The sequence below is a fragment of the Neofelis nebulosa genome, chromosome 3 (assembly GCF_028018385.1).
Source record: "Neofelis nebulosa isolate mNeoNeb1 chromosome 3, mNeoNeb1.pri, whole genome shotgun sequence".
Classification (NCBI taxonomy): domain Eukaryota; kingdom Metazoa; phylum Chordata; class Mammalia; order Carnivora; family Felidae; genus Neofelis; species Neofelis nebulosa.
Genome location: NC_080784.1, coordinates 145,989,504 through 146,061,375, shown reverse-complemented (window position 1 = coordinate 146,061,375; position 71,872 = coordinate 145,989,504). Strand labels below are relative to the sequence as shown.

Here is a 71,872-nt window from a genome sequence, read left to right as displayed (position 1 = left end):
CTTACATACAACACCCAGTGCTCATCCTAACAAGTGTCCTCCTCGATGCCCATCACCCAATTCTCCTCTCCCCTGCCCCCCCCCATCAACTCTTAGTTTGTTCTCCATATTTAAGAGTCTCTTATGGTTTGCCTCCCTCCCTCTCTGTTTGAAACTATTTTTCCCCCTCTCCTTCCCCCATGGTCTTCTGTTAAGTTTCTCAAGTTCCACATATGAGTGAAAACCTATGATATCTGTCTGTCTCTGACTGACTTATTTCACTTAGCATAATACCCTCCAGTTCCATCCACATTGTTGCAAATGGCAAGATTTCATTCTTTCTCATTGTCAAGTAGTATCTCATTATGTATATAAACCACATCTTCTTTATCCATTCATCAGTTGATGGACACTTAGGCTCTTTCCATAATTTGGCTATTGTTGAAAGCACTGCTATAAACATTGGGGTACATGTGTCCCTATGAATCAGCACTCCTGTATGCTTTGGATAAATTCCTAGTATTGCAATTGCCAGGTCATAGGGTAGATCTATTTTTTAATTTTTTGAGGAACCTCCACACTGTCTTCCAGAGTGGCTGTACCAGTTTGCGTTCCCACCAAAAGTGCAAGAGGATTCCCCTTTCTCCACATCTTCACCAACATCTGTTGTTTCCTGAGTTGTTAATTTTAACAAATCTGACTGTGTGAGATGGTATCTCATTGTGGTTTTGATTTGTATTTCCTTGATGATGAGCAATGTTGAGCCTCTTTTCATGTGTCTGTTGGCCATCTGGATGTCTTCTTTGGAAAACCATCTATTCATGTCTTCTTCCCATTTCTTCACTGGATTATTTGTTTTTCAGGTGTTGAGTTTGGTAAATTCTTTACACATTTTGGATACTAATCCTTTATCTGATATGTCAACAAATAGGTTTTTTTTCTTTTTAATGCTTAAAGAAGAGATGGGAGGAAATAAATTAAAATGTTTACAGGGTTGTGTTTTGGTGGTACTATTAAGGGCCACTGTTTTTTCTCTCTCCTTCTTTCTACTTTTCCACATTTTCTAATTTTCTATCATGAAAATATGTCACTCTAATGATAAGAAACAAAACTAACTCTATTAAGAAAGTCTAACCATAATTAGCAATCTCTGTTACGCTCTCACCATAACATAGACTAGGCATTTTTACTGAATTTTATACAATTCTAAAGCAATACTTTACAAAACAAAAACATCATGCCACAATTATTATTTACATTACCAAGTTGATTAGGGTAGCTTTCTCTTTATAGTAATGTTCCTGCCTAAACAAAAGATGAATGAATAAAGTAATGGAGCGAAGACAACGATCATCAGTGACTACCAGTCATTATGTATCCCCTGATGGAAGAGCACAATGTAAGCTACGAGTAGTCTTGACAAGAATTTTCCTTAAAATGGATTAATCTTATAAATTATCTGCTTACAGGAAATACATAACAAATGATGCTACAGGGGTGTAAGAATCAAAATCCAGAATGTGCAAAACTCTATATGACAGATAACACATTTCTCTTTAACAACTAAATTACAGAGGAATAAAATGAATAGGGAGGTAGGAGGAAAGATCCTATAGACTAAAAGTAACATAAGAGACATATCAACCAGTTGCAATAAATAGATCTGCACTGTCCAGTTTGATAGTCACTAGTCATTTGTGGCTCGAACTGAGGTGTGTAACTACCTGATTTCAAACTATATTAGAAAGCTATAGCAATCAGAGCAGTATGGTACTGGCACAAAAACAGACACATAAATCAATGGAATAGAAAGCCCAGAAATAAACCCACACATATATGGTTAGTTAATCTATGACAAAGGAGGCAAGTATATGCATCAGGGAAAAGATAGTCTCTTCAATAAGTGATGTTGGGAAAACTAGAAAACTACATGCAAAAGAATGAAACTGGACCACTATTTTACATCATATACAAAAATAAACTCAAAGTGGATTAAAGGCTTGAATGCAAGCCCTGAAACTATAAAATGTCTAGAGGCAGTAAGCTCTTTGACATCAGTCAGCAATATTTTTTTGCACAAGTCTCCTCCTTTACATCAAACTAAAAAGGCCTTGCACAGCCCAGAAAGCCATCAACAAAACAAAAGGAGATATTTGAATGCCATATAACCAATAAGAGATTAACATCCAAAATATTAACTTACATAATATTAAGAAACCCAATTTTAAAATGGGCAGAGCACTTGAATAGACATTTTTCTAAGGAAGACATACAGATTGGCAATAGCCTCTTGAAAAGATGCTCAACATCACTCATCGTCAGGAAGTGCAAATCAAAACCACAATGTGATATCACCTCACACTGGTCAGATTGGCTGTTATCAAAAAGACAAAAACATAACAAGTGTTGGTGAGAATGTGGAGGAAAAGGAACCCTTGTGCACTGCTAATGAGACTGTAAATTGGTGCAGCCACTGTGGAAAACAGTCCAGGGGTTTCTCAAAAAATTAAAACTAGAACTACCCTACAATCCAGCAATTCCACTTCTGGGTGTTTATCCAAAGAAAACAAAAGCACCAATTTGCACTCCTATATTTGTTGCAGGATTATTCACAATAGCCAAGATATTGAAGAAACTAAGTGTCCATCAGTAGATGAATGGATAAAGAAAATGTATATATATATGAAACATTACTCAGCCACAAAAAAAAAAAAAAAAAGAATGAAACCTTGTCGTTTGGGACAACATGGATGGACCTAGGGAGTATTACACTAAGTGAAATAAGTCAGAAAGAGAAAGGCAAATACCATATGATTTCATTTATATGTGGAATCTAAAAAGCAAAACAAACAAACAAAACAAAACAGAACAGAAACAGACTCAGATACAGGGAACAAAATGTTGGTTACCAGAGAAGGGAGGGGTTGAGGGAAGGGGTGAAATAGGTGAAAGGGATTATGAAGTACAAACTTCCAGTTATAAAATAAGTAAGCCATGGTGATATAATTTATAGCATATGGAATATAGTCAATAATATTGTAAGTTATTACAATGTGCACAGTGACACATGGTAACTAGATTTATCATGGGGATCAGCATATATCATAATATATAAAAATATCAAATTGCTATCATGTACACCTGAAAGGAATAACATGTTGTAAGTCAATTATACATCAATAAAAGAAAAATTGAGGTGTGTAAAATATATACCAGATTTCAAATAGTTAATATGAAAAGAATGTAAATATTTAAATATTTTATCCTGATAAATGTTGAAATGATAATGGTAATATTTTTGATATATTAGATTAAATAAAACATTAAATCTACTTTTACTTTTACTTTTTAAATTAGCATTAAAAATTCATACATAGGTTGCATTATATTTCTATGATAGTCTGGCATTATTGGTATTATTCAGATTCTGATTTAAGCACAAAAGTTATTATATAAATATATAATTGTTCATTGCTCATTGCTTTAGGTGCGATTGTGGCTCTGGTTTTTTTTTTTTAATGGTCCTTATTTGTTAGAACTATATCTGAAGTATGTAGGGACAATATGACATTATGACTAGAAATTGCCTCAAAGTAATGTGAAGGGGGAAAACGAGTAAGGGTATAGATATATAAGGTTGGCCATGAATTGGTCATGTTGAAACTGGGCAATGAATATGGGGTTCAGTGCCTTAGTGTCTCCACTTCTGCATATGTTTGACATTTTCCATGATACAAAAAGAAGGGGGTAAGCTCGGGGTGAGGCTACAACTGTGGTCTTACTTTTAAGAAGAGCAAGATAGTGAGTAGGATGCCATGTCACAGAACCCCAGCTAGTCATGCTTCCTTAGAGACTCCCTTAGTGGCTAACCCATCCTTGATCTTGAATCCTTCTTCGGTGCCCCGACTCCTTTCTGCTATTTAGCTTTTACTCTGGAAATATATCCTTGAGACTTAACTCTCTTACCACAGATCCTTTTCTTGGCGGACCTTAATTTTGTATTCCAGTTGCCATTGCTGGGTACAAATCACCCCAAAACTTGGTGGGTTGAAACAACAACAATCACTTTCTTATTATCTCTCAGGGATCAACGAAGTTGAGCTGGGAAGTTCTCAGTCTATCCATCTACTTAGGAGATGATTGAAGCTACAGCCATTTGAAGATTTCCTCACTCTTAGGTCTGGCAATCAAGGTTGACTGCTGGTTGGGATGTCAGCTGAGGCTGTCAGCCAGAACACCTACACGTGGGCTCTCCAAGTCATCTGGGTTTCCTCATAGCATGGTGGCAAGGTTCCGAGAGCCGGCATCCCAATAGTATCCCAGGCAGCAAGTCTATAAACTTTATGACCAAGTGTAGTCGGTCATAAAGTAGTTTGTGACTACTGTGAAGTCACAGCTATAGTCACCAGCCACCCACACTGAAGGGGAGAAGAGTAGGTCCCACCTCTTGCTGGAAGCAGTGTCAATGTCACATTAGAAGATGAGCATGCGAGATGGAGATCTTGTCATAGCCATCTTAGAAAACTCAGTCAGCCCTACTTCAGATCCCCCTATGTACATTTTGTTCCTCTGGTGCTGACCAGCTTCCAATTATCAGCAAGCCAAAGAGCATTTTTCTGCTTAGGACTATCACTCACCTGGTCCCACTCGGTTTGCAAATTCCCCATGGCGCCACCAAAACCAGCATCATTCCAGTATGGGTGCTGCCTGCTCCCAAACTTCTGCCTCTACCCCTGAGCCCTCACCGTTCCTCCCTCCACTCAAGCCCATTTCAAAATGTATAAGGACAAAACTGCATATAACACTGCTCACATACCCTAGAAAATACTCCACCTTTACAAACCCCATCCAAGAAATGCAAACAGGCAGATATGAAATATGGTGGTAATAGACATGCTTAATTAAATTTCAAAACTATTCAATGACATGTTACGTCATTATTATATAATGGACAATAAAAGTCCTCAATGTCAGTAATCCTAAAAAAGCTCTTACTTCTAAGTACCAGGTAGGGGAAAAAAAAAAAAAAGCATCCTGCACAGAAGATTCCTATCACCAGAAACATTGTGGCACCCTCTGCTGTCAGGAAACAGAGTTTAAAATTACCCTAGGTTCATTTTCCTTGAAGGATTCTCCAGCATCCTTATACCATAGGCTGTCAACCATCTTATCCAGATGTAAAAGCTTAAATCAGAGACTGGGGGAAAGTTAGGGGACTTAATTCAGGCAAGACAGTAAAGAGTGAAAATCTAATCAGTGTGCAAAACTGAATGGTAATAAGCAGGAAAGGAAAAATGGAGCTTGGAAGAGAATCTCAAGAGGTAGCAGATATCAGAGACACCACAGGATAGCTATCTTTGTCTGATTTTACATAACTTTATCTCGGCAAATTACCCATGAAACACAGAAAGGTTAAATAAGTTGCCCAAGGTCACACAGCGAGTGAATGGTAGAGCTAAGATACAAACCCCAGCAATCTGTCTCCAGAGCCTGTGACCTTGATCACTCTTTTCTACTGCTTAATAAACAAGTATGGCTATTAATGGGGAGGGACTTTCTTTAAATGTATCAAGAATTATCATTATCATTATTTCTCTTACCTAAAAGAAAACTGATTGCGAGGAAAATTATTTGCCCCTTGGGGCGCCTGGGTGGCTCAGTCGGTTAAGCGTCCGACTTCGGCTCAGGTCACGATCTCGCGGTCCATGAGTTCCAGCCCCGCGTCAGGCTCTGGGCTGATGGCTCAGAGCCTGGAGCCTGTTTCCGATTCTGTGTCTCCCTCTCTCTCTGCTCCTCCCCCGTTCATGCTCTGTCTCTCTCTGTCTCAAAAATAAATAAACGTTAAAAAAAAAAAAATTAAAAAAAAAATTATTTGCCCCTTAATAAGAGAAATTAGGAAGTAATCCAAGTCTCCCATTCACAATTAAGCCATTCTAAAGTTTGGAAGATTCTTTTCCCTTCTAAATTTAGGAACAAATTTGTTCTTTTGAGAAAGCAAAATGTATTACAATGACCCCCAAGCTAATGTCCCTCATCACAATCTCACGAAATCTGTCAGCTGGTTTTAGGAAAATGAGGTCCTCCTACAACAAGCTCAAGGCTTATACATCTGGACTGATTCATCCACCAAACAACCAGGCAGCTGAGCAGATCGTCACGCAGATACAAAGACTGGTTCACTTGCCAGGTGAAACCTTTGTGGAGGCAGGAGAGAAAAGGCCTTTCCCCATAAAAGACAGAACAATCAATTCCTATCCTCCATCATGAAAAAATAAGTCAAGCAGATCTGGGTCAGGATGAAAAGTATGTCCAAGGGGTTGGAGAGCTCTGGGCTGCGGGCTGAATAAAACAGGACTGCGTTAGAAGAACCTCATGGTTCAGTCAGCCCCCAGATGGTAATGGTAGAGCCTAGACCCTATTCCAGTGTTGGAGACTTGGGGACACTGGTACAATTCACTGGGAGCACAGGCTGTAGATCACCTAAATGCTGCCAACAGGAAGATTATGAGCCTAATGCCTACTGAGGGCTCAGTGTGCACCGGGCACTATCCTCAGTGCTTTATCTTATGTAAACTTCACAACACAAACCTTATGAAACTGCTACTACTATCCTTATTTTACAGAGTAAAAGGTGGTTAAGAGCTGACCCAAGTTCGCACGCCAATATGTGTTAGATTGGAAGAATTTGAACTTCTGTCTCTCTGCTTCCAAAGCCCATGCTATTTCTATTATATCAAGCAGACCATGCAACAAACAATTCATGACATCGAGTAACTCTGAGAATTGTTTATGGCCCTCCCCTGAAATTTTGGACTAGACGAGAAGCCCAAATGTCGGGATCTACAAATACGCCTAGATTGTGATACCCCGCTATGACACTGGGCAGTACATCTTGGAGGAGACACCTCTTCTATTTACTCCTCCATGTTTTATTTACCTTCTTCTCCCCTAGTCCTCATGTCTCCCTTCCCCCAACCCGGGTCCTCTCTCTTGATCTTTATGTCTTGGATGGGTATTTGTCAAAAGAGACAATCCTATTTATTCCAGCATATATTTAGCCCAACACATATTTAGTGAGTCACAGAGGAGATAATGGTGCAGAAAATCAAGAGAAAGTCTTCCTTTGCAGGCCTCTGTAGAAAGCCTGGGCAAGGAAATTTCAGTTCGCTGGGCTTCAGTTTGTACAAGCAAAACCAGAGTGGGTTGGACTATACAGTCTTCTAGCTCTAAAGTCTGTAATTCCGTTACTTTAAACAAATTTGTTATTCTTCACAAATGAAATGGCCCCGACGAAATACATTAACTTGCAAAGAAAAAGCTCAAAAGAAAGGGATAGATTCATTCTAACAAATTCTGTGCTTTGCCCGGACAACATGATTTGATTTTTAAAAAAACAAAAGAAAGTGCACAGACTTACACCAGCCAGTGCTGCTTCCGTCTCAAAATGACAGAGTGGAAGGTGGGTCTTGCCTGGTGCCACGGTTCACCATCCCTGAAGGTCAGGCCAATTTTAGAGTCTGTACCAAAGATTATTTACCTCATCCTCTGCAAATTACATTCAGCCCACAGGGGCTCACCTGATTCAGATTACCTCCCATCCAAATACCAGGAAATAGGGCTGCCTCAGGGTCTTTGAAGGAGGATTTCTCTATATTCTTGCCTCAGCTAATCAATCCTGCCCTCTTTAGAAGTACTGGGAAGAAAAACTTCCATCCCTCCTTCCATGGGTTCTCCATTCAACCCACGCCACCGGAGGAGAGTTACAGGATGGTGGTGAGATTTGAGAAAAAGCCACTGCACAGGTGTGGTCTAAGCCCTTTCTAGGGCTCTAGCCTCGCCCCAGGCAGCTGCGGTATTTATAATTCACTGCTCCTCTGCCAAGAACAGAGCCTCCCCTGTAAAAGGGAGGCCTGTAGCCTGTGACCTTATGGGTAAACTCAACTGAGAGCAAGGAAGAACAAACTCAATCTGGCCTTAGGTCCAAGCCACAATCCCCTTTCCAGCTTTAGCAGCAACATTTGACTCCCATATTTACTTCCCAATTGATTTAAAACTTGATTCAGAACTCTGGAGAAATATAACCCTTTAAAACTTTAAGAAAGCGCAGATCATATTAAGTTCAAAGTCACATGCTGTAGTAGTTGCTCTGAAGGAAATTAGAATTTAACAAGGGACATTAACATATGCATAATCTAAGCAAGGCAGACTGGAACAAATGCCAACTAGAGATTTCAAGCAAATGCTGTCATGATGCCAAGTGGGAGGTGGGGAGAAGGGGGTGGTGACAACAGTCCAGGGCATTCAGGGCTGGGTTTCAGAAAATCTTTTGGTGCTGTGACCAGGCCCTGAAAGAAGACCCAGAACCGTCCTTTCCTTTCAGGGTTCTCCAAGCTCCATCAGGCAGGCTTAGTACCTCAGGGTCCCCAAACACATGAGGATTGAGGAGCCAATGCCAAGCCTCACCCAAATCCACTCTACTGGCAATGGCTGGATTTACAGGTGCTTCTAGACAGGCTAAGAAGTCTCTTTACCACACTTAGCTCACTCTGAATTCGGACTCCAGAAAAACAGAATATGTAAGACAAGGAAAAGAACAAAGAGTGAAAATGGGACAGAACAGTTCGTTGGAAGCAAGTTGGTGATTAAGAAAAGTTTTGACTCCAGGGCACCTGGGTGACTGTCCGTGAGGCGTCTGACTCTTGATTTCAGCTCAGGCCATGATCTCACGGTCATGAGATGGAGCCCCATTTTGGACCCCGGACTCCAGGCTCCTGTGCTCCAGGGCATGGAGCCTGCTTAAGATTCTCTCTCTCCCTCTCTCTCTACCCCTCCCACCTGCCTCCCCCTCCCACCCACCCCCACACACAGGCACTTGCTCTCGATCAAAAAAAAAAAAAAAAAAAAAGTTTTGACTCTAATTTGAATATATGTTGTTTGTGTCTACGGGCAGGGGGAAGTGCAATCAGTCTGAAGCTTTGATCTTGATCAGAGGTTTACAAGAGTAGATGCTTGGCATTCCTAGGCAACATTATCTGGGCAAAAGCAATCCTTAATGAACTGAGAAATGGCAGGTGCTCCACCAGGGACCCACTGTATCACATATCACAGACTGGGCCTCTGTTAATTGACATCCATAGGAATCTAAGCTTAAATTCTTATTCTAAAAGAGAAAGCATACAAGTCACAGGCTTACATATCTCCCAAAGACCATATTTTTGTGGTCCCTGTGTGACAGAACTAAGCCAAAAAGTTGTCCTGAAGAGGCTGTTTCTAAGGACATCTTCCTTATTGAGCCACTTAACACTAAGGTTAGAATTCAGCCAAACTCAGCCAAATTCAGCCAAATTCCTTCAGCACTTTCTGTTGGCCACACACCCACCTCTCCCAGCCAGGAATGATTTGAGGTCACTTACTGTCATACTCACTTTTTTATAACCCAGCTCTACATACTGTGTCTGGCACAAAACCAGTGCAAAGTAAGTATTTGTTAAATGCGATAAATGAATAGATAAACCGAACGACCAGATTCCAGCATGACTTGTCTTCTAGTTTGAGAAAGGTATGATTCCATCATATTTCAATCAATATGTTCTAGTGTTAAACACTTGGGGGGGTGTCTTCAACCAATTTTTGTATAGTATGTGTGCACACGCTTCTATCAGATTCTTACATATGATAGAAATTCAACAAATTCTTTTTTCTTTTTCATTTATTTTGAGAAATGGAGAGCGAGCAGGGGACGGGCAGAGAGAGAATCCCAAGCAGGCTTCGCACTGACGCAGGGCTTGAACTCACCAACCATGAAATCATGATCTGAGCCAAAATCAAGTCACCCAGGAGCCTCTGAATTCAACAAATTCTTATGAGTAAGATAGGAGATGAAAAGCTCCATCACTGTCCTCAAAATGTCTTAGGCTTTCTCTCACCCTGATCCTGATCAATTAGTTACCTCCTGTGTTTTGTCTTTCATGAGTCAACTCCTAGAAAGCTTTCAGTAGTTTTAGTCGTACCCCCAACTCAGACACAGCTTTGTCTACAAGAAGCTTTATATACTGTTTGATGTGCAATGTTGAAATGAGGGGAAAAGCAAAAATTGAACTATAATAAATGAAGTGCTAAATCTTTTAAAACTGGTACAAAGTGTTTATAGTTTAGAAGAGGGAGAGGGGCACGTGGTGGCTCAGTCAGTTAAGCATCTGACTCTTCAGGTCATGATCTCGCAGTTTCTGAATTCAAGCCCTGCATCGGGCTCTGCACTGACAGCATGGAGCCTGCTTGGGTTTCTGTCTACATCACTCTCTGCTCCTCCTCCGCTTGCTCTCTCTCTCACAAAAAAAAAAAGGTGGGGGGGGGGAGAGAGAGAGGGAGGGAGAGAGAGAAATTACAGAATAATTTTGGATATTAATTAGCATCCATGGAAAAGGTAAACTTTAAGCTGGACTATGAGGAAGTGGCGTTTTCTAAAAATGATTGTTCCATGAAGGAACCATGTGCACAAAGGAGCAAAAATTCATAGGTAGTGTGTTATAAAAATATATGTGAAAGAAGAACGTAAAATAAAACTGAAAAGATACAATGGGAACAATATTGTAAAGATTTCAAAGTAAGGAATCTGGGCTTAATCGAATAAACATTAGTATACCTGTACATTATTTTGACCAAGACTGCAATGAGTCTAAGCTTAGGAAAAGTAACCCGGCGGGATGGATATAAGGGGAGACAAACTGAAATCAGATGTAAGACCATCAGCTAGGTGTAAGATTATTATGAGAATGAAAAGGGATATGTAAAAACAAACAAACAAAAAAGCAGACCTGCCCAAAGGTGGCATTTAATCCAAAGGATTAACTGGACAAGCACAAGGAAAAGTCCACATGAAAATGACAGTAAGGGGGCGCCTGGGTGGCTCAGTCAGTTAAGCGTCCAACTTCAGCTCAGGTCACGATCTCACGGTCCGTGAGTTCAAGCCCCGCGTCAGGCTCTGTGCTGACTGCTCAGAGCCTGGAGCCTGTTTCAGATTCTGTGTCTCCCTCTCTCTCTGACCCTCCCCCGTTCATGCTCTGTCTCTGTCTCAAAAATAAATAAATGTTAAAAAAAAAAAAAGAAAAAATAATAAAAAAAAAAAAAAGAAAATGACAGTAAGAAACAACTCCACTTAAAATTCAGTGAATATAAGGCAAACAGCAAAAACCTTGAAGAGAATTTCAGCAGAGACGATGAAAGAAATGGCATAAAGAATGACATCCCCCACTTCAAATTATGCACTACTGATCACCTATTAAGTGACAAGCACTTATAAAATAGGATCGTGGCTCCATAGTACTCACATTCACTTTGATTCATGACCAAAACTTCAACAAATTAAAAGAAAATTAAACATGTACACATTATAAAAATGTTTAGTGGGGGAAAAAATCTTGGTTTTAAAATCTACGATGCCACAAACATACTACTACTTCGAACACAAGCTAGTTAGTATCCTACAGAGCTCCATTTACTAGTTAAGAAGGCTCTGAAAGCTACATTAAAAAAAAAACAAAAAACAAAAAAAACTTCATGCACACTCTTTGATGATAAAACAATGAGTTTCTGTACACCCTGATATTCATAAACATACTGAATTACTGGCTTTTGAAATAAGAACATAATAGATATGAATTCTGTGGCAAGGCAACCTTATTTTAAGGACAATTCTTTCATGGACAATTCTACCATACTTAAAATCAGACTAAGCATTTAACATTTCTCTAAGCTTTCTTAAAGTCTCTGAGCAGAAAAAGAAAAAAAAAATGTCAAAATGTAAACTATTTACCTCTGGAAGATGAGATTGTTTTTCACCTTTTCTTACATATTTCCTACAATAGATATTTTTGAACATTGAATTCACATGTCATGGACATATCTTTGAAGAAACCCTGGGTGCTACAGCCTAGACTTCAAGAGCATGAGAAAAATGCTTCTAGCACATGACTGCATGTCAACACGTGGTAATACATTCATTCTGCATTATTTTGGACAAATTTGGATCCTCAAAGATCTAAGTAATCAGGTTTTGAATTAAAACATCTAAAAATGGACAGTCTATCAAATCATGAGCTCCTCCATGATAGAGGACTTAGCTATTATGTAGGTAGTTTAGCAAAATAGAAGTTTGAGTCAAAGGCAGTGTGGTGTGGTGTGTTTGGGGTCATAGACCTAATTGAATTCCCAGCTCCCAACATTTAATAGCTATCATTTACTCAAGCATATCATTTAACCTCTGAACCTCAGCTTTCTCATCTATAAAATGAAGACAACACCTACCCTACAGAATTATCATGCCAATCAATGCTAATGCATAAGCCTGGCATGCAGTAGGTGCTCGAAACACAAAGTTTTGTTACTTTTCTATACTCACTCCTACTCAAGATCCAATGATCCTGTGATTAAAAGCAGTATGCTTTTAATTAGCTTAGGGTGACATAACAGAACCAAAAAGTATTACTAACAGAGAGGCATCCGACTCTTGATTTCAGCTCAGGTTGTGATCCCAGGGTCATGGGATGGAGCCCCGCATCAGGTTCCACGCTGAGCATGGAACCTGCTTAAGATTCTCTCTCTCCCCCTCTGTCCCTCTCCTCTACTCGTGCTTTCTGAAACAAATCTGAGGGGTGTCTGGGTGATGCAGCTGATTAACTGTCCAACTCTTGATTTCAGCTCAGATCATGGTATCACAGTTCTTGAGTCCGAGCCCTAGGTCCAGCTCTGCACTGTCAGCTTGGGATTCTGTCTCCCTCTCTCTCTGCCCCTCCCCTACCTGCTCTCTAATTATATAAAAAATAAACTTTAAAAAATAAAAAAAAATTTAATTAAAAACAGAAGTATTACAACTAGAAAATTAGTCTTTCCTTAATCTGTATATTGATTGGCAACACCTGGGAAGATATCTCATTCCTTCCCCAAATCAAGATCAGCACTACTGCTCTGCCTAAGCCAAGGAAACTAACACAGGAAGGGAAAAAGAGTAGAACACAGAAGACAGGAAGGCGGGAGAGAATAAAGATCTGGGCTCAAAACTAGAAGCCAATACTATTGCCTTTATCCAGGTAATGAGATTTCTACAGAATAAATAAATGTACCAGAAATGTTAGGATTTCTAGTTGTAAGCCAACCTTCAACCTTGTTTATTTGCAGGAGATTCAACTAGCTCAAAATTAGAAAAATGGTATTCAATAAATACCCATGAACTAATATGTACACATTTTATTTCCTAACTGAAAGGTTTTTATAAATAGGCTATGTTAGAAACTGGAATACTACTGTATAAGTTGTAGGATCATCAAATAATCTTTTGTGTATTTTGTTCCTGAATTAAGAGGTGTGTTTAATTCCATTACATAACCCAAAAAGGCACTATAAAATCAGATCTTGCCGGGAATATTCCATGCCCCTTCTATTCATTCACACCTACTTTCAAGCACTTTGAGAAGAAAGAAACAATCCATTTACAACAAAGACAACCACCTCATGCATTAAAAACAAAAAAAACAAGGGAAAAGCTAGTCATGAGGCACCACCACGAGGGCAGGGACTTTTGTCTTGCTCACTGTTGTCTCCACAACCATCTAGAACCTTACCCAGCGCATAGTAGTTGGTCACTAACTACTTGCTGACTGAATGGATTAATCACTCTTCGAAGAAATAATTCCGGGAAACCAAAACAAAATTGTTTTCAATGTTAATGGTTTTTCTTAAGGCTTGGAAGAGTTATGTTTTATATTTTTTCCAACTACTCTAATGGAAGAATACTTCAAAAGAAAGAGGTTTTCTACAGAAATATATAATACATATATGTGTATGCATATTTGTATTTATAGACAGAATTATATATAAGACTATATTGCCCAAACTAAGCCAAAAATAGATAAACCTGGAAAAAACTTTCTATAAAACACTGTTTCAATATAATTTTATTAGCAGTTATTACATCAAAATTCACATTTATAGGATCCAAAGGACTGTCTTAGAAAATTCTAAAGTATATGTAGTAAGATTTCAACAGTAAGATACAACATATTCTCACTAAAGCACAGCCCTTAAAAAGTCAAGAATAATACTGAGAAGTAAGTGCAGTTCTATCAAGAACTAGAAATGAATTCTGCGTGCAGAGTGTCACTTAAAGCAAAGTTCCATGAAAGTATAACATACTTCTATGGATGTGAATTTCAGTGGCAAACATCATTGGCTTCCAAACTGACACTAAAGGAATTTCCAATCAAAACACAAGCACAGTGGCTTTCATCCAATATAGAGCTATGACAATTCTACAAAGAGACCCTGAATCCTTAAGTACTTGTAGTATGATTTTTTGCTGTGACACTAGTACAAAACACATCAACTCTAATGCATAGATTCTGACACATTATGACAACAAAATACTAAAGATAGCCTTTTCCTAGATCAGAAAATGCTGAGTTTTCCAGTGTAATAAACGCTGGTCATTGCTGATCTAGTGAAATTCTACATCCTCCAGCTTGAGCAGTATTGTAAGATTCACAAATATTACATTTCATGCCTAATATATGGAACTGGACAGTAGATCTCCCATTGCAATCATTGCAGAGAATCTGAAAAGTGAAGAGAATTCAAATTAAGTATATTAAACCTTATAGATACAAAGTGGCACTGTCTGCCCAAAACAATTCCTCAAAAATCATACTGAAGAACTGAAACACATATAGATAAGTCTAAATATTTCCCCAAATAGAAATGTCTTTTATTTATTTTCTGAAAATTCTAAGAGGGCTACTAAGGTAGCTTTGAATTTAGAAAATGAAAGTGTAAATTTGAGTCAAGAAGTCTTATTTTAAAACTGTTCCCAAATAGTATATAAATAGTACTGAGCATAAAATTTAACATAGGCATTATCAGATTGACACCTATATTTACAGTTCAAAACAACATACATGATTTCATTATTCTTCCTTGACACTTGCAAAATTATCTTAGTTAATAAAATCTTTACACACTTATAATATCTTTTTGCTTATTCTTTAGGTTTAATATACTAAGTTGTCAATCTTCTATGCCTCAAAAATAAAGTTCAAAGAAGCAGTTCTTAAAATTTAGTTAAAAAATAAAAGGTTTTGGCTCATCCCTAAAATGACAGTAAGAGGGGCACCTGGGTGGCTCAGTAGGTTAAGCAGCTGACTTTGGCTCAGGTCAAGATCTCACAGCTCGAAGGCTTGTGAGTTCAAGCCCCACATCAGGCTCTGTGCTGACAGCTCAGCGCTTGGAGCCTGCTTCAGATTCTGTGTCTCCCTCTCACTCTGCCCTCCCCTGCTCATGCTCTGTCTCTTTCTCAAAATAAGTAAATAAAACAAACAAACAAACAAACAAATAAATAAAATGACAGTAAGATATCACTTGAGAATTAATCTAACACAAAGATCCCAAAAAATAAAAAAGGTGTTAACCTGAAAACAGATCAACGCATTAGTATGTAAGAAAAACATTAGCTTTAGAATACTCATACCTGTTTTCTTAAATTCCACATGAGTGAAATCATACAGTATTTGTCTTTCTCTGACTGACCTATTTCACTCAGCATAATACATTCTAGCTCCACCCACATCTTTGCAAATGGCAAGATTGCATTCTTTTTGATGACTGAGTAATATATGTGGAATTTAAGAAACAGAACAGATGAACATATAGGAAGGGGTGGGGGGGATGGAGAAGAAAGGGAAACAAAGCACAAGAGACCCTTAACAACAGAGAACAAACCGAGCGTTGATGGAGGGACATGGGTGGGGGGTGGACTAGATGGGTGATAGGTACTAAAAAGGGCACTTGTGGAGAGCATTGGGTGTTGTATTTAAGTGATAAATCACTGAATTCTACTCTTGAAACCATTGCGTGATATGTTTACTAAAATTTAAAAATAAATAAGATTAAAAAAATAGAATAGTCATACCATAGTAAATAGAAAACTTCCGAGTTTGTTCAAAATTATAATTTGGAATACAATCTGAATGTAGAAAGATTAGTGGTTGCCTAGAGCTAGGGGATTGGGGAATGACTGCTAAAGGGTATGGGATTTCTTTGGGGGGCAATATCCTAAAATTGACGGTGGCTGATGTTTGTACAACTCCAAGAATATACTAAAAAGCACTGAATTGCACACTTTAAATGGATAAGTTACATGGCATATAAATTATATCTCAATAAAGCTGTTATTTGAAAAAATGACCTACATGGAACAAAGCACACTGAAGCCTCTAGTAAAACATCACGTAATTACCAATTAGTATTCCAAAAGCAATCCTTCATTTACCTTACTAACAATTCAATTATCCACATGAATAAAAAGGGTAACGAACATTAAAAAACAAAAAGTAATCTTCTTCAGAAATCAACAAATACGTATGCCTGAAATAAAATTTAAAATAATTAGAAATAAAGCATCATTAAAAACATCAGACCAGTAATTCACCTCCACACCATTACATGACTGACTGGCTCTGACAAGTAATACATAAATAATTCAGAATAAAGTTTCTGCCTGCCATCTAGTGTTGGGAAGAATTGCATAAAGGTATTCTTAGAATTTTTTGGTCTGGTCCTTTGAATTTAAAATTTATATTTTGTCCTTCCCATTAATCATCACATTGGTGTTTCTGCCAAAGCAGTATTTTTTAGACAGATTTGAGCAAAACGGCAAAAATAAACAAGAACATCAACTAGGAACCTGAAAAGTTTTAAGCATTGATCATACTCACATCCACAGTCATGTTCTGATATTCTGATGGCATAGGAGTCTGTGCTACCTCATCATCCAGCTGTCTCCAGTACCTAGTCATATCTAAAGCAGAGTGCATACATAATGGACATCTGTATCCTCTAGAAGAAACAGAGAGGTTATTTTCCAAACATTTAACAAGGAGTATATCAACTCAGGTATACAAGAGGATGCATGCTAATTGGTACATAAACCATCCAAAACAGAGCATTATTCTGAATTTTAAGATGATCGGTGGATCCATGGTATTTTTTAAACCTACTCTTTTTCCTCAGCTCTCTAAAATTAGAAGGAATCAGCCCGTATTCTTTGTAGAATATATTCAATATATTTTAAAAGCCAATTAAGCTACTTTCTAATTAAATGACCTCAATTCCTTAATATATTCAGGCAACTTAGATCATATTATTTTCTCTCTAAACATTCTGAAAAAGTTCCCTTCTATCTGGCTCTTAAATTAAAATTTCTGCTTATGAAAATACATTTACACAGTCTCTTCTATCCTAACTACTCTCATCTCATTGTAACATCCTTTCCCCATAATAAAGTTTCTGCTTTAGATAATCTTGTTACCAGCTTTCTTTGCAGATGATTATCCTGGGCCAATATACTGACCTAACAGGATTCTGAGTGACAATACCTCAGCAAGCTTACAATGCTATCGATTGCCTCTGGTAGAGCCCATGCCTCCTGTTAAGCAAGGCCAGAAAATAAGAGTCTCTTGAAATGAGGGATGAGATAAGGCATACTGCAGACATGGGGGAAAAGGTGCAGTCCTACATACACAAGACGCTTTGCCCAGTTTACCACTATGCATTTACCCTGCCCATCTCAACATAAATATGTCACACCCGACACAGTGTGAGGAACAGAGCTGGCCCACTTCCACATCCCCGAAAAAATAATAAATCAGCATCTTACAATAATTAATTTTTTAAAATCCCATCAAACACTCACTCTTTCAACATTTCTTCATAACACGTTCTGAAAAAAATATATAACATTGTTTCAGTAAAACAAAAACTATCTGCACTATTTTCAATTTTGAGAGAAAAAACACAAAATTCCTTTACCTATGTAAAAGATGTCCACACGGCAAGACATGAGCAACAACACGGGATGTGTGAATGTCCTGTAAAGGAAATAAATGTTAGTGCCTGCATGAAGACAATATAAACATCCACATATCTTAAATTCAACAGGGAATATTTCCAAAGCAAATGATATTTTAAGCTTACCTCCAAACATATTGGACAATTCTGCCGGGAAACATTTTCAATACACTGTTTAAAAGAAAAACTCAAATTACTAAAAACTTAACTAAATGGAAATGACAAACAGATTTACTAATAAAAACAATAAAGGAAACAACACTACTAACTTACTAAAGATAATAATTAACAATACATGTTTCTTATATGTCAGATAAGAACTGAACAGCTAACTCACATAACTATTTCAGGCTTTGCACATTACCTGAAACAATGAAATTGCTCAGTATATCTTAATTGTTCAAATTATCTTCGTTTTACGCATAAGGAAAATCAGTGAATCAAGATTTACCAAAGATGCAGAGACAATAACGTTTGGAATCTATTTTATATGTGTTTTGCTCCAAAGTAAACTACTTAATAATATCGATAATGGTAAGAGTTCATATTCTTGAAATTTACTACATGTCATATACTAAGTACATTACCTGTATTAGCTCAGTTAAGTCCCACAACTCTAAATGAAACAGGTACATTACCCCATTTTACAGATGAGGTATTTGAGGCCTAGAGAAGCTAAATAACTTCCAAAGTCATTTGCCAATAAGAAGTGGAACAGTTTTTGAACTCCAACAGGCAGCCTCCAGTGTCAGAGTTCCTAACTTGACAAGACAGTGTATGATTAAATGGGGGAAGGTAAGGGGAAGCGCCACGCCATGGATGATGCCCAGGTTTTTTAAGTAAGCTCCTGAGTACATGATAGGACCATTTACTAAAATACAGACAATAAGAAATAACTGAGAAACAAGACAAAGATACCACTAGAGAAAATGTGTATATAGTTTTTGAAAGATAACACGGCTATCACCCCAACTCAAATCTGTAAAACCAAACTCAATCTTTTATCTCCAGCAAATTTACAATCTATTTATCCAGTACCTTAAAAGCAAGGGCTAAAAACCTTGGGAGTCTTTACTCAGCCCCATTCTTTTTCCCTTATTCACTGTCACCATATCCCAAATGTTCATTATTCATCTCAATTTATCTTAATACTTGACTATTTTAGGCCAGTTATTATCTAGTACCTATTTTTTAAAAACCCTCATTAATGTTAACTATACTGGAATTAAAATTTTTTTTAATTTTAAAAATCATTAGTCTCTGTTCTCTGATATTTATTAGATTTTTTTTCTAAATAATGAAAAATAATCTTAAAGGAACTGGTATCATGATATAATTACTCTATCCAAATTAAAAATATTTCTAACTATGAAAGAAAACCCAAAAATATTTTCTGAATTTTCTTGGAATGCTGTTACATTGCTATTTCTTCTGTAATGTGCATTTTCACTTATTCTTAAAACCAGTATCAATGAGAAGAATCCATTACTAACTTACTTAGAAGTTGTCAACAGTATGCTAATAACTGATATAAGTATTCTTACACACTATGAAGAAGAAAAAGAACTGTAGATCAGATATTCTGAGGCATAGATCTGAGGACACCTACTTAATACTGCTTAAGAATAAAAACCAACAGTTGTACTTGGTAATATCTGAAATTAGCATGCTTCCAAACATATTAGGATTTAAGCTAGTTTTCAAACACAGTACAATATTTTTTAAATTACACAAACTTAGTTATATACCTTGTGCTTTCCTTGGAGATTCATAGCTAGACATAAGTTACATTTCAAACAATGGAAAAAATCTTCCTTTGGACCAATCCTAAAAATACATGTGAAAGTCAAAAGATTAGATTCATTTTTACAGAATGGTATCTATCCAAGTCTTTTTTCCTACAAAAATCTACACACACACACACCCTTTGGGCTTTATTTTTTACATAAATGGATTCTTTCTCTATTTCCTGTTCTGTGACTTTTTCTTCACTTAACAACATATCCTGAAGATTATTCTATGTCTGTCTATATAGAACCACTTCATTCCTCTTCATAATTACATAGTATTACATAGTATGGATAGACCATATTTTTTAAAGTATTCCCTTATATAATTTACTATCTTTAGTTAATACGATGATATAAAATAACTATCTTTATACAAACATCACTTAGCCTATCTGTCGATAATCTTTTATAAGATTTCTAAAAGTTAAACTATGGGTACTGAGGGTACTGCACCACTGGTTTTGATACTGACAAAACGACCTCCAAAAAGACAATACTAAATTATACCCGCACTAACAATGTATGACAGCACCTGCATTCCCTGCACCCTAGTGAACACTGGTTACCTATATGATAGACAAATACAAGATGTCATTTTAATTTGCGTTTCTCAGATTATGAGACAGGAAATATATTTTAATGTTTATGAACCATGTGGATTTCTACTGTAGATTGCCTGTCCATGTGCTCTTTTCATTCTTCTGCTAGGGTATTTGTCTTTTACCATTTTAAAGCAGCTGTTTATATATCCTGAATATTAACCTTTTTCATTTGTATACTTACAATTTTCTGGTGTGTGACCAAGATTATCTTGATTTACATATTTTGTCATACAGCCATTTTAATTCTATGTATTAAAAAGCCATTGATATTTTCTTTTATGGCTTATGCTTCTATCTCTTATTTAGGAAAGACTTTTGAAACCTCTAGGTCATAAATATATGTATACCTCTAATACTTATGGCTTTTAATTTTTATATTTTTCTTTTATCCATTTGAAATGTAAAGAGATATGATAAAGAGAAATTGCTAGTTGTCCCCAAATTTTTATTTTCCCCTTCTTACACAACAACAGAACACTCAGGCACAGGGCTGTCCTGAATAAAGACTACTTGCAACTTCTCTGGAGGTTGTGAACAGAAGAGATAAATGAAAATTCTGTGTTATGTCCTTAAAAGGAAAGCTCAACAAACCCTAAACACAAGCAACATGAAAAAAAACTCTATCATGGATCATCATAATCAAACTGCTCAAAACCAAAGATAAAATCTTAAAAGCAGCCGGGGGGGCGGGGGGGGGTACTTTATAGTGGAACAAAAAGAGGATGACACCAGATGTCTCACTGGGAACAATGCAGAATGTATATCCACAAAATACGGCAGAGCAACATTCGGTCAGCCTAGAATTCTATATCCGACAAAAATATCTTTCAAAAATGAAAGTAAAATGAAGATGTTTTGAACATACAAAAACCAGGAGACTCCGTTTAAACAAAAACAGTCAACTTGGCATCAGTACATAGTCACAGTTAGAGGTGACCTGGCAGACTCTGCAGCAGTGTCTCTCAAACTTCACCTCAACACAAAGTATTTTTACATCTTGACCCAGTTCTCCCTTCATTTACACATATACACACACACTCGAAATGCTAATGAAAGTTCCACATAACAGTACTTATCCTTACCATGTATTTATCTCTTTTTTATGCTTTTTTTTAAAACGGTGGCAGGGACTAACTAGATTTGCTTCCGTTTAAAATAACTACTCTAAATAATATAACCTCTTCACTTCCATCCTCAACTCCAGTCTCTATCTGTCCCACCCCCTCACTCCATCCTTTCACTGCCTTTTCTTAGGCTTGGCTATTTATTTATTTCTACCCAGACCATTCTGATCTATTCAGCCTCGGCCTATCTCTGTTAAAACTTTACTGAAACATTCCTAAAATTAAGACCACTCCAATCCCTATAATCGGACAAACTCTCTAGCAGTGACTGCTTATTAAGCCCATTCTTCCACAAACATATACTTCTATACTTCTATACTCTAGTGCTCTACACATGACAAAGACTGGTCTGATGCTTATTTAATAATTTGCAGAAATGTGAAAACGCACATCCTTCTCTTACAGCATCATCTTATTAGATGTTATATTTCCCCAAATGTAGTTACAAACTTGTATCTTCTTAAACTTTAAAAGTAATCCTCATTATTTAAAACATATAAAACCCAGAAGAACATGAACCAACAAATATACCAACAAATACCTAAAATCACTCATGATCACAGCACTCATGGATAACTATTGCTAATATTTTGGTATGTATAATATCCTGACAGATAATTTTTATGAATCATTTTCCCAATCCCTAAATATCATTTAAGAATATTACTTTTGATATGGGCTTGCAAATTAACAATCTCCCAAACACACAGGTTGTTTTTCATTTTTCACTATTATACTTATTGGTACAAGACTTATACTACACAGAAATCTTGGTACATATCTCTATTTCCTTGGGATAATCTCCTAAAAATGGAATTATATAGCCAAAGGGATGAAACATTTTTTTAGATCAGAAATCAGAACACCAAAACCACATCTGTTATATCATACTCTCATGGTAAGTATCAAGGTGCTTATCTAATAACACTAAGAAATTTTATTGCCCCATTTATTAAAAAAAAAAAAAAAAAAAAAAAGCTCATTCTAGTACATTTCAGTAAGGATATATGTACCTTCTGCCAAAAAATTCAGGATTGGATGTCTGCCCCTAATTAAAGAAAAACTGAAATCCTATCTTTTTAGGGCACATCACTCTTTAAGAGAATTACCGCCACACTCAAAAGATTACCTAACTATCATGAAGCTATTTTAAAATATAAAATCAGGAATAACATATCACTAACTCTAAGCAGTACTGATTTCCTTACAGTGATTACTGCCTAAAGACAATAATCGTCAAGCTCATACCTCCAGACCAGAGCCAAGCCTAGAGGTGCCTTAAGCACCAAGCACAAGAAATCAGATCACCCTTGCCTTGCAGCTTTGTTTAATAAACTAAAAGCAGTAACTAAATTTCATAATATACTGAAGACAAAAAATACTTGTCTTTAATATCCAAAAGAGGACTCAATGTAAAAGATTATCAAAGAAGGTTAGCTACAAAGTGAAAAGATTGATATTTATGCAAATATATAAGAACTCATACATTCAAATGACATGATTTTTTTTAACGTTACCATGAGAGGGTAGAGTTTCCAAAAACACTGCTATTGCAAAAACATTTTTTAACCTGTCTTTTGATATTTTTGTTGTTTAAAAAAATAGTCATTATCTGATGGTCATATGTCATTTCTGACTACACACAGTATATGCCAATCTTATTTAATAGAGTTTGCTCCCAATATCTTTTAACAATCTGAAAAAAATGAAGATGAACAGCTCTGAAAATCCCCAAGGGGGGGGCTGAATTTTCAGTGTGCCACTGGCAGTCTGAAAGAACTGTACAAAGATGTTTCAAAGAGGGGTGGGCGCCTGAGCGGCTCATTCAGTTAAGCCTCAGACTTCAGCTCAGGTCATGATATTGCAGTTTACAAAGTTCAAGCCCTATGTCGGACTCTGTGCTGACAGCTCAGAGACTGGAGCCTGCTTCAGACTCTGTGTCTCCCTCTCTCTCTCCCCAACTCACACACTCTGTTTCTCTCAAAAATAAATATTTTTTGTTTCAAAGATTTTGAAATGTTTCAAAGATTTTTGAGATTTTTGAGATGTTTCAAAGATTTTTGAGCAATGACAAAAGACATAATGCCACCTAAAATACCTACTTGAAGTGATAACAATCCTTTAAAACACATACCATAGATGAATGGCCTCACTCAAAAAAAATGAACAATGTATTTCAAATGAAAAAAAAAAAACAAACAAACATGGATTCTTCATCTAGTCATTCAACAAGGACTTCAATTCACAGTATTTTGTTACATGAACCTAAACCATCCCATTTTGCTAAAAAGATGTGTGACAGCGTTCTTCCATCTTTTATTATGTTCGTACACCAAAATTTACTCAGTATGGCTGAGTAAAATGGACAAATGTTGAAGTATGTGCATAAAGCATTTGGAAGAGAATAGACAATGTAAAAATTGAAAAAATTCACAGGACTGACATTCTAGTAGGGATTTATAAATCTAAAAATAAAAAATATTTTGTTATATTGGAACTAAAATGATGGCCACCTTTAAATACAAGGTTTCAAAAACACTGAATTTGGCAATGCATAGACACAAGTAAGGATAAGCCAGAATCTTACTAGTGATGTATCTGAGATCTGGAATCAATATTACATTTTGATGGTACAAGTGCAAGAAGAACCAAAAGTAATTACAAGCTAGAACCTATCAGAACTATATCTAAAACCCAGAATCAGTTATTAACAAGATAGACATGTGCCAGATTCATGACAAGTGACCAGTGAATAGTTACAGTCAAGGGATATTGTCAAATTTAGTACATATCTTTTCAAAACTAGAAAAATATGGAATCAAAATTTGGATTTACAATGCTTAAATTCTTATTAAAATTTCCAATGAAGTTGTTTTTCACCGCCTTTATTCTTACTTCTATCATTCATAATAATATATATAACAAAATATTTATTGTTATTTTAAAAGGTTTTAAAAACATACTTAGACGGTAAATGTTGATGACAAATTTTCCTCACATACAGAAAGGAATCATAACACCAAAAACATTCTGCTTAAGATGCACAGCCTACACATTACGAGCACACACTGTGTACATGGTACTCTCAGGTATAAAAATTTAAACTTTTGAAAATACCTTGATCTCATGAAGCTTAATATTACCAGGTATAGGAATTTAAAATTTGAAAATATCTTAACTTCATAAAGCTTAATGTATACAGGGTAGTATGAGATATGTATCCTGTAGTCTCAACAACTTGAGTCAACAAATTAACTATAAAATGTATTGATTCCTTTATTGTAATAGTGGTAATTAAAAGCTGTGTGCAGATCTGACATACAAAATAACTCTGTACAACAGTGAAAATCAATTGGAGCTCATGAATCAAATAGGAGAAACCCTAGAAACAAGGCTCTATTTCAAAAAAAAAAAAAAAAAAAAGCCACAGAAAAATAAACACAGCATGAGTTAAAAAAAAATAAGCAAAACTAAACATATATTGTAAACTTCCACTCTACAATGGATAAAATAGCTTGTACAGGACCAAAGCTCCCACTGAGAACTACAAAGTCTGGATTCAAAGAAAACAAGCAATTTAAAAGCAGTAAAAAAAAAAAAAAATTAAAAAAAAATCAACAAAGGGCTTAAAGGGTCAATATTCCAGACAGAAGGGAAATACACTGAGAAAAATCCAACAGTCCCTGCTTCATCCTCCTTGGGGGACTTGCAGATCCTAAACTATACTGTCAGAAGCAAACAAGCTAAGCAGCAAACAGCAGGTAAGAGGATATGAAACCATGCAAACCCTCTGGCAATTTCTCGGCTAGGGAGGCAAAAAACTGGGAGCCCAGATCCCATTACAAGAGTTGCCCTGATAAACTTTAAATCAAGACCCCTGAGGAAACATGTGCTAGGAGCCTGTGTTAGGGAAAACAAAAAAGAACAGGAATATAAATAAAACTTGGCCTGTAATCATCTCAATCTTTACTTATTTATTTTTTAATGTTTATTTATTTTTGAGAGAGATAGAGTACAAGCAGGAGAGGGGCAGAGAGAGAGGAAGACACAGAATCCAAAGCAGGTTCCAGGCTCTGAGCTGTCAGCACAGGGCCCAATGCGGGGCTCGAATTCACGAACCATGAGATCATGACCTGAGCAAGTCGGGACACTTAACCAACTGAGCCACCCAGGCACCCCATAATCATCTCAATCTTTAACTGGATTAGTAGGATCTGGCTCTACATGAACTGCTTGCCAAAAGAAAATTCTCTTTGGAGAATAATAAATAGCATTCAATTTTGTCCAACAACCAACTAAAAACAATATCAAGCATGCCAAAAGGCAGAACTAAAGAACCAAACACCAAAGGAGGAAAAACAGAAAACAGAACTGACCCACAAATAATCAACATATTGGAGTTATTAGACCCTGCCTTTAAATGACCAGTGATTAATATGTTGAAAGAAGAAAAAAAAATTTTTTTCACCTGAAAAAATTAAAACTACAAAGGATGGGGGGGGGGGGGGGGAATTCAATGTAAATTCTATAATTTTAAGAAAAAAAAACCTAAAATTAAAAACTCAATAGGTTAAATAGCAGATTCAACACAGTATGACAGACACATCAGTAGGAACTAGCCAATTTAAGCATAAGGGGACAAGAGATAAATACAGAAAAAAAGAAAAATGTAAGAGACATATGGGACAGTGAAAAGGTCTACACCTAAAGTCCCAGAAGGGGCCAAGAGCAAGAGGCAGAAACATTATCTGAAGAAACACTGGCCAAGAATATTTCAAAACTAACAGAAGACATCAAGCCATAGATTCAAGAAATTCTACAAACTGCCAGCCAGATAAGTATCTCACACACCTGGACACATCATGGAAAAACTAAAAACCAACAACCTGAGGGGGGCACCTGGGTGGCTCAGTCGGTTGAGCGTCCCAACTTCGGCTCAGGTCATGATGTCATGGTTCGTGAGTTTGAGCCCCGCATCAGGCTCTGTGGTGACAGCTCAGAGCCTGAAGCCTGTTTACGATTCTGTATACCTCTTTCTCTGTCCCTCCCCTGCTCGTTCGCGCAGGCTCTCTCTCTCAAAAATAAATAAACGTTAAAAAAAAACAACCTGAAAACATTAAGAGGGGGATAAAAGATTGCCCTCAAAGAGGCACTAATAATCCTGACAGGCTACTTCTGAAACAGAAACCATGGCACCAGAATATCTTTAAAGTGCAAAAAGAAAGTAATTCTATACTCAGCAAAGACAAAATTTTAAAATGAAAATAAAGACATTTTCAGAGAGACAAAAAACTGACAGAATCTGTCACCAGCAGAGCCTCACTGGAAGTATTAATAAAAAGAATTCCTGAAGCCAAAGGAAAATAATCCTGAAGATGAAAGAAATGCAGAAAGGCAAGAAGAGCAACAGAAATGGTAAATATGTAGGTAAATGTAAGAGAATACTGTTTGAAACAATGTCTTACAGAGTTTAAAATATCATAGATTAAAAGACATGACAAGTACACGTAAAGCCTCTTAGTTAAGGTTCTTACACTGTCCAGAAATGATAAATGCATTACTCTAGTAAGCCAAGGATGTATAATTTCTAAGATAACTACCAAGAGAATAATGGAAGAATATATCTCTAATAAGTTTATAGAGAACAAAAATGAAACTTAAAACACGGACCATCTGGGTGGCTCAGTCGGTTAAGTGGCCAACTCTTGATTTCAGCTCAGGACATGATCTCATTCATGGTTTGAGGGTTCAAGCCCACATCATGCTCTGCACTGACAGTGCAGAGCCTGCTTGGGATATTCTCTCTCTCTCTCTCTCTCTCTCTCTCTCTTCCTCCCTCCCTCCCTCCCTGTTCTACCCCTGCTCACATTCTCCCTCAAAATAAAATAAACTTTAAAAAATATTTAAAAAATAAAGTAAAATAGAAAAATTGCCGATTAACCCATAAGAAGGCAAGTGAGGAGACGGAAAAAAAGACAGATAAATACTAAGGGGATAGAAAATACTAAACTTGTCGACTGAACTGTAAAATTGTACATTTAAAATTTATATATACAATTATATTAATAAGACTAAATATGCTAATTAAAAGACAGCTTTCATTAAACTGAATAAAAAATAAAATTCAACTACATTCTGCATACAAGCTACATGCCTTAAATGTAAGCATACAAAATGTTTGGGATAAAAAAATAAAAAGGGGGGCACCTGAGTGGCTCAGTCAGTTAAGTGTCCAACTTCAGCTCGAGTCATGATCTCCTGATTTGTGACTCTGATCCCCGCATCGGGCTCTCTGTTGTCTGCAAGAGCCCACTTTGGATCCTGTCTCCCTCTTTCTGCCCCTCCCCCACTCTCCCTTGGTCTCTCAAGAATGAATGAATGAAAAGAGACATACATGCAAAAACTAATTAAAAGAAAGCTGATATAGATACAGCTCTTAAGGCAGAAAATATAACTAAAGATAAAAAGAGACAATGATAAATCAATCACAAAGGAAAACAGAACAATTCTACATAAATACCTAAAATACATAACGCCTTAAAATATATAAAACAAAACACAAAAGAGCATTTACTATAGGATCCCCAAAGCTCAAGAGAGTAGTTACCTTCAGAGGAGTGTATTTATTGACTTGTAGGGGGCATGAGAGAGGCTACTACAGTGCTATGAACATTCCATTTTTTGATCTGGGTAGTGATTAAAAAAATGTTTTCATAAGTAAATTCATAAGATTGTTTATGACTTCTACATCTTTTGGTATGTTTGTTATCCTTCCTTAAAAACAAACTACATAAAAGCAAGTGATTTAAAATATTCTAGACAGTAGTTATGGAAAAAGACTGATATGGAACACCTGGAGCTTCTACAGTATTGGTAACAGTTTTCTTTTGTTAAGTAGGCTTCTTGCCCAGCACAGAACCCCAATTCGGGGCTTGAACTCACCACGAGATCAAGACCTGAGCTGAGATAAAGAGTCAAGATGCTTAACCAACTGAGCCACCCAGGAGATCAAGACCTGAGCTGAGATAAAGAGTCAAGACGCTTAACCAACTGAGCCACCCAGGTGCCCTGGAAACATTCTATTTCTTAAATTGAGTGGCTGAGTTATTGTATTAGTACAGTTTACAACAGGGGTGCCTGGGAGGCTCAGACGGTTAAGGATCTGACTCTTGAGTTCAGCACAGGTCAAGGTCTTATGGTTTGTGGGATCAAGCCCCACATTGGGCCCTGCACTGAGGGTGCTGAGCTTGCTTGGGATTCTCTCCCTTTCTCTTTGCCCCTCCCCTGCATATGCACGCTTCTCTCAAAATAAACGTTGTTTTAGAAAGTATAGTTTATAATGTACACAACGTTACATATATGTTTTTGTATGTAATGCTCAAAAATTTTTGGAAAGAAAAAATTCCTATATGACAACATGTCTGTAGTAGCTTGTCAGTGGGAGACTGGACTGTAGCTTATTTTTATTCTTTCTACTTTCTCATATTTTCCAATTTTTATAAAATCATCCTATACTTTCCGATAATGTTTTTAAAAACTAATTGTAAAAAAAAAAAAGAAAACTCTACCCTAAGTTTCTATTTCAGCTGCCCACAAAACACATTATATAAAAACATATTTTACATCCAAAAGTTACAATTTAAATAGCCACACAATAGTTGATGGGCTAATTAAATGATTACTACAAAAGAGGCATGAAAATATTTTTCAGAATAATGGAAATGTTTTTTATCCTGACTGTATTAGTAACACAGCTATATATATTTGTCAAACTTACTAGACATTTAAATTGAAGGCATTTTAGGGGCGCCTGGGTGGCTCAGTTGGTTAAGCATCCGACTTCAGCTCGGGTCACAATCTCGCAGTCCGCGAGTTCGAGCCCCGCGTCGGGCTCTGGGCTGATGGCTCAGAGCCTGGATCCTGCTTCCAATTCTGTGTCTCCCTCTCTCTCTGCCCCTCCCCCATTCATGCTCTGTCTCTCTGTCTCAAAAATAAATAAACGTTAAAAAAAATTTAGAAAAAAAAATAAAAAATAAATTGAAGGCATTTTATTAGATGCAAGTTATATCCCAATAAAGATTTTAAAAACTATTATTGCCCAGGTACATTAGAATAGGAAAAGAACATTTTACATACAGTACCTACAAATTCCACAGTTTTCACAATGATACTGCTTCTTGTCTTTGTCAAAAAGATGGCATATACTGCAATAATATTCTCCAAACAATGTGCTACATTCTTCACAAGTCTGTTGGGCCTAAAACAGATACATGTAATTAAAAATTGGACTAAATTTATCAAAACATTTTGTATTATCATTTAAATATCCAGTTTGTTACAGTAAATGCAGATTTTTACAAGGTTTTAAACATTTAAATCAAAGATACTGCTTAGAATTAAAGAAGTCACTTGCAATACCAATTTTTTTTAAGCCACCTTAACATTATTTAAAAAGAAAATAGAAATGTGGTAAAATCTTACGTGTTGGATTTTTTCACAGTTTATGCACTGCACTTCCTTTACTTTAAAGCGATCTAGCTGATGATCTTCATTGTTATCATGACACAACCGACAAGTATAAAGTTTGTCACAACAAGGTGCCTAATGCCCAAGGGGGAAAAAAAGTTATAAAAAGAGAAAAACAAGTTTGCAATACAAAAAAAAAAAAAAAAAATTTCTTCCTCCTCCTCCTGGAACAAGGTCAAAGAATACAACCAATGGATTCGTTTGTAAACTAATCCTAAACATAACTTTTCACTGTTTCTTAGCATATTTTAATTATTCCCTTCAACATCTATGTCTGTATTAAGTTGAACATAATCTGGTCCTTAAAGATAAAGGAATCATGAAGAATGGAAATCTCTGGACTGAAGAACTAATCTCACAATACCCTAAACTCATTCTCAGCCTTAAAAGCAGGCAGGCAATTTCTTCTTAGACATTTCCAGATAAATTCAATTACCTACTTAACCCCTTAAACATTAAATATCATAAAGATTATATATATTTTAATTTGCTTGTGTTTATTAATCATCAACTATATGCTTGATGTTTTAGAGGATGCAATAAATGTAAGAGATAGTCGTTGTTTTCAAGAGTGGCAGACTAGCAAAATCTATTCTCTCCTTCCCAGACACAATTGCCCAGCTTTATTACAGTTCCCAGCTTTCTTTGATTTCAGCTGTGGCCAAATGACTAAGTTCTTACCAAAAGAATACAAGCAGAAACCAGTGTCACTCTTGGGCCTGAGTATTATGAAACTGGGCATGCCTCCTCCTCCACACTCCCTTTCTCCTTTCCATCAGATGAAACCTGGACATAGCAGCAACCCACCTGCTGACTGTATGCCCTAAAGCAGGGCAAAATACAGTGGGGAAAACTTGTCCCTGAAGTGATCATGTGGAATAGTCTTATTACCAAACTGGATAATTAACCTTGAAATTGTTAGGTGGGAAGAAATAAATTCTATTCTTTAACCTACATTACTGTTGGGCCTTTTTGTTACCATTAGTAACTTAGCTTTATCCTAAATAGTATAGTACATCAAAAAAAGTTTCCAAGCCAGTAAGTTCACCCCATAGTTTCCAGTATACTGTGACCTTCCAGATCCACTCATTTCTGAAGATCTTACACCATAATTTACCACAATACAGTTCATTCCTTAAAGATTTTAACACTTAACTGGTACCCTTTCTCTCCCAACACTACTCTTGTCCTACATCTTAGTGATCTGCACATCCACCACTATAATCCTTCCAATACCATGAACTCTCAATTCCTTAACTTTCTTACTTCCAATGACCTTGTCCTCCAAACCTCCTCAGCCACATATTCTCAAGGTCATACCAAAGAACAGTGGTTCTCAAATGTTTTGGTCTCAGGACCTCTTTACACTCTTAAAAATTTTTGAGGATCAGGGTGTCTGGGTGGCTCTGTCTGTTAAGCATCTATCTGACTCTTGGTTTCAGCTCAGGTCACGATCTCACGGTTTTGTGAGTTCGAGCACCCGAGCACCCTACCACCCCTACTTCGGGTCGCTGATAGTGTGGAGCCTGCTTGGGATTTTCTGTCTCCCTCCCTCTCTGCCACTCCCCCACTCGTGCTGTCTCAGTCTCTCGAAATAAACTTTAAAAAAATTACTGATGATCTCAAGGAGCTTTTGATTATGTGAATTATATCTGACACCATATTATAAAATTGAAAGGTTTTTTAAATATTCATTACTTCTTTTAAAAATAATAGTAATGAACCCATTACATGTTAACATAAATAACATTATTTTAATGAAATAACTACTTTCTCCCAAAATAAATGAATTCTCATTTCTGCTTCTGTATTCGGCTTAAGTATATGAAGAAACTTTGGCCTTCCACAGATATGTAGTTGGAAAAAGGAGTATTTTAACAGCCTTTGCAAGAATACTCATCTCTTGATACTACAACAAAACTCAACAATTCATAAATCATTAGTTGTAACACAGACTCTGAAATTGTATGTGAACTTTTCTCCGTTACATCAAAATCCATTGATCTATCTTGCACTCTGAATGGATCTTCTACGTACGCATTGGTCATTTGGAAAATATCAGTTCACTGAGTTCTATAGCTCTTTCAAATGTTCACAAATTTTCCATGCAAGATAAAAAAAAAAAAAAATTGTGCTTGTTAATATCATTACCGATCTCATCAGAAAAGTCTTTAGGTACTGGGACACTTTCAAGTTTACAGAGAATAATCCAAGTTTTCCAAAATTCTAATTATGGGGCACCTGGGTGGCTCAGTCTGTTAAGTATCCAACTTAGGCTCAGGTCATGATCTTGCGGTCCATTAGTTTGAGCCCCGCGTCGGTCTATGTGCTGACAGCTCAGATCCGGGAGCCTGCTTTGGATTCTGTGTCTCCCTCTCTCTCTCTGCCCCTCCCCCACTCACACTCTGTGTCTCTCTCTCTCAAAAACAAACATTTAAAAAAAGTTTTAGGGGCGCCTGGGTGGCTCAGTCGGTTGAGAGTCCAACTTCAGCTCAGGTCATGATCTCGTGGTTTGTGAGTTCAAGCCCCGCGTCGGGCTTTGTGCTGACAGCTCAGAGCCTGGAGCCTGCTTCAGATTCTGTGTGTGTGTGTGTGTGTCTCTGTCTCTCTGTCCTTCAAAAATAAATAAACATTAAAAAAATTTTTTTTAAATTTTAATTCTAATTTTTACATGACAGCTTGAATTTTATTACTGTCAATGATCTTCCTTGCAATGACAGTTTCACTTCTCTCCTTTTCAAAAAAATGTCCACCAAATACTCAAATTTGAAAAGCCAGATTTCAAGTAAGAAATGTTCCACAAGAAAGCTACTAGTTCAGTGCACAATCCAATTGCATAAGAACTTTCCTCACAATGACCATCTTAGTTTGCAGAAGTTCTTGATGAAAACATCCCATTTCATCAAACATGTAAAAAACATGTAAAAAGACATGTATTCAAGAGCTGAGATTTTATAGAATTTTATCAATGACATTCTTAAGTGAAACTGGCTTTTTTTTTTTTTTTTTTTTAATTATAGGTGTAGCACAGGTCAGTGCCACTGTCTTCATTTTGCTAGGGTGCCAGCAATTTTAATCACCACTTTTGCATACACTGAAAAAGAATACATCTTAGTATTAGAAAGTAGTTTTGACCTAAAAGGGCCTCAGGAATCACAGGGTGGAGGGTCCATTCACCACACTTTGAGAACCACTGCTCTAAACAACTGAATCTTGTTTCTATCTTAATTTCAAGCATGCAATTCTCTAATCACTACTTCCTCTCTTCCCAACTCACTTCAATTCTTCCCTTGCACATACTCTAGTTCCTTCCTTCTCTCTTCCTCTACATACCTAACCAAAACCCCAAGTCTGGTTAAATCCAATTCTCTCCTGTATAGGAACAGCTAGAGACAGCTGAAGAAAAGGGACCACTGGTCTCACTTCTAAGTCAAAATCACTAATAAAATATGAGTTTTTACTATACTTCCCTAGTTGACTCCCTCATTCTTCTACAATCTAGGACCTAAAATCTGGGTGATTATTTCACATCTCTTTCTTTACAGCTTTTCCTCCACCCTTACACTCTGCTGATACCTTGCTTACTTCACTACGAAAATAGAAATAATCAAAAGAAAACATCCTACCACAAACTCTATCAACCAACCTACTTGCAAATGTACCTAATACTCTGTCCTCTGTTCCATGTTTTTACGTAAGGCCAACTCCTCCACTTGTGCACTGGATCCCATCTTTTCTTTGATTACTCAAGGGCAGTAAGTGCTCCTACAGTTTTCTCTTTCCCTCCTGCATTAAAAATGTTCTCACTTTACTGAGTCATTTCCAAGAGTACAAAAACATGCTGCAATACCTCCCATTTTAAAGATTAAAAAAAAAAAATCTCATGATTCTAAATCTCACAGCAACCAGAGTTGTTGTTTTTGTTTTTGTTTTTTTTTTTGGTGGTTTGTTTTTTTGCGCTCTTTTGCAACAAAACTCCAAGAATTGTCTATAAAGACTATTTCCAGGGGCACCTGGGTGGCTCAGTCAGTTGAGCGACCAATTTCGGCTCAGGTCATGATCTCACGGTTTGTGGGTTTGAGCCCGGCATTGGGCTCTGTGCTGACAGCTCGGAGCCTGGAGCCTGCTTCTGATTCTGTCTCCCTCTCTCTCTGCTCCTCCCCCACTCATGCTCTGTCTCTGTCTCAGAAATAAATAAACATTTAAAAAAAATTTAAGATTTCCAGTTTAACTACTCTCTCTCTCACCCACTCCAATCAGGCTCTGTCCCAATCTCTCCACTGAAACTTCTCTTGTCAAGATCACCAGGGACCTCCTCATCCAATTTAAAGTTCAATTTTCAGTTCTTATCTTACTCAAACAACAGCATTTGATTTAGTTGATTACTTCCTCCTTAAAACTCTTCACTTGGCTTCTAGTATTTAAGGAAGGATCAAGAGCGGGCAAAAAGTATTTGATACTCAGGGTCAAGTACGTAAACTCTATGAAACTCAGACATATTTATGTAGTTTCTTGGGGGAAAGGGCCAAAATGTTGAATTCAGTTCTAATCATCAAGTTTCAAACAGTAACAACGTATCAGTGAGTGGAAATGGAATCATAAGGACAGCCTTCAATTTGTTTACACAACACCTGGTGAATGACTTTGAAAAAGCTTCATCCAGTGCTGTGGAGGAACTTCACCAAGCCTGGCCTAAAAGAAGGCTTTAAGTGGTCTTTACAGGCCTCATACTTTTTTATGAAACAGTAACTCTATCAGCCCTACTGTACAAATGGAGCACCTGCTCAAAAGCACTGAGCTATCAAGGGGCAGCGCTATGACTTGTGGGTAGGGCTGTGGGACTCCAAAGCTCACGCTTTCTTAAGTAAAATCTTCAAACTGCTTCTTGCAACAACAAAATCAGGAAACTCTGAGCGGGTGCCAATTTAAAAAGTTCTAGAGTGACCAGCAATTTTCCTCAAAGTAAACGGCAAAAACAAGAATATATGTATAGTAGGCACTTTCCTACACGTAATCTCCTATTTAGTGGCAATCACACGGCTGGCTTTCCATGTCACAAAAGCATTTTCTCCTCGGCTGCCTTAGGTTCACTCCCTGACTCTAAAATGAAGCTGGCGAGCGGTAAAACTGTTACTACAGGAGCTGAAATCGTATTCCGATTCTCCACTCGCTTACTCCCCTTTCATTACTTCATCACACACCTGAAAGTCATCCTGGGGAAAAGCCGGCCCAGGCCCGACGCTGCCTCAGCCCACTTCCAGTAGCAAAAGACTAAACCCATTGATACAGCGACTGATGTGCAAGCCTCGGCTCTTCCCAAGCAAAAAGGACTTTGCATACAAAGTAAGACAAGAGTACGGGTGCGGCCTGTGGTCGCCCTGCCAAAACGTTCTCTACAGCGGGAACCCAGTTCGAGGTGGAGGAGGGATCCTGACAAACAGCTTAGCCTCTAACTTCAGCCCAAGCCTAATCGCCTGGCCCACTCCGCCCCCGCCCGACCCGGCGGCAGCCTGTATGGGAAGAGCCCATTGAAGTCATCACCTTCAGGAGACATCCTCTGTCATAGTGTTTGCAGCCCCGCCGCCCTTGCTTTTGGCCGCGGGCGCCATCTTCCCGCGCCGAGGCCGCCATCTCCTCCATCTCCCCTCAAACTCCACGGACCCTTCCCCCAGGATGAAAACCACGCCCAGAGAAGTAGCGTCACTAGCACACCCCCTCTCGGTCACAGCAGCTAGCCGAGCTGATATGGCGGCTCAGCACGTGACCCGGGGCAGCCGGATTTCCGGTTACCGGGGCGACGGGGCGGAAGTGAAGGAAAACGCAATCTCTGCTGTCGACGTCAGTTGCTGACTTCGCTGCTAACGGTAATAACTTAGGTTGCCTCTTCTTTCCACCCCCCCAGTCCCCATCGCTACTCGCCCAAGCCCTGGGCGTGGTTCGGGGCGAGATGGACCGCAGCGGCGCGGAGACGCCGGGTGGCCCCTGAGAAAGGGACGCTCCCCGGACGCATCCGCACCTGTGACAGGGCGGCCCCTCCCTCTCCCGTTGCGGCGGCCTGGTGCCTCGAGAAAGGGGCGGAGCTCCGCCAGGCCTCCGGGCTCAGAGCGGGTACGGGCGCGCTCTGCTTCTGCAGCTGCTGCTTTTAGTCGCTCTTCATTCCTTCAAAATATGCATTGACGTTTCCTGTATGCCAGTCACCAGCTAAGCATGGGGACAAAAAGTGAGAAAAAGTACACGTCCCACCATGCCCTCTTGGATCTCACAGACTGGTAAAGGAGAAAGACATTGATCACAGAATGAATCACTGACATAAATTAAGATTACAGCTTTGAGAAGTGCTAGGAAGAAGTGTGTGTTCTATGAGAGTTAATGCTGGAGGGGATCGGAGTAATCTGGGTGCCAAGGAAGGTTTCCCTGGGGAAGCAACACGTGAGCTAAAAAGATGAGTAGGAGTTCGTGTGCAAAGGCCTTGTGGCATGGTGCCTGTAAAAAGGCGGAAGGGAAATGTACAAGCCTGCAAGACTGGGTCAGACGCTTCGGGGTGCGCAGTGAAAAAATGATTGGCCTTCTGAAGAGGCAAGCCCCTGGAAAATTTTTAGAGCTGTTAGTGTTGGAAGAAAATATTTGCCTTTGGCTTTCTAGCATGATTTCACGTCACCCAAAACACGCTGGGAAAAGTAAACATGTTCTCCTTAGCTTTGAAATTGCTAACTCTTACCGTTTTAATTTTCTTTCAGTTCTGTTATGAGTTGCTAAAATCATGGTGAAATGTTGCTCGGCCATTGGATGTGCTTCCCGCTGTTTGCCAAATTCCAAGTTAAAAGGACTGACGTTTCACGTGTAAGATTTTGCCATAGTTAAGCCAAGTACTTCTGTTAAAAAAGCCAAAGGCAGTTATACTTGATTTTTCAGTTTTGACCTTTAGTTCCCAAAGCTTTTTTTAAATAAATAGCTTTTTAAGTGAATTTGAAGTGATACATTTACGTTTTTATAACTTAGTTTAAAAGTTTAAGATTCCTGTCAAGGTATCAAAGGCTAGTAAGCAAAAATATCAAGCTCATTTTTGTTAATATTGTTACTGTGTGTTTTAACATAGCTTCAAAGAAATTGTTTTGTTTATATGGAGTTTACAATCTGAAGGAAGGATCTTTGCCCAAATATATTGTCCTTTCTATTTAGAAATAGATCAAACTTACGTTGTAGAGAAAAAATGTAAATTACAAGTTCAGACCAAGGGTTCTTTAACAGTATTACAGGTAAGTCAAGATGATCTTAATTTTAATAATTATTCATTTGCTAGAAATTTATTTTGCTGCTTTTGTGCCAGGCACTGTGCTACGTGCTAGAGAAAGATCTGATAAGTACTTTGCTAGGTATGAGGAAATAAAAAATGAGTATGTATACCCCACCTTATTCCAAAAAAAAAAAGATTTGAATCAGCTTGGAAAATTACAGAAGATACGGTTATTGGTTTCCAGATCTCTCAAAATAGTTCTTTTCTCTAGAACCCCAAACTCTGCAGCTGTTGTCTGCCTTCATTCACTAAGCATTTATAGACCTGTTGTGTGTTAAATGCTGTACAAAGCAACTTTCTGATGCTGACAGAAGAATGAAAGTATGAGGTACTCTGTTCATCTGGGATCAGTTCTGGGTATGGCTTCACATAGGAAAAGTCCCAAATGGTATTATCATAGATAGATGAAGGAAAACCCCCCAGTTGTGGATCTTAATGTAAGGTTGAAGTATCCCTTGAAACTTTTCTTCTTTATGATATGAGAAAAATTGAAATGAGGGCCATATGTTTGCAGCGTGACTGGTGGAAAAATCTATTAAAACTGAAAGTTCTGAAAGCTTGATTCATGATGGCTTCCTGAATAGTCCATTTCCCAAGAGTAGTAACAAACTTCTCAGTGAACCAATTCAGTCACAACCTTAGTTCAAGTATATATTGACAGTGCTTAATATTAGGATACTGTTTGTATGTTTTTTTCTAGATTCCCCACAGATGAAAACGTCAAAAGAAAATGGGTATTAGCCATGAAAAGACTTGATGTGAATGCTGCAGGCATCTGGGAGCCTAAAAAAGGAGACGTGTTGTGTTCAAGGCACTTTAAGAAGACAGATTTTGACAGAAGTGCTCCAAATATTAAACTGAAACCTGGAGTCATACCTTCTATCTTTGATCCCTCATCTCACTTACAGGTTTGTTTACGAGACACTGCTTAGCATCGTTACTCATTTTTTATGGTACTGCTGAAGAACCGTCACCATTCAGGCTAACATTTTGATTGTTTGCTTATTCGTTTGAAGTCCATTTTTTGAGTTTCTAAATTTGGAAGTGACTGCTTCAGGTTTTATAATATGTAGTAGGAGTATTTTACCAGTAGCCAGTCAGAAATATTGACATGTTACAAATATTTGGTGAAGGGGACTGATTTTAGGAGTTGACATAACTCAGGATTTATATCTAAAAAAGGAGGAAAATAAGAGGGTTGAATTGAAGTTCCAAGTTGCCAGTCCTCTTCACACTGGAGCAAAAGTCAAGAGCAGAGCCAAAGTAATAGGACCAAAGTATACTTTTAGAGCCACAGACATTCAAGCTTAAAGCCTAGGTAAAACTAAAAGGAAGAAAAGCAAAAGAGAGGAGAACGGGAGAATGAAAGGAGAGAAGAGGTAAGAAAAAGAAAATAAAAAGATTGTATAAATAAAGTCTAGTTGAATTTTGTGTTTTTTTCTCAGTGATATTAGTGCCACGGGTTGACTGCCTCACCCTCAGTATCTCTCTTGAGTTAAAATATGGCAAAGTGTGTCTAGACACCATAGAGTAACTGATTCCAGTGTAGAAAATTCAGGGAGAACCTTTCAGTTCCCAGAACAATAGTAATGAACCTCCATTGAAAGATATCATCTTCCTGACAGTTGGAAACAAGGGAAATACAGATGGCCTTTGACTTCTGATTTTTCAACTTTACAACAGTGCGAAAGCAATACACATTCAGTAGAAACCATACTTTGAATTTTTAAGTTTCATCTTTTCCTAGGCTAGCGATACGTAATACAGCGCGCATGGGAGTATGCAATACCATATTCCCGTGATGCTGGGCAGTGGGAGTAAGCTGCAGCCACATGGTCACGAGGGTGAACAACTGATACACTGACAGTCATTCTGTACCCACACAACCAGTCTGTTTTTCGGTTTCAGAACAGTACTTAATAACTTACATGAGATATCAACACTCCGTTATAAAACAGGCTTTGCGTTAAATGACTTTGCCTAACTATCAGCTAATGTAAGTGTTCTGAGTATGTTTAAGGTAGGGTAGTCTAAACCATTATGTTCAGTTGGTTGGGTGTATCAAATGCCTCTTCAACTTACAATATTCTCAATTTATATAACCGTATCATAAGACAAGGAAGATATGTAATCTGGAAGTGTACCTGCTTCGAGATGGTCTTGGTCATTTTCCAGTGCCTGAGTGAGCAAGTAGAGACTGCCTCACTCTCTCCCATGTTAATCAATTTATAATATCTTGTGCAATTGGTTATAAAGGATTTCTTTCCTTATAGCGAGGTCTCATCCAGCATTAATGTTGAGAACCTTAAGAAATGTGGGCATAATAAAATCAAACCATAAGTTACTAACTTTCAAAAACTCTATCCTATAACAAAAGAAATTTTTCATTATAGGAAATTAGATGACACAAGCAAAAAGAAAATAAAAATTATCAATAATCACATAATCCAGAGATAATACTTTTAACACTTCAATGTGTATTTTTCCAGTCATTTGTATGTGTATGTTTGTATATATATTCACCTATATTTATATATTCTTACAAAATTATAATTACACTGTACATTTGGTCCTTGAAAACAGAATTTGAATGCATGGGTCTACTTATATACAGATATTTTTTAATAAATATACAGCACAGTACTTTAAATGTATTTTCTCTTCCTTAGGATTTTAATAATATTTTCTCTAGTTTATTGTAAGAATATGGTATATAATACATGTACAAAATATGTGTTAATCAACTGTGTTAACGGTAAGGCTTCCAATCAACAAACATTAGGCTATTGGCAGTTAAGTTTTGGGAGAGTCAAAAGTTATACACAGATTTTCAACTGTGCAGGGAGGTTGGTGTCCCTAACCCTGCATTGTTCACAGATCACCTGTATATCCTTTTCTTAATTTGCTTCCATCTCATTCCCTTCCACCCTCCCCATTCATTTCATCTCAACATTTATATAGTGTTTACTATGTGCCAGGCACTATTCTGGGCACTTTGCATATAAACTCATTTAATCCTCATAACACCCACGTGAAAAAAATACTACTGTTATTTTCATTTTACTACTTGAGGACACCTAGGTCCAGAGAGCTGGAATATCTTCCTCATTGTCACACAGCTGTTCAATGGCAGAGGCTGGATTTGAGCCCAGGCATTTTGGCTTCAGAGTCCACTGGTTTTTGTTTTTGTTTTTGTTTTTGTTTTGTTTTTTAGAGAGAGAGTGCATGAGCAGGGGGAGGGACAGAGGGAGAGAGAGGGAATCTTAAGTAGGTGCCATGCCCAGCACAGAGCCTGATGTAGGGCTCAATCCCACGACTAGGAGAAGATCACGACCTGAACCAAAATCAAGAGTCAGACTCTTAACTGACTGAAGCCACCCAGGTGCTCCTAGAGTCCACTGTTAACTACTACTTTCCATGATGCTAAATATTTTTCCACAACAATGGCTCTCAAACTTTAGCCTATGTAAGAATTATCCAGGGAGCTTGTTTAAAATGGAGAATCATGTGGCCCAGAGAATTTGACTCACTGAGTTTGTGCTGGAGTCCAGAAACCTGCATTTTTTTTTTAAGTTTATTTATTTTGAGACACAGAGAAAGCACAAGCGGGGAAAGGGCAGAGAGGGAGAGAGAGAGACAAGAGAATCCCAAGCAGGTTCCACATTGTCAGTGTGGTACCCAATGAGGGGCTCGAACTCACTAACCACATGATCATACACTGAGCCAAAATCAAGAGTTGGATGCTTAAACAACTGAGCCATCCAGGAGCCCCTAAGAAGGCTGCATTTTTTAACAGGCACCCCACACAATTGTCTTGCAGATCTATGGATCATATTTTTAAGAGAAACCTGTGTAGAACATCAGTTTTTTAAACTAAATTTACTGTGGGGCGCCTGGCTGGCTTGGTCGGTTAAGCGTCCGACTTCGGCTCAGGTCATGATCTCACGGTCCGTGAGTTCGAGCCCCACGTCGGGCTCTGTGCTGACAGCTCAGAGCCTGGAGCCTGCTTCCGATTCTGTGTCTCCCTCTCTCTCTGACCCTCCCCCGTTCATGGTCTGTCTCTCTCTGTCTCAAAAATAAATAAACATTAAAAATAAAAAAATTAAAAAAAATAAATAAATAAACTAAATTTACTGAAATATAGTATCTATATGGAAAAGCGCACACATCGTAAGCATACTGAGCAATAAGTTGTCATAAAGTGAATATACTCCTGTAACTCTCTTCATACCAAGATATAAAATAGTATCAGCACCCAGAAACCTCTTCATACTCTTTGGCAGTCACTACAGCCTCAAAGGTAACTACTATCCTGACTTCTGTCACCATCAGTTATATAAATGAACTCAGACAGTATGTACTCTGAACTTGTTTAGCTCAGCATTTTGTTTGTGTGATTCATCCATGTTGTAGTATGTGATAATAGTCCATTCATTTTCTCTGCAATATAGTATTCTATTGTTTAAATAAACTTTCACCATTCTACTGTTGACAAACGTTTAGGTTTTCACTTTGGAGCTATTATGAATGGTGCAACTATGAATGTTTTTGTCCATGTCTTTTGGTGCACTTAGGTTCACATTTCTGCAGAGTATATGTACAGTTCTCTTAAAAGTGGAACTACTGGGTCCTAGGGATGTGTGTGTTCAGCTTGAGCTGATACTGCTGTAGTTTTTCCAAAGTGGTTTTGCCAATTTGTAGTCTCACCATCTGCATGTAAGTGTTCCTCTGGTTCTATATCCTTGTCAGTACCTGGTGGTATTGGTTTTATGGAACATTTTAGTGACCATGTAGCAATTGATCTTATGTATGAACAGTGGTTTATGTAACCCAATCACTATTGTATATAGGTTATCATCTTTTACTGTTTTAAATTAACACTGTGATGAACATAATTCTAGCCAAATCTTTGTACTTATCCTTATTTCCTCAAACCAAATTCCTGGAAATAAAATTGTTAGATCAAAGATTATACACGTTTTTAAAGCCTTTGCTTTTGAATCAGATCCCCAAAGCCCCACCAGAAAGCTTGTACCAATCTTCTTCCCAGTAGCTATGCATGAAAGTGTCCATCCACCCTAATCCTCAGTGTAAGTTGTGTTTTTAAACCTTTGTTAAAATTGATAGGCAAAAGTGGTATTTCATTGTTTTATTTTTGAATATTGATGAGTCTCCACATTTTTTCATATGTTGATTAGACGTTTGTATTTTTTGTGAGTTATTTGGGTCCTCTGCTATTTTCATCTTTTTTTTTTTTTTTTTAATTTTTTTTTTTTTCAACATTTTTTATTTATTTTTGGGACAGAGAGAGACAGAGCATGAACGGGGGAGGGGCAGAGAGAGAGGGAGACACAGAATCGGAAACAGGCTCCAGGCTCCGAGCCATCAGCCCAGAGCCTGACGCGGGGCTCGAACTCACGGACCGCGAGATCGTGACCTGGCTGAAGTCGGACGCTTAACCGACTGCGCCACCCAGGCGCCCCATTTTTTTTTTTTATTTTTTTAACGTTTATTTATTTTTGAGACAGAGAGAGACAGAGCATGAACAGGGGAGGGTCACAGAGAGAGGGAGACACAGAATCTGAAACAGGCTCCAGGCTCTGAGCTGTCAGCTCATAGCCCGACGCGGGGCTCGAACCCACGGACCGTGAGATCATGACCTGAGCCGAAGTTGGACGCTTAACCGACCGAGCCACCCAGACGCCCCTCATCTTTTTTAAACTACATGTAAAACACTGTACATTGAAGATACGAATCATTTAACTGCCATCTGTGTTGCAGTTACTTTTTTTTTATAATTTTATTTATTTTTTAATGTTTGTTTTTGAGAGAGAAAGTGTGTGTGAGCAGGGGAGGGGCAGAGAGAGGGAGACATGAATCCAAAGCAGGCTCCGGGCTCTGAACCATTAGCACAGAGCCTGATGCAGGGCTTGAACTCACGAACCACAAGATCATGACCTGAGCTGGTCAGACACTTAACCGACTGAGCCACCCAGGTGCCCCATGTGTTATAGTTACTTTTTGTCATTTGTCTTTAGTTTAATTATCACATTGGTTTGGTATTTTTTGTTTTGTTTGAAGTTCAGACTTCTTTTTTAAATAGTATGTTGTATATTTTTTATTGAATTGTCTGACTTTAGCCTTCCCCACCTTAAGATTATATAAATATTCCCTGATTTTTTCTAGTTCCTAAGGGTTTTCATTTGTACATAAATTTTCAGTACTAAACTTTCATCATGATTTATTATATATAAAGGATGTAACTATTTTTATTAATTCATTTTTACCTGATTTATAACCTTTTTCCGCTTATTTAGAATGCCATTTTTTATCCTAACACCTTTTATACACTTGATCTATTTACAGATTTTTCTGTCTCATCTTAGGAGAGTAGCACACTATTTGTTGTTAACAATAACTGTTAACAATAACTGTTGTTATTGGGTAATATATCTTTAACAAGTGGTAGAACGTATTCTTTCTCAATACCACTCTCTTTTTTTTTTTTTTAGGAAAATTTGTGTTTCTAGATGAACTTTAGAGTTATTTTCAGAAAGTCCCTTTAATCTCAGAGAAATTTAAAATTTACCGAGTTTTTAAAGCAATTTCATGAAAAGAAGTATTAATTCCACTACACAAAGTATAGAAGGAATAAAAATGTAAGAAAGGACAGAAGTATCTACAATGATTTTTATTAACTCTTCTTAACAGGGGAAAAAAGAAAAACTTCATTCTAGAAAAAACTTCACCCTCAAAACCCTTCCAGTCACAAACCACAATCACCAGCTTGTGGGTGCTTCCTCATGTACTGAAGAATTCCAATCTCAGTTCACTTTTGTAAGTAAAATTACTTACTGAACTAATGTTGATATTTTTAAGGTAATACATCTTCTCCATTAGGATTAAACTAGAGTTTTAGGCGTTTGAGGGTTTTTTTAAGTTTACTTATTTTGAGAGAGAGCCTACCCAAGTGTGCATGTACACGTGCATGAATGGGGAGGGGCAGAGAGAGGGAGGGAGAGAATCCCAAGCAGATGCCATGCTGTCAGTGTGGAGCTAGAAGTGGGGCTCAGCCCCACAAACCATGAGATCATGACCTAAGCTTAACCAACTATGCCACCCAGGTGCCCTGACATTAGTATATATATGTTATATATATATTATATATGTATTATGTTATATATTATATATACATAATTATATAGGTTATATATTGTTATATATTACGTATACATAATTATATGTACGTACATGTATATATGTGTATATGTATTTGTGTATTTTTATATGTTATAGAAATACATAAAATGCCCAAAAATAGTGTTTTCCAGGGCCATTATAATTTTTATATATGGGATAATAATATACAGGTAGTTAATCCTTTGGTTGCATATTTAGTTCAAAGAGTGCTTTCATAGAGCTATTTTTTACCAAGAAAATGCAATAATCCCTTTGAGTACTATATTTTCTACATGGAAACATCTAATAAAAAATATAGTCACATCTTTAGGTTTTCTTAAAGAACAGTCATACATACAGAGTTTTCAAGCTTGCATTATTTATTCATCTCATTGCATACTCATATTAGAGCCACACCTAGAATCCAGGTCTGTTTTACTTTCTTGATTACCATCGCTTCATAGTAATACTTGAAATAGGGCAGTGTTTGTCTTCCAACTTTGTTAATTTTCAAAGTTGTTTTGAATATTCTAGATCTTTTGCATTTTCATATGAATTTTTAGAATCTTTTCTTTTTTTTTAATGTTTATTTATTTTTGAGAAAGACAGAGTGCAAGCAGGGGAGGGGCAGAGAGAGAGAGGCAGACACAGAATCCGAAGCAGGCTCCAGGCTCTGAGCTTTCAGCACAGAGCCCGACACAGGGCTTGAACTCACGAACTGCAAGATCATGACCAGTCATGATCAAGATCAGTCAGCCACTTAACTGACAGAGCCACCCAGGTGCCCCTAGAATCATTTTGTAACAATTTCTACAAAAATGCCTACTGGAATTTTAGCTGGGTTGTGTTGTGTGTACAGATTCATTTGAGAAGAATTGACATCTTAATGAAACTGTTTTAAGTCTTTGAACCTGTGAACTCATTATATCTCTGCATTTATTCAGGTCTTTAACTTCTCTCAACAATGTTTTGTAGTTTTCAGTGTATAGGTCTTTCATTTTGTCAGATTTATCCCTAAGTATTATATGTGTTTGGATGCTATTACAAATGGTGTTGTTTTGTTTGGCTTACTGATAGTATATGGAAGTTGATTTTTGTATGCTGATTTTGTACTTGGCAAACTTGTAAACTCATATATTAATTATGCTTTTTTGTAAAGGCTGTTATATTGTCTACATAATCATGTTGTCTGTCATTAAAGATAGTTTTAATTTTTCCTTTCTAATATGGATGCCTCATTTCTTTCCTGCAATATTTATTGGACTGCTTTGAACCTCCAGGGCTTTGCTGAATAGAGAACACTGAGAGCTGATCTCCATGCTTTGCTCCTGATTCTAGGAAGAAGACATTCAGTCTTTCACCACTGAATATGATGTTAACTGTAGGTTTTTCATAAATGCTTTTATCAGGTTGAGGAAGTGCCTTTCTGTTCCTAGTTTGCTGAAAGTTTTTTATCAGAAATGAATGTTAGTTTTGTCAAACACTTTTTCTGTGTCTATTGAGGTTTTCTATGGTTTTTCTTTTTTAGTTTGGGAAAAATGATTAGTTATATCAATTGATGTTTGAATATTAAACCAACCTCAGAATAAACTCAACTTCTTCATGGTGTGTTATCCTCTTATATATTGTTGAATTGGATTTATTAAAATTTTGTGTAGAATCTTTTCTTGTATGTTCAGTAGGGATATTGACCTGTAGTTTTCTTTCCTTGTAATATTTTTGTCTGGTTTAGAATCAGAATAATGCTGACCTTAATGAAAAAGTTGGAAAATATTGCCTCCTTTTTTGATTTTCTGAAAGAGTTTGTATAGATTTGATGTTATTTCTTCCATAAGTATTTGGTAGAATACTCCAGTTAAACTATCAGGGTGTGTGATTTTGTAGGTAAGGTTTTTTTTTGGTAGCTTGTATCTTCCAAGGGATTTGTCCCATTTTATCTCAGTTGTCAAGTTTAACAGCTTAAAATTGTTCATAATATTGGCTTACTGTCCTTTTTAATATATGTGGAATTTGTAGTGATATCATCTCTCCCATTTCTGATATTGGCAATTTGTTTCTGTTCTTTTTTATTGCTGATCAGTCTACCTAGAGATTTGTCAATTTTATTGATCTTGTTAACTAGCTTCCATTGATTTTCTCACTTTTTTTGTTTTTGTTTTCTACCTCAGTGATTTCCATTCATCTTTACTATTTGCTTTTTCTTTTTATTCCAGTAAAATTTGCTCTTTTTCTAGTTTCTTAAAATGAAAGCTAAGGTCATTGACTTGAGACATTCCTTTATAATGTAGGCATTTAGTGGTATTAATTTCTCCCTAGGTATTGCTTTAGCAACACTCCATAAATGTTTTCATTTTCATTTAGTTCAGAAAACTTTCAAATTCCATTGTTATTTGTTCTTTGACCCATGAGTTATTTAGAAGTGTGTGTGTGCCATGTAGTTTCCAAATACTGGAGAATTTTCCAGATGTCTTTCTATTAATGTGTCTAATTTAATTCTGTGGTAGTCAGAGAATATACATTGTATGGCTTGAAATTGCTTGAGATGTTTTTAAATTTATTGAGATTTATAGTCTCTAATATAGCCTGTCTTGGCAAATGTTCTGTGTGCATTTGCAAAGAATGTGCATTCTGCTGATGTTACCTAGAATGTTTTAGAAATATCAAGACTGTTGTTCAAGATTTTATCCTTACTAAATTTCTGTCTACTTGTTCTGTCTGTTATTGAGAGAGGAGTTTAATTTTCTGGTGTAACTATGTATTTGTCTAATTCTCCTTGAAGTTGTCAGTTTTTATTCATTACATTTTGCAGCACTGTGATTGAGTGCTAATATCTAGGATTGTTTTGTCTTGTTAATTTAATCCCTTTATTATTAGGAAATGACCTTCCCTGGTAATGTTCTTTAGTCTGAAATCTATTTTTCTGATAACAGTATACCCACTCTAGTTTCCTTTTTCTTTAGTGTTATATGGGTGTACAGATGGTCCCCAACTTATGATGATTCAACTCATGATTTTTCAGCTTTCCAATAGTGCAAAATGAATAAGGCATTCAGTAGAAGCCATATTTTAAGTTTCTAATTTTCGTCTTTTCCTGGGCCAGCGATATGGAGTACTATACTGTTTTGTGATGCTGGACAGTAGCAGCAAGCTACTAGCTTGTAGCTTGCTACCAGTCATGGTAGCTGTACATGGCTACCAGTCAGCCATGCAGTCACAAGGGTGAACAACCAACACACTTGCAACCATTCTATGCCCATACAACCATTGTATTTTTCACTTCCAATACAGTATTCAATAAATGACATGAGATACTCAATACTTTATTATAAAATAGGTCTTGTGAGACCCATCATAAGTGGAGGAAGATCTGTATCTTTTTCTACTCTTTTACTTTAAACCTATTTGGGACTTTTTGAAGTACATGTTTTTTTTAGGGAGCTTATACTGTTGGGTCTTGATTTTTTAATCTTATCTGGTCATTTCAGCCTTTTAATTGAGTTATTTAGACCATTTACACTTAGTGTATTGATCCTGTTTGGTTTCCTACGTGTTCCATTTGTTCTTTGTTTTTTAACAATAAATTATCTATTTTTAACAATAAATTATCTTTTAAAGAGATATAAATAATAAGAAAAAATCTGTATACATTACCTGTGTAGTGGCCATTGCCAGGGCTTTTCATTCCTTTGCATAAGTCCATATTTCCATCTGGCATCATTCTGTCTGAAGCATTTTAACATTTCTTATAAAGCAGCTTTGCTAGGGATGAATTCTTTCAGCTTTTATATTTCTGAAAGAAGTCATTATTTAGTCTTCGTGTTTGAAAGATTTTTTCATTGGGTATCAAATCCTAGATTGATAGTTTTGGAGATTTTTTTATTTGTTTTTAGTTCTTCAGAGATGTTGTTCCACTGTATTCTCATAGGCTGCGTTTCTAATGAAAAATCTGTCATCTATATCCTCTATACATTCTGTATCCTCTAACATGTCTTTTTTTTTTTTTTTTTTTTTGGCTTTTAAGAATTTTTCTTTCCCAGTGGTTTGAATAATTCAATTATATATATAGTTCAGTTTTCATATTTCTCATGCTTGGGATTTTTGAGCTTCTTTATCGGTGGGTTTATAGTTTTTGTCAAATTTGGAAAGATTTTGAAGACTCATGGAGTCTTCAGATACTTCATTCTACCTCAACTTTTCTTTCCATTGCTTCACGGATCCTGATTACATGTATATTAGGCTAGCTGAGTCATGCTACCACTCACTGATGCTCTGCTAATTTTTTGTTTTTTTCTGGGTTTGTTTTTCAATACTCCCTTTTCTCTCTGTAGTCTGTTCTGGATGGTTCATATTGCTGTATCTTCACTTTCACTAATATGCTATTCCCCCCAATGTATTTTTCACCTCAACACGTTGTAAATTTTACCTCTGGGTGTTCTGTTTGATTCTTTTTTATATCTTTAGTTCTCTCCCTAACTTCTTGAACATATAGAATATTATTTTAATAACCTTAATTCTTTTATCTGGTAATTCCATCTTTTGTATAAATTCTTGATTATTTTCCATTGACTGGTTTATGGTTCATGTTGTCCTACTTCTTTGCATACTTGGTAGATGTTGTGTGCCACACATTGTGAATTTTACTTTGCTGGATGCTAGATATTTCTGTGTCTTGTATTTTTGAGCTTTATTCTGGGGTACCACAAAATTATTTGCAAACAGTTTGATCCTTTCAGGTTTTATTAGGCAGGACTAGGAGAATGTTCAGTTGAGAGCTATTTGTTCTCCACTGCTGGAGCAAGACCCTTTTGTATGCTCTCCTCAATGCCCCATGAATCTTGAAATTTTCTGATCTGGAAGGGGTGGGAAAAGTGGCCATGCCATCTGAGCACAGGGCACTCCTGGTCTTCTCTGGTCATTCTTTCTTCAGCCTTGAGCAGTTTCCTGCCTGTGTGCACTGAATACTAGAAGGGGAGCCTCTAAGGATCTTCAGAGTTCTCTCTTGGTCTTCCTGGATGCTTCACACAATCTTCTCAATCTACTAAGCTTTGCCTGGGTTTCCCCTCCATGCACTGAGGCATACACACTCTCCCAAGACAGTAAGCTGGGGCAGTCGGCCATAGGGTTCACCTCTTAGTTTGCATGTCTCCAGGATTGCTGCCTTCCCTGCCTAATGTCTGTTATCTTCATAACGTTTTTTATGTCTTTTGGCCCTATGTCGGTTTTTTTAGATAGGAATCAATTCAGTCTCTGTCATACTGGCTAGAAGCAAAAGTTCTCTTTAGTAATTTTAATAGTGAGTAACAGCTTTTCAAAATTATTTTATAGTGCCTTTTTAAGATCTGTTAGTGTTACTTTCCCTATTTTCAATTGAAAAAAAGTATACCCAGCAAACTTAAGCATAACCATAATAAATATTGAGAGAGCTTAAATTCTGTCTCTAAAAACCCAAAACCAAGGTCCTCGCTAAATAAAAACACTCCACCTGAGGACCTGCTCCAGTGCTCCTTTTTTGTCATCACCTTTAAAATGAGATATTTATCGGGGCGCCTGGGTGGCTCAGTCGGTTGAGCATCCGACTTCAGCTCAGGTCACGATCTCACGGCCCATGAGTTCGAGCCCCGCGTCGGGCTCTGGGCTGATGGCTCAGAGCCTGGAGCCTGCTTCTGATTCTGTGTCTCCCTCTCTCTCTCTGTCCCTCCCCCATTCATGCTCTGTCTCTCTCTGTCCCAAAAATAAATAAACGTTAAAAAAAAAAAATTTAAAAAAAATAAAAAAAAAATAAAATGAGATATTTATCAAAATAAAATAAAATCGTTAAAAGTTTAACAACATAAGATTTTTGGGTAGGTAAAACTTAAACTTAGCAGCGCCGCCCCTAGGGAACAAAAGCTGGATAGTCATTACGAGTGTCATGTTCATAGCAAATACCCCAATAAGCAGTGCTTCCCATCGATAGATATTGTACCCCTCATGTTATTCCTAGCCTTAGATAAAGGGGGAAGTCTCTGGGCACCCAAAATACTGCTTCCACCCCCATCCTCTTCCTGTGTTCTTTAAACCTCTAAGTATCACCAACTTAAAGATACCTAAGCATCGTAAGAAACAGCTGAGGCCTAGCTAAAAACTTTTATCTAACTACTTGTCTCTCCAGTTTAATAACTTGGTGTTTATGTTTTTAGGAACATAGCTACAGTGTAATGGACAGTCCAAAGAAACTTAAGCATAAATTAGATCATGTGATCAGCGAGCTAGAGGATACCAAGAAAAGTCTGCGGAATGTTTTAGACCGAGAAAAACGTTTCCAGAAATCATTGAGGAAGACAATCAGGGAATTAAAAGATGAATGTCTCATCAGCCAAGAAACAGCAAATAGACTGGAAGCTTTCTGTTGGGAGTGTTGTCAGGAGAGCATAGAAAGAGACTATATTTCATGAAATAATTCCATGTTATATTCTACCTAAAATTAACATTGGTACAGGTTTTTAGAAAATAATTCTTGTTTACCATCATTAAATATCCATCATTTAGAGTGCTTCTTTGGGTCTTCTGTAGCATTATACATTTAGTTGTTATTCAAAGACTTTGTTTTAAAGATTTGCAGAAATTTGTGCTAGTTATCATGTTTTTGTGTGATATGTGACAATTATGTTTTTATAGACCTAAACTAGTGCCAGTTCACTATTGTAAGATGTTAAAAGCTTAAAAAGATTCCACAGGACTTACGAAATGAGGTCAAATTAGTCTCATTCAACAATGGTAGTAGGAATTGGACACTGCTTCGACAGCATCAGATTTTTGGCTCAAAGGAATACCTTTAGTTGTGTGTACTTTATGGTAAGTACAATGAATTATACTTTAAATGTACTTTACTATAAAGCAGAATTCATTTATAACACATGTCCACCTTGGATCCAATCCAGGGTGCTTTTGTTATCAATAATAACAAAAGATTATACGGCATCCCATAGTACTGACCCTGAGAATAGCATATGGTACAGATCTGTTGGCTTTTAAAGTTGTTCAGAGCCAAGTTGAGAAGACCTCTGATGAGGTCGTAGTTTTCAGTACGGTACATCATTCCTCCTCCGTCTTCTTGGCTAGGAGCACTTTCATATAAACCAGCAGAGGTTTAAAAAGCAAACCAAAAAAAAAGGGGGGGGTCATAAATCTGATTTTTAAATGGTTGGTTGCTGACAGTTGTTCTGAACATTTTGTTTCATTATAAAGGAATCCTTTCAAAACCTAAATGCTAGTACTAGCTGAGTATTTTTAAAGTTCCTTTGTATTTTACAGAAAGTAATGTTGCCGGCATTTCTAAAATACAAAATGTTGGTGAAATCATTAAAAAACTGTGACTCTTCCAGTTGTAATAGGAATTGGAGAAAGGGTTAGAATATTTTCCTGTAATTAGGAGAGTAGATTACTGCCCAAAGGCTTTTATTTAAAGAAATAGCTAAGTAAAGCAGCAGCTTTAGAATAGCTTCTTACTGAATATACACAAGAATGACTCTTAGCTATTTTCTGATCCAAGTGTCAGAAATTTAGCTTTTCTCCTAATTTCTTATTAAAAACAACTGAAATTTAGAGTCATAGATTGTGAATTAGAATAAAAATTACTGCTCAAAACCAAACTCTACTTTGAAGCACGTGTACATATTCAAACCACATTCAGCTCTAGTAGTTAGAATTTGAGTATCGCTTCTTTCCATGTGTTAACTAGAAATGAATCGCAGTTTGTGCTAAAATGTTCATGGAAATTTTATTTGTGTTATATTGTCCGCAAGGATATGGTCACTTGAATTTCCTTTGTATTCAAGAATATTCTGTGTGTTGATGTATATTTTTATGTAGGTTTCCAAACCTTCCTCTGAATTGGAATCTTCCCACATTTGAGAGGTCAGCATTATGCTAAGAAGAAACACTGAGGTCATATCTTTTTACTTCCTAAAAAAAAATCTCATTAGCTACCCGTTATTTATTTTAGTTATTTAATTTTGAATTCATAATGGACATTCTAATGGAAAGTTTGGGTACAATCTTAGATTTTATGGAGGTACTATGATAGAGATGGAAACTATTTCCGAGTATAAAAATTAAAGTCCGTGGACAATAGAGAAAAGTAGGATAGATCCAAACACAGTATGTCTACATTCAAGCTCTCTACCGGCTGCTTAGAAGAATTCAAGCCTGGGAGACCTTTCCAAGAATCCAATCCCAGTCTGTGCCACAATCACAGTTGTCACGGTCACTTTTGCTCACCGTGAACTCAGCCCTTGTCTTCTTTGTCATTGGTCTTAGTATCACTGAGAGATAAGTAACTGAGAGCAAAATCTTGGTATCATCAAGCACCCGGAGCTACCCATTTGCTCTTTATTCTTACAGAGAAATGATTACCAACAGAAATCTGACATAAGAAATAGGGTTCTCTCCACCTGCCACCCAGAACAAATGCCTGGATGCAGCAAATACCTCAGTCCTCTCTTCCAGATATTCCAGCCTAGCTTAGTGAGAAACTGTCCTGTGCAGAGCAAACCAGTGACCCCATCCAGAGGTTCCTCAAGCAGCTGAGACCAGCCTAAGGGTTTCGCTTTGCTTTAAAGTTTGGAGTAGCCTCTGGATCCTGGAACAAACCAATACCCCAGTTCAACCTCAGCGCCAAATAAGGTACAAAGGACTTAACGTGGCATTTTTCTCCATATCAAGTTTAAATCTCTGGAAATAGACTTTGGTTGCTAAAGATAATCACAATTATACCACAGCCTTTGAGAAAAGATGAAATGTATTAAAATATGTAGTTTTAATAAAAAGGTAAAATATTACAGACATAATTGAGTGTAGAATACATTATACATTTGAAAAATAAAATATTTTCTCCAGTAATGTGCTGTATGTGGTTTTTATACAGTTATCCAATAAAATGAGCAGAGAAAAATGAAGAGTGTATATATATATATATATATATATATATATATACATACATACATACTGTGGTTTTGCTTTAATCTCTCCTGCATTGTTTTCCCTCCACAATAACTCCAAAATCATAGAGTCTGCTAGGTTAAGTGATCCAAGTGACAGACCTGCTTTTAGCACAATGTGGATGTGCCATAGAGCCCTTTCCTGCTTGTGCCTCACTCAAAACTGGCAGCTTTTCATGTCACCAAGTATAACAGCTGAGAGCAGTATTTTTAGGTGTGAAATGTGCTCCCTTCGAAATCCAAAACGGCCTGTTAGGCATTGTGCTTCCTTCCTCACAGTGGGAGATGCAAGCCGTAATCATTTGTCTTTTACTTCAGAGGGGATGTCCTAGCATGCCCGTGCTCGCTGGATACTCCTCCCCCCAAATTTTACTGATCTGTCATACACATTGTCAAATTCAGTGCTTCTAGAGGGAAGCTCAGAGGTATAATTGGCTCCTCCATTGGATCGATGGGAAGGCCATGATAGTCAGTGGGTCTGCTGGAGGCAAGCTGGATGGGGCATGAGCTGTCTGCACCAGTGACTGCCTTCTCCGTGGGCCACATGGTCTTCCTTTCATATCGCTTCCTCATACTTCACTTCTCCGTGCTTCTAACAATTGTCTCATCTCTCACTGTCCTCTCTGCTGTGCATCTGGTCATAGACTGGGGCCTGATGCAAAGCAGGAGCTGGCCGGGATAAAAAAGGAAGAAAAAAAATGTTGGATCAGGACCAGGAAATCCAAGAGCAGAAGATGCACTTTGTGATCTAAGAACCGTGTGGGAGTTAACAGCACCAGGAACAGCCGTTTAAGAACAAGTGCTGAGCACATTCATTAATTCCACACGTTTTTCAAGTACCAGGAACTGTATGCCAGGGCATGTGCTAGGCACTGGGGAAACAGACTCCGTTCCTGTCCTCAAGGAGGTTACAGAGTAGTAACGGGCAGCAAGGAGTGCATCTCAGGAGAATGGGCTGCCCGATGCCTTTCTCCGCACTGCGTTATAGGATTACACGCATGCTCAGATTCATATCACACCTTAAAGCTTAAGTGCCTGAGTCTCACTCGGTCTCATTCATCTAATATTTATCTTAGGCACATGAAGAAGTTTACAGACTAACATTCAGTGTAACAACCCATCCATCACGTGTCCTGCTTTTAAAGCCCCATACCCTCTTGTGAGGGATGCAAAAATGAGATGAAGGCATCCACAACCTACAGGGACACAAAGTATCTAACAAATCTGGAGAAGTGGGCGACGACGTAGCAGAACTTAGGCAATTAAAGAAGGTGCCGAGACTGGGAGAGTAATGGAATCTTAAAGTTCCAAAATGGAACTTGCGTGTGTCAACGTGGGCACTTTCCAAGTCCTGTCCCAGGATCTGGATTTCTCTTAGCACCCCCTCGGGTATGAGAGTAGCAGACCAACCCCCCCTGGGAAAGAACCAAACAGACCTAGAGTCAAGGCCCAAGCCGGCCACTTTATCACATGTAGGACCCAGACCAAGTTCCTGAATTTCTCTGAGCATTTACAAAGTAGACAGTAATGCTTTCCTAACCCAGTTGTGGTGAGAGTTGTATTCCATTGTGTGTGAAACATAAAACAATGAGCTTTCCGTATATATTTTCTTTCTTTAAATTCCATGCCAGAAGCATGGAAAAAGGAGAGAAGAACAGGAAGGAGGGCAAAAACAAGAGAGGAAAATGCATTTAGTGGGGAAGGGTAGTGGTACAGGCAATGGTGTGCCTTAAATAACTTCCCTCTCTGTGAGAGCTCAAAAGCAGGTAAAGAACACTGCCCCACTGAGAGAGAAGACTTAATTTCATCCTTCTCTCCATCCTCCCACCTCAACCCTGAAAAGCCATTTAATCCAGATTAGATATGCTTCATTTATTCATTTGTTCGTTCAACTTCATAAAGCATCCTAGTGCTACTTAAAATGTGGTTCACAGACCAGCGGACAGAGAAAGGAGTTTGCAAGGAATGCAAATCAACTATGCCACGAAGCACACTGTAGTTTTAATAAAAAGGTAAAACATTACGGAAACAATTGTGGAGCGTAGAATCCATTATACGTTTGAAAACTAAAATTTTTTCATGGTGTTTTTTTCACAGAAAGACTTTTTTCTGTGAATGGAACAGTTGTAATGGTTGACGTTCTGGAACAACCAGAACGTTGCCGTATCTCATTCTGGACTAGTAAAAAAAAAAAAAAAAGAGTTCACAGGCTCACGACTTTGAGTAACACTGTCTCAGATATCAAGTCACTAAACAGTCTTTGAACTAATCTTAGCTCCTTTGTGGTCGTTGGCACCAAGGGAGCTCCTGACACATTTGTGTCATGTAATAAATTTCCCAAATCCTTGTGGTAGAGCTTGTACACTTGAAAGATAATATCATATCTGACTCAGCGGATCTGGCCTCATGCTTTTTAAAATAGAAGTGTCTCATTAAACAAAGATAGTGAAGTATACAGGCTGTGCAAGATGCCAACCACAAATACGGATGACGAGCACCTTGTGGAGACGGGCATTCAGCTATAGACTTGCCAGCAAAGCGCACTCAACAGACCAATTAAATTGAACGGTACTGGTGCTTCTGAAAGAGGTCGATTTTCTAGTGGTACAAAGTGTTGCCAGGCTACACACCCGAAGGAAATTACCTGAAATCCTTAGGATTTCAAAAAAGGTTTTGGCTGCCGTTCTCACGATGCCACTTGTAGATGGGTCTTAAGAGTAGAGTGTCTTATTGAGATACACATTTCACCTTTCTGTGGCCATCACCATTATTTGGCCATATTTTGTTGAAAAGATGGGAAATGGTTTTAACCAACAATAAAATAGGGCTACCCAAAGGTTCACACTCACCAAGGCCCCATAAGGACTGGTTGACGTTCTGGAACAACCAGAACGTTGCCGTATCTCATCCTGGACTAGTAAAAAAAAAAAGAGTTCACAGGCTCACGACTTTGAGTAACACTGTCTCAGATATCAAGTCACTAAACAGTCTTTGAACTAATCTTAGCTCCTTTGTGGTCGAGGGAGCTGAGGGAAAGATTTGAGGGAAATGAAAATGTATTCTGTAATATAAATCTCAAAACAGTTTCAGCAAGTTATTTTTAAACGTGCCTTACATGGCAAAGAGGTTCTGTGTGTGCCCAAAGAGGGCTATGAGAATTTTTCAAGGGCGAAAAAATGGAAAGGAAATAAAATTCCATCAAGTGGTGACAAACTATGGTGTACCTACATAATGCAATAAGAAGCAACGATTGAAAAGAAAGAGATCGGTCCATCTATTTCCATGTATTGGCATGGAAAGAAAAGGCTCACTTTCAGTGAAAAGAAATAAATGGCAACTCAAAATATTATCCCACTTACGTACAAATTTCGGAGACCCTCCTACAAAACAGTTTCTAAGTGTGTGTAAACATACAGAAAAAGAAATCAAAAGATATATGGCACACTGTTAAAAGCGGTTACTTCTGGAGAGGGGAATATAGACTTCCTGTGAAACACAGAGAGAAAGGAGGAAGAGGAGGGGAAAAAGGAAGGGAAAGAGAATTATAACAACAGCATTCTACAAATGGAAATCAACACCATTTCCTCTCTGAAAACCTAGGGGTTGGTTGTTACCAACCCTCATCGTCTCCTGGAGACATTGGCTATAGTTGAATCCAAGTCTTGAATTACTACCACTTCCCGTGCTACCTGAGCATTTCAAAGAAACGAACCCCTACCAGCTTAACTACTGAGATTTACGGAAACCACTCTCTGGGTAGGTGTGGTTACAAGATTTTAGTTAGCCTGCCTATGACTGGTCCCTAGCAGAACCCTAAAACAAACATACAATGCCTTCATCCCCTGTAAGAAACTTCCAGACAAGCTTTCCAACAGACTCGGTATCTCAGAAAACTGAAACACAAGACTTCAGAGTCCGATATCTGAGAAGTATTGCACACTCTCACAGAGCTTTTCACAATTTTCATAAATCCTCGTATTTTTGCCTTTTCTTTGTCTTGTTTCAGATCTCCAGGTTCTAGAGGAAATGTTTGTCCGAGGCAGAAAATTGTTATTTTGCAGTAATAATGATAGCTAACATAAGGTGCCAATTTCTTTTCAAAGTGCTTAAAAGTCATTAACTTATTTAACCTTACAACAAGCCTATGAGGTAGGTACTATTATTTTCATTTTATTTTATTTACTTTTATTTTATTTTAGGGAGAGAGAGAGAGAAGCGGGGGAGAGAGGGGAGAGAGAGAGAGAGAGAGAGAGAGAGAGAGAGAGAGAGAGAGAGAGAGAGAGAGAATCTCAAGCAGGCTCCACGCTCAGCCTGGAGCCCAACCCAGGCCTCGATCCACAACCCTGGGATCATGACCTAAGTTGAGATCAAGAGTCAGTTGCTCAGCCGAATGAGGCACCCAGGTGCCCCTATTCTCACTTTACAGGTGAGGAAATTAAACAGAAAACTTAGATACCTTGCCCAAGCTCTCACAGCTGGTATGATACATATTCTCATCACTATACAAAGATACATATTGTCAACCCTGACCTATAACACCAAGCCCAGAGATTCCGATTTACTGAATGTTGAAATACTGTCAAACATTCACAGCACCTGCAGGCTAGGCTTCAATCATTCTGTTCACAAGCTCCAACTGGGGTATTGAGAGGCTGAAAGATAAAATGTGAACTCATCCTGTGTCTGAAGCTGGGGAAAGCCCAGAGTTACTCATCACCACAATCTGGATATGTCTGATGCTACAGCCAAGCATAAACAAGGCAGCTGAGCACTCAGGGTGAAGTCACCTCATCACACACCTCGGCAAGACATTCAAGCAGCGTTTCACCTGCTCAGGAGTCTGTCTAGTCCCCTGGTTTCTCTCAACTCTCAGGAAGAATGCGTAGAATGTTTAATACATTGGTCCTGATCTCTGCCAGTGCCTTACCCAACTACTACAACAGAGAAACTTTTCTACTCTGCGTCTGCATCTATGGTTGGTTAATATCTCTTCTTTCCCAGCAACACTAGGCTTATAATAGAATCTTTATTCCATATGTGCTTTGCTACTATGAGATTGTGTTGGTTATATTTCAGGATTTTAGCAAACCACATGCAGTATACTGTATGGCCTCAGGTACAGCTGGACCCAGGGGTTCAAATGATGTTGTCATAATCTGACATCTCTCCACTCTGCTTTATCAAGCAGGCTCTCCCTTCAGGTAGACGTATCTGTTCCCAACTTCAGGTTCAAGGATGGTGTGTCTTTTCTAGTCACACTCATACAAAAGTCCCAGGATTAGTTTCGACTGGGCCCGGTTGATTTGGCTCGAGTCAAATGCCCATTCCAAAACAAATGCTGTGGCCGTAGGAATGCTATACGGTGATTGGCAGGCATAGGTTACAGACAATCCTGGAGACAGAAGAGTAATGCCAGTTCCTCAGAGGGAACTCAGAAGAATTGGGATGATTCTGGGCTGAGCACACAAAACAAGGCAATAGAGCTCAGAACAGAGTATGGGCTCTGAGAGGTGTAGTGGTGGGGACATCCCTTCAGAGTGAAGATTTTTGTGTTAGTAAATCTCTTTGTGGACAGGTGTCCACCAGGACAAATGGGAATGCTGTATAAGTATTTTGGTCCTTATTATGACTGTGGTAGATAAAGCTCCCCTTAAATATACAATTTGGCGAGGCGCCTGGGTGGCTCAGTCAGTTGAGCATCCGACTTCGGCTTGGGTCATGATCTAAGCCCCACGTCGGGCTCTGTGCTGACAGCTCAGAGCCTGGAGCCTGCTTCGGATTCTGTGTCTTCCTCTCTCTCTGCCCTCTCTCTCCCCCCCCCCTCTCAAAAATAAACACTTTTTTGGGGCGCCTGGGTGGCTCAGTCGGTTAAGCGTCCGACTTCGGTTCAGGTCATGATCTCACGGTCCGTGAGTTCGAGCCCCGCGTCAGGCTCTGTGCTGACAGCTCAGAGCCTGGAGACTGTTTCAGATTCTGTGTCTCCCTCTCTGCCCCTCCCCTGTTCACGCTCTGTCTCCCTCTGTCTCAAAAATAAATAAACGTTAAAAAAATAAAAATAAAAAAAAATAAACACTTTTTTAAAATACACAATTTGGCTAAATGGGAAACAAAGAATCATTTTATCATTATATTTGGCCCCGAGATTAGATTCTTTTTTCTGCTCTCGTGACAGAATCATTCTCTTCCTGTACACCAGTCATTCGCATTCATTCATTCATATGCACATGCATTCATGTGGCCCAGAAGAATCTTCCATCTGCCACGTGGAAAGGACCCAGGATCACCCTCAAATAAGTGACCCCTTGGAAGGTGAATCCTCTAAGCAGATCCTAATTGTTCTCTCCCTAGGTGCTGTCCTTCTTCCCACTAGTCCTGTGAAGTAGGTCCACGGTGCTTTCAACATTTCTGAGAAATACAACAAAAATTTAAACAGGGTGATTTTCTTTAACTTTTTATAATGGAAAGTGCCAAACAAAAGCAGAGTATAATGAACTCAAATGCATTTGTCATCCAGCTTCCATGATTATTAAACATGGACAATCTTATTCTATTTCCCCACTCACTTCCCAACCTCTCGATTATTTGGAAGCAAATCTCAGACAGCATCTAATCTGTAACTACATCGGCATCTATCTCTAAAAGGTAAGGATTCTATTTTTTTGGGAGGGGGAGGGGGGACAAAGTCATTTATCATTATCACACCTTCATTAATCCCTTAATATCATCAAATACGCAGTCCACATTTCCCCAATTGTCTTTTTTTTTAATTTGCATATTTGAAACAGGACCCAAATAAAGTCCCAACATTGTAATTGGTTGGTATGTCTCTTAAATCTTTTAACCTGTAGAGTCCCTTCTACCTCTTTTTATTTATTCATTTTGCCTTGAAAAGCAACTGTTTTAACAAACGAGTCTTTGTCCGACACTACACAGGTGAATTTCAAGGATACTGTTACAAAGCTTTCACATCAATAAGTGGACGGCCAGGGTGTCAGAGCACACGTAGCCCAGGGATTAGGACAAGAGCTCTAGGGGCGCCTGGGTGGCTCCGGCGGTTAGGCGTCTGACTTCAGCTCAGGTCATGATCTCACGGTCCGTGGTTTTGAGCCCCGTGTCGGGATCTGTGCGGACAGCTCAGAGCCTGGAGCCTGCTTTGGATTCTGTGTCTGCCTCTCTCTGCCCCTCCCCCATTCATGCTCTGTCTCTCTCTGTCTCTCAAAAATAAGTAAATGTTAAAAAAAATTGTTTTTAATTAAAAAAAAGAACAAGAGCTCTGGAGTCTGGCTTGCTCTCTTGACTCTGCCCTTATTAGTCACATGACTTAACCTCTCCGTGCCTCGGTTTTCTCATCTTTAAAGTGGGGGTGACGACAGTACCTATCTCACTGGATTGATTTTAGGATTCAATGACTTGAGGTATGTACGATGATTAGAATAGTGATGCTTAGAATACAGTAAATGATATGGGGCGCCTGGGTGGCTCAGTCGGTTAAGCGTCTGACTTCGGCTCAGGTCACGATCTCGCGGTCCGTGAGTTCGAGCCCCGAGTCAGGCTCTGGGCTGATGGCTCAGAGCCTGTTTCCGATTCTGTGTCTCCCTCTCTCTCTGCCCCTCCCCCGTTCATGCTCTGTCTCTCTCTGTCTCAAAAATAAATAAACGTTAAAAAAAAAATAAAAAAAAAAAAAAGAATACAGTAAATGATAGACAGATGAGGAAATTGAGGGTCACTGAGGCTGAGAGTCCAAGTTCTTGCAACTAAATGGTGGCGGGGCAGGGACTAGAATGCAGGTTTATCCCACTGGTTTAATACTGTTTCAAACCGCTAATAAACAGGGTCTCTGTCACGTAGCGGGCGTCACTCTGCCCACTGACCAGGATGTTATTGCCATTCTGTTGTTAAATCACCGGGATGACTTCAGGAAACCTGTCCAGAACTGTCTCCTGCTCTGCAAAACGGAGGAGCTGGAGATATGCCTGAAACCCCTCTCAGGAGCAATCCCAACAGAAGACCCCCTAGCCAGGTGGGCGGGGGAGCCATGTAGGCTGCCACAGAGGGGCACCTTCACGTCAGTGCCAAACACAGAGCCTTGAGATTCCCCACAGAGCAACTGCCCCCCTCCTGACAGAGAAGCCTGAGCCACCCCAGGCCTCTGGGAGAGAATCCTCACAGCTACTCCCTCAGACGATGTAGGAGGCGGGCCCAGTACCCACCATGCCTCATGCTCCCTGACACACGTGATCCTGACTGCACTGCCCTCCTCACAGCTGCCTCCTGGACTACTCACCAGGCTGTGCGAGGGGAAGGCCTCTCCCAGACAGCATCAGCGGTCTCTGCCTCGGGAGACTAGCCTCCCTGCACATAACAGGAACTTGCCTTTGCTTCTCCAAGTCTGCATGGTAAAACAGGCCCGTTAACACAACAGGACTGCAGAGGCAAGCGAGATCAGGCGCCACCGACCCACTCCCCAGGCAGACGTCCTGCTGGATCCTTGAAAAGGTCCTAAGCGCCGCAGATGGTCGACTAGAACAGTCCAGCCTTCTGAACACTGCTGGGTCCAAACTGCTGTTGATGTATATTTTTCCCCCTCTCAGACTGCTGGCTTCCACTTCAGTGAATGTAGAAGGATGGAAGGATGGTTTATACTGTCTCAATTTGAGCATCTAAAACTGAAAACTGGGGCACCTAGGTGACTCAGTCGGTTAAGTGTCTGTCTTTGGCGCAGGTCATGATCTCACGGTTCGTGAGTTCGAGCCCCACATCAGGCTCCATGCTGACAGCTCAGAGCCTGGAGCCTGCTTACGATTCTATCTCCATCTCTCTGCCCCTCCCCTGCTTCCACAATCTCTCTCTCTCTCTCTCTCTCTCTCAAATATAAAATAAAGCATAAAAAAATTTTTAAACCAAAGACCACTTTTGTGGTATCCAAACCCATATCTTCAGAGTTGGAGCTCCTCGAAATTCTAAACACGTTTTTAAACCACCAAAGGAGGGCAAAGGAGACAGCGGAGAGCAAAGCAGGGTGGTCACCACTTTGGGACTCTCCCCCCAAATAGTTTCAGCCCCAGTTAAAAGAAAGGCTGTCCTGAGCCAGGAAGGGGCTGCTCTCCTCATGGGCATCTCTCTGAAGTACACGAGTTAGAAGCAGTGCGACACTCACAGACCAGCCGCAAGTTCCTAAAGTCATGCCACACATCTCTGCTCAAGGAGCACTTGGCTCGGCCTTTCATTATCCACAAACACCAAGGTTCTTCGTAAGAGCATTCGATGTCAGTCTCCTCCTGTGGGCTTGGCCCTTTACCCTCACGGGGCAGCATGTATACGCATGACAGTGAAAGAGAGAGAGAATATGAGTGTGTTTGTATAGAGGGAAGGTTTCTTTTGAGGAGCTGGTGCACGTAATCATGGAGGCAAGCCCAAATTCTGCAGGGCGGACTGCCAGGCTGACCTAGGGAAAGAGCCGATGCTGCCGTCTAAGTCCCAAGGCCATCTGCTGCAAGACTCCCTCTTGCTCTTGCTCAGGGGCGGTCAGTCTTTTGCGCAGGCCTCCACCGTTTGCGTGAGGCTCATTCACAGCAGCGGGGCAATCTGCTTTACTCAAAATGCATCCATTTAAATGTCAATGTCATCCACAACCATCCTCACAGAATGGTCGTTATTTGAGCAAACAGCCGGACACCATGTCCTAGCCAGGTTGACACATAAAAGTACCACCACCTCTCAGGGTGTGAGTGGGAGGAAAAAGGAGATTAAATTCCCCTGAGCTCAGATCCAAAAAGCAGGCCATGGCAGACAGCTCGAGACCCTGGACAAAGCCACCCTCCCGCCCTCCCCCGACAGGGACTTGCCAGACAACAAGGTGCATGAACCCCGGTACACAAGCAGAGGCCCTTCTCCCCAGACGTCTGTCTGTGGTGTATTCCAAAATAGTTTACTGAGTGCTCACTATACACAGGCACTGTGGCTCCGAATTTAATCAAGGCTCAGTTCTTCTGCATACCTAAAAACGGTTAAAATGCTGGAGCACCTGGGTGGCCCAGTCGGGTAAGCCTCCGACTCTTGATTTCAACTCAGGTCATAATCTCAGGGTTCATGAGCTCAAGCCCCGCACCAGTCTCTGCACTGGGGGTACGGAGCCTGCTTGGAACCCTCTCTTTCTGCCCTTCCCCGGCTCGCTCTCTCCCTCTCTCAAAATGAATAAATACACGTTTTGAAAATGGTTAAAATGGTCATTTTTATGTTGTCTATTTTATCACAATTAAAAAAAAAAAAAAAAAAAGACCAAGTTCTTGCCATCAAGGTTCTCAAAGTCCAGAGAAAAACAGAGAGAGAGAGGACAGATACAAAGCACAATTTCAATGTGGAGGGTTACCCGTGGTAAGACAGGGCAGCCGGAGAAGCCAGACCCCACACAGGAACAGAAACGGCGGCTCGCTCATCTGCCCACCCTGTCCTTTCTCTCCTCCTTGAGCACAGCTGCTTTGGACGCACGGCCAGTCAGGCCGCAAGACAGATCCCTCTTAGTACCCAAGCCTGAAGATCTCACTTCTCCAGTCCTGCAGCTTCGAGGTGCCACTCCACACGCTATAACTTGTCTTACGTTAGGTACTCGCTAAAGTACAAACGTGCTTTTTATTCACCTGATTTTTTTCATTATGGAGGAAGCAATATTATAATAACTTTATACAATGCAATTACAGTCTCACCACCTGATCACACCCAACCTCAGCCGTCAAACGCTCAGACCAAAACTAGGGTGTTACCTAGGACTCTGGTGTCTCTCACAACCTCCTTCCAACCCTTTCTCTCCCGACAGGAAATCCTGTCAAGTCCACCTTCAAAATATGTCCAGAATCTCCTTATTTTGTTCGTCTCCACTGCTGCCACCCCAATCTGTGTCACCATCGTCTCCCTCCTACACTTCTATTTAGTTCTCCATTGCCCCCCCAATAGTCTCTCCTCCAGGCAGTGGCCAGAGTTACCCTTTCAAATATAAGTAAGGTCATGTCATACCTCTATGCACAATCTTCCAGTGACTTCCCATTTCCCTCAGGGAAATGATCTGGCTCCATCACTCCTTGAGCTCATCCCCTAGTCTATCCCAGCTACAACGGCCTCCTTGCGGTTGTATATTACATGCCATGCCTACCTCTGTCTCAGGGCCTTTGCACGGAATTTTGACAGAATTTTGAAGTCAGGAAAGTTCCTGTTCCAAATCTCAACCTTACCACTTGGTATCTTTGAGTCTTTGAGAAAGAAATATAACTCCTCTTGAGTCCTACATCACCTCCTCATAAAGTTATAGGAAACAAACAAACAAACAACAAACAAACAAAACCACCTAACACAAACCAGCTACATGGGCCCTTCTCCTTAACTCAGTGTGTTACAGAACCCTGAAATCCGATTCATGTTCCCAAAGCGCAGTGAGTCAATCTCTGAATCACCAGGTTTAATTCACAGAAAGCTTTATTATCAGAAGGGCAGCCCAACCAGCAGTCAGGAAATCAGTCCCAAGTCTGCCTTGCCCTGTTAAGCTTAGGAATAGTTTATGTATGATTAGCAAATTATGTGGGGGTTAGGGCAGGAACTGGATGGGCCTCGAAACTTCTCTAGGAGGCTTGAAACTTCTCCAGGTAACACACTGTCCTCGGCGTCCTGGCACCATCCAGGGGTCCTAGTTCCTTGCCTGTTGACCTCACATCTGATACCGGTTCGGCAAGACAGACATTATCAACCTGCATCCCATCCCTGGTCCCTGTAATTAACCTCAGGAAAAAGAACAAAAGGACAAGGTTAATAATTCTTACACGGTGGTGAAGGAATGTGCCCACGTGCAGTGTGTGAAGGTACCATGGAGGGAGAAACTAGTAAAGATTTAAGTGAAAAAACATACCTGGGTGCATCAGCAAGAGTGACCCAAAGCCATAATAGCTTTCTTGACATTGAGAATGTGGACATCAGAATCTCACTGATTAGCCTTCAACTAAACGAGAAAGTGATCATCTGTGGATTTTTAAAGTATATGACGGCGAAGGTTATCACTAAAATTACTGCGTTTGAAATAAGCTTCAGAAATATTTCCTTTTTGGGGGTCCCTGGGTGGCTCAGTCGGCTGAACATCCAACTCTTGATTTCGGCTCAGGTCATGACCTCAGGGTCATGAGATCAAGCCCCAGGTAAGGCTCTGCACTAGACGTGGAGCCTCTTTAAGATTCTCTCTCTCTCTCTCTCTCTCTCTCTCTCTCTCTCACCCTCTACCCTTCTCCACTCCCTACCCCCTCTAAAAAAAAAAAAGAAAGAAATATTTCCTTTTTTAAGGTAAATAAAGATTTTTTGCAAGTTAATCTAACCTCACAACAGCTTCACTGATTTTATGTGTTGTTGAACACTTGGTTCCCCTCAATATATATATATATATATATATATATATATATATATATATCATGCAAATAAATAAGATATGGCAAGACAGTAACTCCATACATCACCAATGAAGAAGTAAGGTAGAATTTTCTGTCAAATAAGAATTCAATGAGATTTTTAAAAATTCTGTTCCTTTTGATTTGTCAGCTGTTGGCACTATCAGAGATCTTGTTAAGGTCCTTAATGTGGCCTCCTGACCCGGTAGTTTTAGTCTTTAAGCAACAGGACTGGAGGCTTGCCCCATCCTCCTAGGTCTCCATTAAAGCATGTCTATTTTAGTATTGAGTGCAGAAAAGCTTGAAAAAGTAAACTGGTGAGGAAAGGCAGAGCCCATACCTTTCAACCCTACTTCAGCTACCTGTGTTTTAGGATGACCCATCTTAGTTGTATCAAGCAGAAGGTGTTACCTGGCTTCTTGTGAATATACTCATTTCTAGTTCTCCAATTTGCTTTGACCTAAGGGAGAAAATTGGCTTTGCAGCTTGGCAAGAGTGCGACTGATTTTGCAACTGATTTGATCACCCAGTGGGGACAAAAAAGTCTTCCTCTTAGTACATCTATGTTTCCATTCCAGTGTTCTCTTTATCCCGAAACTTGTTCCTCCTTTTTAGCAAATTCCTAAAGGCTCGAAGAAATCAACACACTTCACACGAGGTTGCTCTAAACGTTATTTTTTTTTAACAGCAGCACTATTGGCATTTGGGGCCAGAGATGACTTCACTGTGGGGGACTGTGACAACAAAAACGTCTCTAAACATTGCCAAATGTCCTCTGGGAGAGGGGGGGAGCAAAATCCTCTCTGGTTGAGAACCACTGACCCCATACAGATATTTGCATTCCTTCCTTCCTTGGAAGAGCAAGACAAAGTTGAGAGAAGCAGAGAGCTATGCCTGGGGTTGGGATCTAAGCTAGAGATTGATGGGAGATGGAACAAAACCATTGATCAAAACAGATCAGTAATACAATTTTGAATATTCACCTACGGAATTTGGGTTTTGTTTTTTAGGCAATGGAGTATCATCAAAGGATCTTTAGAAAGTGATATAATTAGAGTTTCTTTTTAAGAACATTTTCTTGATCTTAGAATGAGAGGGGATTGAAAAGACAATAGCTGTCACAAAACTCGGACATGATGACTATGTGAGATAAAGCCTACAAGGTGGAAAGGAAGCGCCAGCCCTGCGTGCCGAGCCCACTGGCATGGAGGCTCTAAGGACAGATAATGCTCACTTCCCATGTTTGCTTTCAGTTGATCTTCAGTTTCCGTATCAACATCATCATGTGCGGCTTCCCTTGCAGGTTACTGTCTCAGAATATTTTCACCTTATACATCCCGAGTTTTTTTGGTTTTTAGTCGTATTTGCCACCGGTGCTAGCAGGTACCATTCCCCTTCTTTGCCTGTTTCCTCTACACATGGGTTTACACTTTCAAAGGAACATCAGGGAATCTGATCCGCTACCCCCAGGGCAGACCTATGCGGGGAGCTTAGCCCCATTTGCATGAGTATTTTTTGAGTCTCCCAGAAAAATAATAAAAGAAATTTGGGGTCTGGTGGTTAGGTTCCGTGCAGTCAGAATGAATGTCTTCTCGAAGAGAGAGGGGCAGAGTCGAAAGCTTATGTCAACCTCTCCGCAGGGTGTTCCTGGTGGGCAGGAAACCCATCCAAAGGGAAGAGTAATCTATAGTGTAGAACACTACCTGAGACACCAGTTGATTGTCTCATAGACAAATTTACATTTTGGCTTCTTCTCTCACACCCCGTCTCTTTCATTTTGTTTTATATCATCAACAGAGCAAAGTTTTGTTTGTTAACATACTTGAAAAAATCGTTTTCCTCCTTTGGAAGCTTCATTCCTTTATTTTATAAATTTCAGGACAATAGATGCAAACAGAAAAAACAATTATACCATTTGGCTTTTGTTATTTATTTCATCAACATTTTTTTTTAATTTTTTTTTAACGTTTATTTTATTTTTGAGACAGAGAGAGACACAGCATGAACGGGGGAGGGTCAGAGAGAGAGGGAGACACAGAATCTGAAACAGGCTCCAGGCTCTGAGTCATCAGCACAGAGCCTGACGCGGGGCTTGAACTCACGAACCGCGAGATCATGACCTGAGCCGAAGTCGGACGCTTAGCCGACTGAGCCACCCAGGCACCCAATTTCATCAACATTTAAACTGAAGGCTTGTCAGAAATCCAATAGAGAAAACAAAGAGGATCAGAAAAAATGATACAAACTTCCATCAACTAAAAGTTTGCTTCAATAATTTACAGTAAATCCACAAAGAGGAACATTGGGCAGTAGTTAGAGATTACATGGATCGAATTTTATTGGCATGGTAATGTGTTTTCAATGCAGGGGGCAAAGTAGTATATCATGTGGGGCCGCAACTGAATGGTCAAGAAAGATTTCTTGAGCTGTTTTTGGTGTAAAAATGTACTTTTATTTATTTATTTATGTTTATTTATGTAATTTATTTTTAATATAATTTATTGTCAAATTGGCTTCCATACAACACCCAGTGCTCATCCCAGCAGGTGCCCTCCTCAATGCCCATCACCCACTTCCCCTCCCCCACCCCCCATCAACCCTCAGTTTGTTCTCAGTATTTAAGAGTCTCTTATGGTTTGCCTCCCTTCCTCTCTGTAACTCTTTTTCCCCCCTTCCCCTCCCCCATGGTCTACTGTTAAGTTTCTCAGGATCCACATGTGAGTGAAAACATATGGTATCTGTCTTTTTCTGACTGACTTATTTCACTTAGCATAATACCCTCCAGTTCCATCCACGTTGCTGCAAATAGCAGGATTTTATTCTTTCTCATCGCTTTCAACAATAGCCAAATTATGGAAAGAGCCAGAAAGGTACTTTTATTACAGCACGGGGATAGGACCCATGGGCCAAAAGTGCTACACTTTCTGCTGCTTAGTGCTCAAGGGGGAGGGGACGTGCAGGGAGTATTAGATCATAAATGTCTTCTTCAAATTTCTACACGTAAAACTACTTTCACAAGATTTCTCTGGTGCTTATCCTTCAGCTCGATATTAACTATCAGTGAGATTTACAAGCAGTCATGAGACCCTTTAAGACTGTAGCAAAGGGCATGTATTTGATCCTTATCGGAACAATGCAGGCTGTCAGTCAGCCTTCTGGGCTAAAGGTGAACATTTTTCTGCTTCAGTCTCTCATCAGTATATGTAATACCTCACCCAGTGACATAAAATTACAGATTTCTCTGCCTCCAGTACTCCTCTCTCTTGATACTCAAGACCCTTTATTGTTATTCTTAGTATTTAATGTCCTTGCACAACCATAAGCTCCATGAGAGCAGAACCCTAAGTTTTAGTCCCAGCACCTAGACCAGTGTGTGGCACATGGTACATGACCAACAGAGAGCTGCCCAGTGGGTAATGCCTTGTTCTCCATGATCCCTGCTTCCTTTCCAAACTGCTGACAAATTGTCCGTTTAATCATCTGTCCTAGAATTTTGCCTAGGATCCTCATCAGGCCTGTGGAATCTGCCATTTTCTAGTTTGTGAGTATTTGCATTCTTCTTCAGTTTGGTCCTCAGCTTGCATGGTCTCCCCCGATACATTGTTAGTCCTTGGAAGCCAGGGACTGTGCTCTGTTTTGTTCTTTCTGCAATGCCCAGGAAAATGTTCTCAAAGTGGAGGCCTGTGGAGTGACTGAATGAGTAGACAACTATTAGCTCCTAAGAGAACAAGTTAACAACTGGAGTCATTATAATTCACTGACAACCCTAACCACTCCCTTTCATGGGCCAGGCCTTGTGGTTGGGGCTTCAGGTCAGTTACCTCTTCTATATCCATCACCACTCCGAGGGAAATACGACAAGGCCCATTTTACACAAGAGACGCCTCCGAGTCTCAGGGATTCACCTAGACAGGAAGAGAAGGTATCAAGATTGAAGCCAGTTTTCCCAATTCAAGATCCATGCTCTTTTCCATGGTGGCCATCCCCTCCCATCTCTCCTAGACAAACCGAATTCTCTCAGGAAACAAACCAGGCACACCATGTCCATCATAGGGACAATATGATGAATCAGAAGGAGCCCTGGAAACACAACTCACTGAGTTCATCTACCAAATGGCCACGTTTGAGGGCACCTGGGTGGCTCGGTCAGTTAAGCATCCGACTTTGGCTCAGGTCATGATCTCACGGTTTGTGAGTTTGAGCCCGGCATCAGGCTCTGTGCTGACAGCTCAGAGCCTGGAGCCTGCTTCACATTCTGTGTCTCCCTCTCTCTCTGCCCCTCCCCTGCTCACGCTGTTTCTCTCACACAAAATAAATAAACATTAAATTAAAAAAAAAAATAGCCATGTTTGTGTGGACAGCGACCGTGATGGCTACTAGAGAAGATAGTTTTGTGACGCTGCTGCCTTTGGCTCCTGGACAAAAGCAGAGAAGAGAAGAAAAAGCTGTAATCTCTGACCCAAGGCCTGTGAACAGCCTCTTCAAACCACCTGGGTCAGGAAGACTTTGGACAACGCCCTCCCCATCCTGCTTGGCTTTTTAAAGTAAGTCAACCACACAGAGGGAAGCACTGTTGAGTATTCCCTAAACAGATTCTTTCTTTTGCCCAGGCAGACCCATAGAACAAGTAAAGAGAGGGCACTACGGGCAGAGAAGATTGGAGGGAATTAAAAGGGTAGTGAGGGTGTGGTTGTCCACAATCTGACTCCAAAGGATAGATGAATGCCGTTTGGCTGTCATTCCAAGAAACTTCTGGTTGATAAACACTGTCTGGTATTTCCTTGCTGATTTCTTACCCTCATACCGCAGGCCCTGATTCCTGTGGTCCACTGAGCAAATGCAAATTACCTGAATCAGGCTGCCAGTGACTCACCGGCTCCCCTTTAAAGCAACTTGGGCTCGGGGCAGTGACTGCTCAGGGTGGAAAGCCATGGCTCACCAACTCCGCTTCGCCTGCCGGCTATTGGTCTGCTGGGTGGTGGTAACCGTGGCAGAAGGTAAGGCTTTGGCTCTTATTCTACTGTGGGTCCCTAATTAATAACTTGTGTGAAAAGACAACTATATGTATCCATGAACCGGACATAATTTTGTCAGCTTCCATCAGCCTGTGTGGTTGAGGAGAAAGAAGCTAAATTTTGCCATCTGAAGACCTTAGTCCTCGTCTCAGCCCTAACTATGTGACTTCAGACATACTTAACCTTTCTCACATCAGTCTCCTCATATGTGAGGTGACAGTATTAATAATTATTTTGGGGGTTATAAGGACAAAATGAGCTATCTTGCAAGAAAAGCTCTTCCAGCTCAAAACACTATCCAATACCAGTTATTATTATTATAAAGCTAACAGTTTCCACCCTGAATTACAGGGTCCACCTCTTGCTATCCCCAGCAGCACAGTAATTTGCACATGGTGGCTGTTTAATCTCTGTTTGTTAATTGCTTTAATTAATCATATCTAGGCAGCTGCGTCTTGGGGCTACCGAAGTGAACATAGCTTTCTCTAGGATTATATTACATTCTGCTTCTCCACTGCTCCTATTCTCTTTCCTTTCCCCCATCACAAGGTTTCCCAGGCGGCCTGAGCTTTAAAATTGGTTTGCACACCCCTGGAGGAAAGAGAGAAAAGGCTAGGGAAGAGGGGAGAAAGGGAAAGGAGAGAAAGAGATGCTGGGGGATCTGGGTCTAATGTTGTTTCTTTCACAAGTCACCTTCGTTCCAGCACTAGATACTGTTCAGGGAGGTGAGACCCAGGATCAAACCAACTACCCTGGGGTCTCTGCAGGGGCTCAGCCAGACCCTAGTCATCTCCCCTCCCCCAAAGCTCACATACAGAGGAGAGGGGCAGAGACCCGGAGGCTGGGGGCGAGACCACCAGAGGTCACTTTGCCCAACCTCTGCATGAACTCTGGCAATCAGAAGGGGAGGAGATATTACAAATGACACCTGCCCCGTTCCCAAAACCAGACCCCCAAGCACCACCTGCTGAACGTGACATCTAAAACGGGCATCGTAAAACACAACCAGCCACCTACCTGACATCTTCTTTCCAGAAAGTGAACCACTCTTCGGGAAACTTTGTAAATACATAG

At 39.1% G+C, this 71,872-nt stretch overlaps 3 protein-coding genes across 10 annotated transcripts in view; 2 read left to right on the top strand and 1 right to left on the bottom strand.

Moving 5' to 3' along the window:
- Window positions 1–13,910: 13,910 nt before the first annotated feature.
- Window positions 13,911–35,593, bottom strand: RCHY1 (ring finger and CHY zinc finger domain containing 1). Of its 5 annotated transcripts, XR_009259501.1 has the most exons (10): window positions 35,455–35,593; window positions 29,869–29,988; window positions 29,529–29,644; window positions 19,620–19,698; window positions 17,998–18,042; window positions 17,833–17,891; window positions 17,717–17,743; window positions 16,740–16,860; window positions 16,295–16,389; window positions 14,448–14,585 (listed from the first exon to the last, which is right to left on the bottom strand). XR_009259501.1 is itself a non-coding variant. In XM_058722267.1 (9 exons), the coding sequence occupies exons 1-9, from the start codon at window positions 35,551–35,553 to the stop codon at window positions 14,457–14,459; spliced, it is 795 nt and encodes a 264-aa protein (XP_058578250.1). In that variant the 5' UTR covers window positions 35,554–35,593; the 3' UTR covers window positions 13,911–14,456. The 5 variants fall into 5 exon arrangements, 4 of the variants coding, with proteins under 4 accessions (XP_058578250.1, XP_058578251.1, XP_058578252.1 ...); XM_058722267.1 differs by lacking the exon at window positions 16,295–16,389 and having other exon boundaries at window positions 13,911–14,585; XM_058722268.1 differs by lacking the exons at window positions 16,295–16,389; window positions 29,869–29,988 and having other exon boundaries at window positions 13,911–14,585.
- A 78-nt stretch (window positions 35,594–35,671) lies between these two features.
- On the top strand, window positions 35,672–53,266 carry THAP6 (THAP domain containing 6). 4 transcript variants are annotated; one of them, XM_058722271.1, is made up of 5 exons: window positions 35,672–35,777; window positions 36,651–36,753; window positions 37,908–38,115; window positions 43,919–44,044; window positions 50,566–53,266. In XM_058722271.1, exons 2-5 carry the CDS (start codon window positions 36,674–36,676, stop codon window positions 50,818–50,820), a joined length of 669 nt encoding a protein of 222 aa, XP_058578254.1. In that variant the 5' UTR covers window positions 35,672–35,777; window positions 36,651–36,673; the 3' UTR covers window positions 50,821–53,266. The 4 variants fall into 4 exon arrangements, with proteins under 4 accessions (XP_058578254.1, XP_058578257.1, XP_058578256.1 ...); XM_058722273.1 differs by lacking the exon at window positions 35,672–35,777 and adding an exon at window positions 35,798–36,133; XM_058722272.1 differs by lacking the exon at window positions 35,672–35,777 and adding an exon at window positions 35,798–36,182.
- Window positions 53,267–70,598: 17,332 nt separating this feature from the next.
- The window catches only part of ODAPH (odontogenesis associated phosphoprotein), a 9,565-nt gene continuing 8,291 nt past the window's right edge, over window positions 70,599–71,872 (top strand). Inside the window, exon 1 of the mRNA XM_058719720.1 lies at window positions 70,599–70,780. Within this exon, the coding sequence (XP_058575703.1) occupies window positions 70,714–70,780 (67 nt within the window). The 5' untranslated portion in view covers window positions 70,599–70,713. The remainder of the gene's footprint in view (window positions 70,781–71,872) is intronic.

What these genes read in the sequence shown, in the direction of transcription:
- RCHY1 (XM_058722267.1), bottom strand. Translation starts at nt 35,553, where the DNA reads ATGGAGGAGATGGCGGCCTCGGCGCGGGAAGATGGCGCCCGCGGCCAA. An exon ending in GAAAACTGTGGAATTTGTAG is followed by an intron (nt 19,699 to 29,528) that starts GTACTGTATGTA and finishes ATGTATTTTTAG; the next exon opens with GATTGGTCCAAAGGAAGATT. An exon ending in ATCTCCAAGGAAAGCACAAG is followed by an intron (nt 18,043 to 19,619) that starts GTATATAACTAA and finishes TCTTTTAAACAG; the next exon opens with TGTATTGAAAATGTTTCCCG.
- THAP6 (XM_058722271.1), top strand. Translation starts at nt 36,674, where the DNA reads ATGGTGAAATGTTGCTCGGCCATTGGATGTGCTTCCCGCTGTTTGCCA. An exon ending in AAAGGACTGACGTTTCACGT is followed by an intron (nt 36,754 to 37,907) that starts GTAAGATTTTGC and finishes GTTTTTTTCTAG; the next exon opens with ATTCCCCACAGATGAAAACG. An exon ending in TCCAATCTCAGTTCACTTTT is followed by an intron (nt 44,045 to 50,565) that starts GTAAGTAAAATT and finishes TTATGTTTTTAG; the next exon opens with GAACATAGCTACAGTGTAAT.